Genomic DNA, 60948 nt, shown 5'->3' with positions numbered 1-60948 from the left:
AGGAATGAAGGATGTTCCTTTCAAAGAAGCGGTTGGCTACCTGTTATAAGCAGGGCAAGCCACAAGACCGGACATTTTTTTTTTCCTTGTAACCATTGCTTCCATTATTTAGGAATATTGTGGAATGACCTATATTTTATTTGGTGCTCATCAAATATCCTTTCACAATTGAGATGTGATAGACATTGGTTGATGTGTCACACTGTCCCCACTGGGCACAACTCGTTTTATAAAGTCTATTACCCTATTAGGACTACCTTGCCAAATTTCCAAGGGCTCTTATAACCCTTTTCCAAATGCTAACATTCTTTGATCAAGCAATGCTCCGCAGTTGCAGAGCAGTTTCGTTTTCAGCTTGACAAAAACGACACTCAGAGGATTGTATTTTTCCTATCTTTTTAAGATGATACCTACTTGGGCAGTGACCGGTCATCAGACCAGTTATTACCTTAAGATTTCTTTTATTAAAATTCAGTATAGCCCGGGCTTTAGCTTGACTGGGTTTTATGAATCTTTTCGCTTGCTTGGATATATCCGTGCCGTTCCAATTGGATTCTACCATGGACATTTTCCAATTTTTCAGTTTCATCCTGAGAGTGCACTCAGGAACACCACAGAACGGTTCAGGGCCGACAAAGCTCGAAGCACCCTGTCTTGCTAAATTGTTGGCGATTTCATTCCCCTCAATTCCATAATGGCCGGGCACCCAGTACAATGTAACTTCGTTCCTACTGGCCAATTGCTTCAGAGAAAGAATGCATTCCCACACCAACTTTGATCTACATGTGAATGCCTTTAGAGCATTCAAAGCTGCTTGACTGTCCGAGAAAATACAGATCTTTGCAAGCCTATAGTTTCTTTTGAGACAAACATTTGTACAGTCAATGATGAAATACAAGCCAGCTTGGAACACAGTGGGACTGCGCCCCATAGCGATTACCTTGCTGATACCAGGGCCGAAAACTCCAGCTCCAGTATTGTCGCCCAAAAACCGGACATTGCATTTGCTATTAAAATGGTAAACATCCGATGTTCTCCTGGATAAATGTAAGTAATTAGTTTTGATTCCTTGTTCTGACTTTGACCACTACGCAAGTGTTTTCTTTCCACTGACTACAATATTTTTTTCAGTTATTCCTTCAAAAAATGCAGTGGAGTATTATACAGGGTTTTGGTTTATTATTTTTGGATAATTAACATTCTCTAGAGTCTAGAAGTTCTCTCAGAGATCCAAGAGTTCGTCAGAAATTTCCACAGTATTTTCGTCATTTTTATGAAAAAAAAACTCCCTTGACAATTCACCGCAGCTATCCCTGGAATAATTCCTGAAAAAATAGGGGTTCCTGAAGATATGTTACGAGAAATCTTTGGAGTACCTGTTCAATATTAAAAAAAAATCTCAACAACATTTTTTTAGAAAATCTCAAGAAATCCTGGTTGCATATCTGGAGAAATTACTGGTTCAATTTTTGAAGATTTTCTAAACGAGAATCTCGGATTAATTTCCAATGTAATCGATTGGAGATTCGCTGGATAAACTTCTGGAAAGCTTAGGATCTTTTTGAAACAATTCTAAAGAGTTATTGGAGCAATTCCCGATGAAATCTCTGAGGTAATTGCTGTGGTTATGCTTAGATCAATTTCAGTTTGAATTCCTCGCAGGATCTAATGCGAAATATTTTGAGCAATTTTTAAATTAGTGAAAAATTACTGAATGAAACTCGTAAAGAAATATTCGGAGTAATATCAGAAGGATACCTCGGGTGAACACCGGAAATAAATCTTATAAAATTCCTGGAGAAAATTATAGAAAATGCATACAGTAAAACGAGTCCATGTTATGAGGAATTCACAAAAAAGTCTGAGAAATATTCTTATAGAAATGTCCGGTCAATCAAACTCTTATTTCCTGGCTCCTGTTAAGTTTCTTCGCGTTTTCATAAATTCAGTTCGGTCTCTTTTTGATTCCTGTTTTGTCTTTTTTTTCTGGACACTTTTTTTGCAAAGACTTTCAGTCGATATCAGCCCAGTCGATATCTGCGACGATGAAACGCTGCAGAATGATCTGATGTTCAAGCTGAGCAGTAGATTCCGGATGTACGATGTGATACCTTCGTTGAGCCACCGAGTACTAGTGAAGGTATGAGAGGATGAAGAAATGCCCACCGCTTGGTTGAATGCCCTCATACGCCCCATCTACAAGAAAGGACACAGAGTAAGTATCACAGACTGATTACTCTGCTGAATTCGAGGAGTACTTCATCGATCAGACGTTTATCTTGCGAATGATTCTAGATACATTCCGGGAGTATAACTCGTAGACTCACCATCTGTTTATTAATTCCAAGGCAGCGTACGAATCAGTGAAAATAAATAAGCTGTGACAGATAATGTCTGAACATGGTTTTCCGGCGAAACTAATTAGGCTACGCTGGATGGTTCGAAATCAAGTGCTCGAACCGCAGACGAGGTGTTAACCTCGTTTGTGACGTTACACGGATTGAAGCAAAGAGATGCACTTTCGAATTTACTGTTAAACATTGCACTTTTGCTATTAGAAGGTCTGGTGTGAAAAAAAAACACTATCATCACACGGTCGTACATGCTCCTTGGCTTTGGGGACGATATCGACCTTATTGGAATCGATTGCAGGTCAGTGGAGGAGGCCTTTGTACCTCTGAAGAGGGAGCCTGACCATTAAATCTACCAAAACTAAGTACATGGTTGCAGGTAGAGACAGAGGTAGACTTTGTGGTGTAGGTGTTGAGGTAGTGTATGATGGAAATGTGTTTGAAGTTGTTGTATATCTTGGAATATTTGTAACAAGTGACAATGACGATTCCCGTGAAGTAAAAAGTTGTGGCTGTGAATAGGACTACGTTACCAGCTTTTTTTTTTTTTCTTCTAAGGACTTTATCAGGAGTTCCTCTAGGGTTTCCATTAGGAGTTCCTTCAGAGATTCCAACTGGAATTTCTACAGGAATTCTATCAAGAGTTTCTCTAATGATTCTATCAGGAATTAATACAAGTTTTTCCATGGATTCCATCTGAAGGAGTTCATCAATAGATTCCATTGGGAATTTCTGCAGAGATTCCATCGGAAGTTCGTTCACGGATTCCATTAGAAAAACTTCTAAGACTTTATTATAAATCCTCCTGGGATTCCATCAGAAGTTCTGTCAGGGATTCTATCAGGAATTCTTCTTAAGGTTCCTTCAGGAATCTCTTTAGGGTTATTCTGGGTTAATTTATTATGAATTCTTTTCGGAATTTATTAGGACATACTACCCAAACTTCTAGAGAATACTTCAAGAGATTCATCCAAGAACTCTTCAAGATAGTCCTCCTGGAATTCCTTAAGGGATTCCTCCCGGAATTAGTCAAGGGATACCTCCCGAAATTTCTTAAGGAATCAATCCTCAAGGAATTCCTCTTGCAAAATCTCCAACGATTCTCGAAGATTATCAGAATTTTCTCCAGGGATTTTATCAGAAATTTCTTATAAGTTCCCCGGCATTACTCAACAGATTACTTCCGGAATTTTTCAAAGGATTTCTCGCGGAATTCATCATGGGGCTCCTCCCGCATTTCCTTAAGGTATCAATCCCGGAAATCCTCAAGGGATTCCTCCGGATTTTTCAAGAAATTTCTCGTGGAATAACTCCAGGGATTCTTGGGGGTTTTCAGGAACCCTCCAGCGATATTATCAGAAATTTATTATAATAGTTTTACCTGTAATTTGGGAATCTACCTGTATATCATCCAGTGACTCTATCAGGAATTCCTCCTGGAATATAAAACAGGAACTCCTTCAGGGATTCCTCTGGGAGGTTCCTTTGTGGATGCCACCAAGATGAACTCCAATTATCCAATAACAAATTTCCTATGCGATTTGACCACAATTTCCTATAAAGATTCCACTAGTAATTCCTTCAGATAGTTCAACTGTATTTTCCCTAATTGAATCACCTGTAATTTTTCGCGGGAGAAATTTTCAAGGAATTTCGCAAGGAGTTCTTCTAGCGTCATCACTGGGAACATCACCAGAGTTTCGTTAGAATTACCATCAGAAAAATCTACCAGAGTTTCGCCAGTAGTTCAACCATAAAATACTTTAAATGTGTTACTAGGATTGTGCTTCAGGATTATCATAAATTCCTCCAGGGAGTTAACTGGTATTTAAAGTAGATCTTAAAGATTTTTTTTCATTTCTGAAAAAAAATCCATGGAGATATACTTTTTAGAAATTCTTGGAGGTATCACCAAAGAAATCAATAGATAAATTCCTAGAGAGTTTCCTGGAGAGATTCCTTAATATATTTAAACTTTTAAAGAAATCCCTGAATGAGTTTCTGAAAGATTCTCTAAGGTAATTCCTGGTAGATTCCTTGGAAAAAATCCTTCAAGAAATACTGGATGGAATTGATGGATAAATTCTTTTAAGAATCCTAGGAGAAATTTATATTAGATTGTTGAAGTAATTCCTGCAGAAATCCCAGGACGAATGCCTCGTAGGGTCCCTTCAGAGATACAAGGAAGAATCTTTGGAGGAAACACTGGTGGAGTTTATAAAAGAATTTATTGAAGATTCTCTAGAGGAATACCGAAGGATAACCTGGGGGATCCTCTCAAAAAATTACAAGTGGAATCTCTAAAGGAATTCCTGTTGATCAAGTTTTGATGATTGTTTTTTTTTTGCAGTATTTCTCTTGAAATCTTTCACCAGAAAGCCTTCAATTTCTGGTGAAATTTTTGGAGAAATTTTTGGTGGAATCCTTGGAGGAACTTGATGAATCCTTGGATAAATTGTGGGTAGTATCTGTATTGAAATGCTTGAAGTTCCGCTGGAGGAATTCTTAAATGAATCTTTGGAGGATTTTTTGGTGGAATCCACAATAATTTGTAGAGGAACCTCTAAAGGAATCCTTGGAAAAATTCCACCTGAAGGTATACCTGAAAAATGTTCCCCGGAGGAATTTCTGGCTGAACCTGTGGATAAATTTCTAAAGGAATTATTGATAAAATTCGTGGTAGAATCCCAGTAAGAGCTTTTGATGGAATCCTTAGTATAGCTTATGGATTCCTAGAAAAACTTTAAACTACACTTTTTTAATATTAAATTTAAAGGAGGGATTATTAGAGTGTGTTTAAAACTACTGATTGAACTTTAACACTTCACTTTTTGCAAAAAATAAAATACTAAAAGTGCTCGGCACTGAAGAAGTCTGTAAGTCGCAGACGAAATAGGCCTATCTGTCAAGATAAGCAACACATATTAGAGTTTAAAGGTATTGGCTCGCCTTACTAGTGATTTTAGTATTTTATTCTTTTGCAAAAAGGGAAGTATTAAAGTTCAATTAGAAGTTTTAAAACTTCAAAGTAGAATAACTAGAGGAAACGACTAAAAGATCTGGATAGAATGTTTGAAAAAAAAATCCCATGGCCATTCCCATATCAATGACTGCTCAGAATATTTCCCGAAAGAGACCCGTCATGATTTCTGAGTTTTGTCGGAATATTTCGTACGAATTATAACTGGAATTCCTCTTAAATATTTATTTCTTCTGGTACTTAGTTCTTAGTTAGTTCTTCTCTTCCTTACTGCGATTATTGCCAGAAAATCGCGAAAAGATTCTCCCCCACAGCCACAGCATTCGAAAAAATAACAATCACATATTCACTAGACTCTCGGCAAGTCTACATACTAAACGCACTACGGTGAATTTCACCGTAATCTCAACAGCTGAACAATTCGGTGAGATAAAACTCCGTATTTCATCAGAATTTTACGGATTACGGTGATTTTTTACCGAATACTGTAAAAATTTACCGTACTCCGTTAATTTATTTCACCGAATTGTTCAGCTGTTGAGATTTCACAGAAATCCGTAAAATAATTTAGGTGTGTAAAAACATGCGAAGAAATATCGTGTTGCTGCAACCAACCTTGATAGTTGGTCAAACGGTTGTATCAACATAAGTCGGTTTGACTAACTTGGGGGCGGAGTCAATGTTGGTCAAACCGTCTGAGCGTCTGTGGGCTGCATTATACGACAGAAAGGTTTTAGCTCCATAACATGGTGGATGAATAAGTTCCTGTACCAAATAGCCGTTGGACACTTGAGCATTCTGAGTCGTTTCAATCACTAACTGAGCCGAGGCACGTTCTCAGTTAGTTAGAAGTAACGATAACTAAGAAATTAGTATCGTTGGAAATTCCAAAGCAGACTGGGCATCCGGAAGGGCAACTAGTGGATACATTTCGCAAAATTGTAGTGCTTCAAGTCACAACTTGTAGGAATAAAACTGAAACAACTTTCTCTGATGGACTTCTGGTTACCGAAAGGTGGAAGAGGTACTACATTGAACATCCGAATAGCTTCTTCTTCTTTCTGGCGTTACGTCCCAACTGGGACAAAGCCTGCTTCTCAGATTAGTGTTCTTATGAGCACTTCCACAGTTATTAACTGAGAGCTTTCTTTGCCGATTGACCATTTTTGCATGTGTATATCGTGTGGCAGGTACGAAGATACTTCTATGCCCTGGGAATCGAGAAAATTTCCTTTACGAAAAGATCCTCGACCAGTGGGATTCGAACCCACGACCCTCAGCATGGTCATGCTGAATAGCTGCGCGTTTACCGCTACGGCTATCTGGGCCCCAAACATCCGAATAGCGTTAGATTTGAATCAAGAGCAATAAGGTGGCTAGCAAGAATAAGGTCGCTGATATTCAATCAAGAAAGGATTGGCGCACAACTATCTGTTTACCAAAAAACATCTTTATGAAATATATAAGTTTGAGATTATGAATCGTCTCCATCGGACGGCGTCTTGGATAGCACTCGTTGGCTGATGTTCGGAATGAAGAAGGCCAACACTCCGCAGATGATCAACAGTACCGAAGCAATGCCGAATGTCAGCTCGCAGTATTCCTCCAGCAGGATCCCTAGCATATTGGATCCAACCACGCTTCCCAAGCGACCGACCATCAGCGCTATGCAAACGGCCATTGCCCTAGAATAAATGAACAGGCTTGTCAATTTATGATAACACAATACTTCAACTCTACGACTTACCTCAAACTCGTTGGATATAGATCCACGATGATCGCATTGACCATAACTGCCGTATAACCACTGCACAAAAACACAATATACAGCCAAATGACCGCTGTTGGTACTTTTACGACGAACAACAACAATCCCGCAACTCCGCAGGTCTCAAAAATGAAAACCAAAAGCGGCAATCGTCCTACCGCGTTGATAGTAACCCCGATAACCGCAAACCCCACGGCGTAGATCAACTCCAAAATGAAAGACAGCTGAAAGGCAGCCGGTGCCATCATTTGGCTACCTTCGCCGACCTCTTCGACGGCACTGAAGTTCCCGTACTGCTCCAGGATCTGGCACATGGTGGCCGCCCCAACTCCGGTTTCCCTCACCAGCACCAACTGATTGACGATCTCCGGGAAGAACATGAACATTCCGTGCGCCGCCAGGTAAGTGCCGAACTGAAGGATACACACGATTGCCGTCTTCCGTAGATGAGGACTCATGAACAGCGGAGCCGTCTGGTTCCACACCAACTTCATGAGGGCTAGACAGCCTTTGGTGTTCCTTAGGACAGCTCGCTTCTCACGTTCCAGTCGATCTTCTTCGTCTTCCTCGATGGATTCGATGTGAAGTGGGGTCTTGCTTCTACAGCAGGCGTTGAATCGGTGAACCCATTGAATGGCCTCAATCGCTTGTCTTGTGTTACCTTGGCTGAAGGTGAACTTAGGGCTTTCTGGAAATCTGAGCAGAATCATGGCACTTATCAAGCCTGGTAGACTGCACACGATGAAATACAGTCGCCATGGTCGGTAGATAATGCCCAGTAGAGGGATGGGTAGCTGCCAACCCTGATTGATCACGATGTAGGCCAGTCCCGGCAATAGAATGCCTCCTGTTCCGAATACAACGGAAGCTCCCATGATAGCTCGGGATGCATTTTTGCGGTTGTGAAACTCGCCCAGGTAGGCGTAAGTGGCTGAAGATGGTCCGGAAACGCTGGTATATGAAGTTCGGTTTAACAATGGCTTATCTAGGAAAGTATATCCACTTACAAAAATCCAACCATGAATCGCAGGAAAACGATGACCCAGAAGTTCGCCGTAAAGCTCGATATCACGCTGATAACGAACGAGATAAGCAACGCCGGGATAATGATCTTGCGTCGACCATGCGTATCCGCCAGAAAACCCCACAGATGCGAACTGACGATGACCCCCGCGAAACCAACCGCACTGAGGACGCCTTTCTCCTTGGTGGTCACATCCAAGTCCTGCCCGATAACCGGGATGATGTAGCTAACGCCGAGGATTTCCAACAGAAAAGAGGCGAGGACGGTTCCCGACACCAAGATCAGGACCACGTTGCATGGACCGAAACCTGGAATGTACGTTTGACTTAGATGCTGTGATTCGTATTGAGCGGGCGTTCTTACCTGCCAGTGCCAGGGCTTCGTCCATGGATACTCCCTTTGATTTGGTAACTGGAATTTGAACAAGGAGTTCATATGATCATAAGGTCTAAGGATACCGTTTGCCCGTAAAACTTACCTGATCCCTTCCTTTCAACGACCTCCATCGCTGCTACTCAGCTTGGTTGTTCCCTCTGCGATATACACCTCGAAGTGACGCCCAATGTCCACGAACATCTGTCGATGGAAAATGCCAACCACAGACAGATGTTAATACAACTGGTACGAAAAACGTGATTCGACCAGCCCAACTGGTGGTGATCCATCGCAATCAAGCTGCTGATGCTGTTTGGTCATAAACTTTCAGTGTAGCACAAATCGTAATTCATCTGGGGAGCACCGGCCGGCCGAAGTCGCAGGGGATTCAACACAAAGATGAATGGAGCAGTTTTGCTCTCGTTTCAGATGACTTATCTCAGGTCTTACATAGACGGTTTGCTTTTCGCTTATCTTGAGCAAAAAGTGAGTGCTTTCTTTTTGCAAAGTGCTGCTGGAGATTACACGAGGAAGATGCGATATCCTTTCGCGTATAATTTAAAAATTATCCAAGAGGTTCTTGTTGTTTAACCGAATACAAGTTAAGATTACTTTTTAACGCTTGCGAAACAATTGTAACGTGTTTTATTGCGCTTTCTAAGAGTGTCTGGAACGTGAATTAGCTACCTGTACGGAATAGATCATCAAGATCATCGGAGTTGAGCAGTAGAAACTTAAAATCCCGAGAAAGAATCGCTCTTAATCGTGAGCAGGATTCGATCCTAAATTTTAAGCAATATACGTTCAAAAACGTGAGCCGAGCAATTATGTGTTGACGCTAATCAAAATCCCAGCATGCCAGAGAAACGGGTCGCTATTCGACTTTTGCTTCTCGAAATACGAAGAACTTTTCAGGTAGGATCAATAAGACCTACAATACATGGTATATTCCATGATTAATGTTCAGCAACCTGAACATTACATTTCATGAAAAGTTTTTGTAATGTCCCTTGCCAAGCCACCCACGCGACTACAAGGCGAAGAGCTGGTAGCAAGTCTAGACTTGGTCTCTATTTTAACCCATTAACGCCCAGCGTCCTATTTCGAGGACAGATGCACCGAAAACTCACCGTCTTCAATTGAGGATAGTGCTTTTCGTAAATAATTTGAGAACGACACAAAATATAATGATATTATGTTTGGAGAACTTGTTTATATGCCTTATATCTTCCTTTCAGTGGAAAAAAAAAAATATTTCGGAATTCGCTTACTAGGTTGTGCTACAGCATGGTCAAATGTACTTGAGCACCTGCACATGCAACCCCCGGAAAAAGTCGGACTTCGACAATGCATATCTCTGTTGTTTTCGAAGCGATTTCGAAAACGCTTTCAGCAAATCTACTACGTCCACCCAAAGTTGTTTAGCACCCCACATAATGCCGTTTGGCATCAAGTTTGGCGTAATCGCCATTTGGCATACTAGCCGTTTGGCATATTTATGAAAATCGTTGAATTTAATCAAATTCCTTCCATTAGACAAAGGGGTGTTGATAAGCTGCTCGCGATCGTACATTCCATTGTCAGTTATTGATATACTTCTAATCTTCATTTTTCATAAAAAAAATAATATCCAATGAAGCTTTTTTTTTGTGGAAGTGCATCATACATCCCTTCCGGAGCCATTATGTCCGGGATATTATAGCACATTTTTAACAAAAAATGTGTTCAACGCTTAAAATGTGACATGTTATTCAAAAAAAAAAAAAAAAAAAAACAGTAGGGACATGGTATTTTATAACGCTTCTTATGGTCCCGTCTTATGGCTTCTTATGGTTATTACTGTAGTACCGCAGTATCTTACTTTCCAAATTATTCCAAACAACTGTTATGAAAACGACTAAATAGGTACACTCAAAATTATTTACATTAAAACAAAATAATTAATACTCTTTATTTAAAACTGTTTGCCTATAAAACAAAATTCTAAGCGACGACATGTAGTCACGGCATTCAGTAGAAATATTTTTTTTGATTACACTCAAAATTTGTAGCATACTTCATAACGATAATATTTAACTTTTTCGGTATATATTTGTTTATACAAGTTCAGTGAACATATTTGACCAGATATAGACATTTCAGATTCCATTTAAAACTATGTTTGCCTCAAACCTATGATTTGCAACATGTCTGCCAGTAAATCAATATATGAATCAATTACATTTTTTTTATATGAATTCATTTTTTGAAATTCAGTGAGCATGATTGCGAAGAAAAAGTAAATTTGAAAATACTCATGATTTATTTCACCAAAAAAATACAATGAAACTTATTTTTAGAATCGCTTGCCCATAAATCGAGTTTGAAAGCTATGGCATGTAGTTTTAAGTAATAAATTTGATTGTACTACAATAATAGTGATTATATTTGGGCAGAGAGATATATTTTTTTATTACACTCAAAATTTATGTTGCTCAAAAACTACAAGAAAACCTAGTTTTAGAACTTGTTAGCCTATAGTTCGAAATTCAATGCGATGACATATATTTTTTCAGGATTAATTTGCTCATCTATATAAATAAAAATGGAGTGGTGTTCGTATGTCACGAAATGGCTTGAGAACGGGTCAACGGATTGACGCAAGTTTTTCACTGTTGCCCTCCACAAGGGATGCGACGTGTTCGTACGAGGAATGAGTTCGGGAAAGCCTCCGGAATAATCGGGAAAACGGGAGAAGACTAAGGTGTCATTTTGTATGGGGGATTTTTGACGTTTTCCAACAGCCTACTTGATGGCAATACGAAGTTTGCCGGGACCACTAGTGTTCAATAAAAATTTCAATTTACACTTAAACTTTATTTTGCTAAAATATTTAGAAAATCCTCATTGTTTTAAATTATTTGCTACCCAGACAACCACAAATCGCATCAAAGTTCACGTTACAACTCGTTTATTCATACTAATTACATCAAACCCGCAAAACACCGTGGATAAACTCATCAGATTGTTGAGCTTCCTCGCATAAAACACTTCTTTTCTGAGTTCATTTGTACATTTTGTTTCGTTCCGTATACTCGTAAGATCACAGGTTAGTTCGATAGAATATTTGTTCACTCGCATTGTATGTTATTATTCATCACATAATATATACATGCATATCGCCTTCACTTTTGTACGTAGAAGGCCTTTTCGTGACATCCTATAAGTGAAATTTTGCACATACAAAGCCTCCAAGTGATTTCGTTATACCACAGACAAACAGACGTAACACTAAGACCAAATCGCGTTCAAAATCATAGTCGAGAGAACACGCCCAATGCTAAAATCGGTGTGTTTGGCCGATGGACGAACAGATGGCGGTAGTGTGTATGTCGATGGACATCAGTGAGAGTGTGACGTCTGTTTGTCTGTGGTTATACGTACATTTTGGTTGTGTGGGTAGTAAATCTGAACTTAAGGCGAAGTAGGCTGTCATTGAAATTTGTACGTGTCGTTGATAATTCATCTCACAATTTCGAATCAAAGAAAATCAGTTGGTTTTGCACTGAAACAGCTGAAAAAGTATCAGTATACTTTATGCATGCGCGTACAGTGATACATTTTCAAGTCAATATAAGCTATCAAGACTGAGTTTTATCACTTTGAAATGCAAGCTGAAAAGTCATCATTGTTGCCAAAACGAATGATGAGCTACTTAGCCTTAATTAGGGCACTTAATTTTTTCGACATAAATTTCATCTTAAAAATCTAGTTAATATGTTTGAGCACAAATATAATTTCTGAAAAAAAAAATCTACTTGAAATATGGTTTGTTTCAAATGGTTTGCTGGTGATTCAAAATCCAGGTAATGGCAAGTATTTTTTTTTCGACAAAACGTTCACTGTAGAGGTCTGGTCAACATATTAGACCATAAACAACAATTATCTTTACACTAACAATTTGTTTTACTCAAAAAGCTAGGAACAATTTAAGGTTTTAGCCTGTTAGGCTCTAAATCATAATGCAAGGGATTTTTTTTTATTTCCGTACAAAGTGGGTCGAAGGGTCTCAGATTTTCATGAAACTTTTTCCACAGGCAGGGCTCATCAATATATGAATAAACAAAAATTGAGAAAAATTCAGGGTCGCCTTTTTTCCCGCAAAACTCAGTTGGAATTTTTTTGTTTTCCTCTGACACTACTTACTTTGAAAAATCATAACTCAAGAACGAAGCTTCGTAGAAACAAAGTTTTTTTTATGAAATTGAAAGCAAATTTTCTCAGGAATAAAAAAAACATTAACTGGAAAAAGTTTTCTACAAAATAGTCCATCGTTGAGAAAATTCGTAAAGAAAAGCCGGAAAAACTATGCTCCAACTCGTGGAAAATTTTCAAAAAAATATTTTTGAGAAGATAATTTTATAAGCTTTAATCGCTGAAATTTTTGAAATGTACTTTTATTTCGTTTTTGAGTTATGTCCAATTTTGTAAAAATGTGCTAATGTGCCATTTCGAGCCTTTTCTTTGAATAATCATAACTCAAGAAAGAAGCATCGTAGAAACAAAGTTTTTTATGAAAATGAAAGCAAATTTTCTCAGGAATAAAAAAAAAAAAAATAACTGGAAACAGTTTTCCACAAAATTTTCCACCGTTGAGAAAATTTGTAAAAAAAAGCCGGCAAAACTTCCCTTCCTTAGCCGTGTGGTTGAAGTCCGCGACTACAGAGCAAAGCCATGCTGAAGGCGTCTGGGTTCGATTCCCGATCGGTCCAGGATCTTTTCGTAATGGAAATTTCCTTGACTTCCCTGGGCATAGAGTATAATCGTACCTGCCACACGATATACCAATGCGAAAATGGCAAATTTGGCAAAGAAAGCTCTCAGTTAATAACTGTGGAAGTGCTCATAAGAACACTAAGCTGAGAAGCTGGCTCTGTCCCAGTGAGGACGTTAATGCCAAGAAGAAGAAGAAGTGTCAGAGGAAAACAAAAAAATTCCAACTGAGTTTTCCGGGAAAATAGGCGACCCTGAATTTTTCTCATTTTTTTTCTATTCATATATTCATGAGCCCTGTCTGTGGAAAAAGTTTCATGAAAATCTGAGACCTTTCGGCCCAAACCCGTACGGAAATAAAAAAAATCCCCATCAGCAACTTCAATACAGTCAACGGATTCCAATATGAATATTCCTAGTCAGGAGTCATTGGAAGCAACGTCAGCAACTTCAATAGAATCAACGAACTCCAACTTGAATGTTTTTAGTAATGAGACATTAGAAGCAACGTCAGCAACATCGATTGAGACAACGGATTCCAACGTCCCTGAATACACCCAAAAAGTGAATATCATTGTATAAGAACATGAAATAAAATGCTCTCAGAAAAAAATATTCTTTATTTTATCAACTCGAAAAACATCCGAAAACAACCAAAAGTTGTGAATTTTCAGTAAATTTAATTTTATAATCGCTGTATCTCAGAAACGGTAGCAATTAGCAAAATTTTCTCGTATATCTTTTTTGTTGCCAATTTTGCGTCTGGTCGAAAAGCATTCAAAAAGTTTATTTAGACCATATTGAAAATTCAACCTTTTTTTAAAAAATCATAACTTTTTTGTCCATGATTTCTCCATCTTGACCCACTGTGCAAAAGACTCCATTTTTTGTCTACTTTAAAATATATATATATATATATATATATATATATATATATATATATATATATATATATATATATATATATATATATATATATATAAAAACAAACTATTTTTAGAAAATGGATTTTTAGGCTTTATTTTCGAAATAAAAGAAATTACAACATATTTTTAACAGTGTATATTTTTTCCAGATAGTTCCAACAATAACCTAAAACTTTGCGGAAGACACCAAACCGATTAGACAAATAGTTTCTGGGTTTTAATTTTTTAAAATTGTTTTTTTTTCTTAGGTCCTTCTCAAAAGTAACACTAAGGTAAAAATGGCTAACCGATGATACAAATAGGCATTTTTGGGTATAAAGAAAGCATGAGGTACCCCGGGGCAAGTGAGAATCCGGGGTAAGTGGGGCGTTTCGTCATAGCTCAACTAGGAAAAGTTTTTCTTGGGGTATTCTTCTAGAAAGTTGAAGATACAATGACAAGGAATGTATTTAGTACTAGACATATTGCTATTTTATTACCATGTGGTTCATGTAACAGTTGTAAGTTCAGCGCCATTTTCAACTTGCATGACAAATTGTGACACGTTTCACGTCTTGCATTGACTCGCAAAAAATAAATGTGTTTTAAATCGAATTTCCATCAGTAGGCTATAATTTTTAGTATTATTACAAGTTACTAACGATAAACTAGTATTTTGTTTTCATTTCATATGAAATTTTCGATGGTCTATCTTACCCCAAAATACATTTGTACCTGGGGTAAGTGGGACCTATCAAAACAAAAACCAGAATCAAAACTTTTCGTTCACGATTCATACATTTTGCTAGAGAGTAGCACTAAAACATTCAAACAAATGATTTTTATCAAAAAAGATTAACCTCAAATTACGTAATTGCATAAAAGGGAGAAGAAAAATGTTATTATTCTTTATTTTTTAATTAATTTTTAATTTTTGAAATACGATTTCAAAATTGAACAAACACACAGCTGAAATTTGAAATGCATCATGAGAACAATTACTTTTCTATGTTATTTGAACTTTATTTGTTATTTCTACCAAATTAAGTAATGATGGAAAACATTTCCATCCCATAAAGTGGTTTTCTGCCATGCATATAAATAATAACAAAACATATTTATAATTTCGTCAATTATTGATTGTTTATGTGCTACATTTTAATAAACAACTTATAAATGATATATTTTGAACATGTTTAATTCCTCTTTACGCTTTTATTGAGGAATATTCAGTTAATTTTAAATGTAAGGTGACATACTATTAAATAAATGGTTTCTTCCTAAAACGTAACGTATTTTATGGTTGATCCCTTATGTACATGAAATATGCACTTAAAATGAAAAATCTATGACTTATCAATCCTATTATTGTAATGGTTGACTTACTGATGTGGATTGACGCATGAAACTGGATGTGTCCCACTTGCCCCGCTTAGTGAGGTAACTGCGTCCATTGGCTCATTCTTAAACATTCTTCCAAGGTTTTCACAGTTTTGAAATTATTCCATTAGTTTCATGCACACACCAGCAAATATGTTGCCAAAACGTGATTGTGTTGTTGGATTTGAAAAATATTGAAATTTGAAAAATTTTTTGAACAATTTGTTTGAACTATCGTTTTTTTCGTTCCCACTTGCCCCGCGGTACCTTATGCCAAATTTCAGCCAAATCAAAAAACACAAAAGTAAACCGACATTCGAATTCAAATGGAACCGCTCTATTTCTACCCATACATATTCAATGGACTTCTATAACCCGATTGCTGTCAAAAAACTACATGTCTTTGTTTTAAGTTTTGATCGGCAGATTAAAAAAAAGGGCTTTTCGTAGTTTTCAAAGTAAATTTTTAAAGCAATCAATGATTTTGATTTGTGCCCTAACATGATCACTAGACTTCTATAATTAAATTTATGACCGAAAAACGTGATGTCATCGCTTTCAATTTTGATTTATTGTCCAAAAGTTAAAAAAAAAAGTTTTCATAGTTTTGAAAATAAAATAAACGAAACATTTTCACTTGACTTCAGCAATCATGCTCGTCGAGAAAATTACCGGTTGTCGCTTTGAATTTTGCTTTATAGAAAAATAGTTTAAAAATAAGTTTTCCGTAGTTTTTTAATTAAAAGATGTTTTGATATTCCTGCCCAAGCATGTTTGTTAAAATAAAAAATGTGAATTTTTGGCGTTTCTACTAAGAGTTTTAAAAAATCCCATTATTAAACAGAATTCACATGGTGAACATGAACATGATTTTGACTACTAGAACTAGGTTTTTCAGAAGGCTTTGTGACAAGAACTACTTCATTCCATCAGTTTTACCTAATATTGCTGACAGAAGAATGATTTGTGAAAATTGTGTGAATATACTGTAGGAATTTGTATGTGTGCACGTTGAATGGAGGCCGCACGGTGATTGGTGACTTAACGGTACTTACTGTTTCTAAAAGTTCAACTGGCGTGAATTTTGTCCAAATAAGATGAAAAACTAGTTGTTTGGAGCAGTCAGATATCGACGACACACGTCTAAGATTTGTTTTGGATCATCACCATTGACTTTATTTTTTTGTTGTTGCTAAAACTGTGTTTATTTTATACAACTATTGATAACAATTTCGGGTCTTGGGTACAATTCTAGAGGCTTCAGAAAAACCATTACTGCTACGAGACTGTTCCACATGTAGTTTAGGTATTTATTCACCGATTTCTTGAAGTAAAGCTTCAGAAATTCTTCCGGGGATTTTTACAGAGTATTCTTCTGGAATACTGTCAGGAACTCCTTTGGGCAACCCTTTAGATATTCTCCTAGAGATTCCCCATCATTCGTCCAAGAAAGTCTTCCAAAGAAATTTTCAAGGGCTATTTGTAAAATTCGCTCCAGATAAACCAACGAAGCTTTCAGTAATTTTCACAGGGCTTACTTCAAAAGTTTTCCCAAAGTGTATCCCCGAATTTATTCCAGACATTTTTCCAGTTGTTACTCTAGCTTCTAGCAGATCTTCAAAGACTACTATATGAGTTCTTCCATAAAAAGGTCAACGGTTGATTCCACAATTTTTCAAGAAATTCGTAAATTATTCTGTTTCATTAGAATAGATGGCTTTTAGTCGCTAGCTTATCAGTTGCTGTCTTCATCACGAAATTTGTTCTAGGTTTTGTTCTTTAACTACATTTATGACCATAGGTGACTCTGTAGTCGATGACATTATTTCTTTAGTAACTTGAAGTCTCTCCTATCAATAGAGAATGGACTACAACTAACTACAACTAATTGTTTTCCTAAAAGCTGCGGATTCGTCAACAGTTAACTTTGACCGGATTGAGGTAGAAATACTAAGGAATGAAAATCTACTTCTTACTTGTTTAATTATGATTCGTGGTTTACGGCTAACCAGCCGAGTGGAAGTTTAACAACTATCGAAAAACTAAACATTACATATATTTTGCAATTTGATTAAATAGACAAATTGATGTGAAATTTGGAAAAAATTACATATCTGCTTGGTGAGAATCGAACTCACGACTCGTTGTTCACTAGATAGGGCGCATTACCCCTACACAACGAGAGGACTCAAGGACGCAGAAGTTACTCCGAATTCGATTTCAGCTCAATAATCACGTGGTCCTCTTTCGCACAGTGCACCTCTTTCGGAAGAATTAGATGCCCATCCACACAACGATTTCTATTTATATGCAATGCCTAGACCGAGAGCGCATTATTTATTAGATGTTGAAATACCACACACTACTCGCCAACGACGTGCTGGCTGAGATTTGTATAGTGCGGGCTTCTAATGGGTCGCGAAGTTCTCAAACGATCGGTTATGGAACATACTTCTTACTATTTGCGGTTCTTTAACCTTCGGGCTGTCGCGCTGTTGTACTTTGTACAACAGTTGTGATTTATATACTATCATTTTGCAACAAAGATATCTATCGACACCAAACCAAAGTGTATTCCTCAAGAATCTTCTTAAGAACAATACTCGACAGTTTTTATTTACAGTATGGCCCTTTATAATACGGTAAAATCAACAAATGTACATGGAAGTCGCATAATAATGAACGCACTATGTACGGTTTGAGGAAACCACAGTTTGAAATCGTCATATCTTAAAATCCACATAATATAGAAACTTGGGGTCTTTATTAAAGTTGTTCTGGAGGTAAAGCACTATATGATGGTACCTCATTTGGTTCAGAATTTAACCGCTAGGTGGCACTAGTGGGCATGGAAGTTTTACTTTTGTTTTGCAGATATTTCAGGGTCCTGACTATTTAGAAGGATGTCGTCTTCGGCAAAGTTGTTTAGTAAGTTAAGGACTATCATTTTTCGAGCTAGTTGATTCAAAATTTTGCCACTAGGCGGCGCTAGTGAGCATGAAATTTTTGTTTTGCGGATTCTGCAGGATCTCGAATTTTTAAAAAGGCACATTCGGCAAAGTTGTTCAGAAGCTCATGGACTATCATTATTTTGCAAAATCTCGAACTTTAAGAATTAAACAAAGAAAGAATTTGAGCTACTGAACAACTCTGCCGAATACACCATCTTTCTAAGTGATCAGGCTCCTGAGATATTTGCGAAACAAATGTTTTATACTCACTAGCGCCGCCTAGTGACAAAATTTTGAATCAACTAGCTCAAACAATGATAGTCCTTGAGTTACCGAACAACTTTGCCGAAAACGTCATCTTTCTAAGTGGTCAGGATCATGAGATCTGAGAAACAAAAGTTTCATGCTCACTAGGGCCGCCTAGTGGCAAAATCCCGAATTTATTGGCTATAATAATAATAGCCCTTAAGCTACTGAACAATTTTACCGAAGACGTCATCTTTCTAAGTGGTCAGACTTCTGGGATATTCGCAAAATCAAGGGTGTTGTACAAAGTACAACGCGCGACTACTCGCGTTACAAAAATTCGCGCGACAACCGAAAGGTTAACTTCAGCATAAAACGGCCTACGACTGATTGATTTCCCCGCCTCCAAGAATATGGTCTTCCATACCGAAACACCTGAAGATCTCTACAGCAGACAGAATCGCAAATCGCAATCGTTCTGATTGATGAACAGCACATCTCCGACATTATCGACGTCAGAACCTATCGTGGCGCTAAAATCGACTCTGCCATATAGTAGTCATGACCTAGAGCGGCTTAATCAACTGGATGTCGCAACTACATACGGGCAGTGCCTTGAGACTGCATTACCGGAAGAGGGTGAGCTGGATTAAGTTCCTCTTGAGGACTGCTGGAGAACAAAGAAAGCAGCAATCAACGATACAGTTGAGAGCAAGGTCGGATGCGTGGCATGGAATCGACGGAACGATTGGTTCTACGGGGAATTTAGGCAGATTCCAGAGAAGAATGCAGCGCGGGCGGTCATGCTGAAGCAAGGGACCCGGCAGAACGTGGAACATTAAAGACAGAAATGGCAACAGCAGAACCGCCTCTTTAGCCTGGAGGAGACGGAGTGCGAGGAGATGGAACAGCTGTGCCGGCTCAAGAAACACGTAAGTTCTATCAGAAGCTCAACGCATCCCGCAACGGCTTCGTGCTACGAGCCGCGATGTGCAGGGATAAGGATGGCAGCATTTTGACGGACGAGCGTGAGGTGATCGAAAGGTGGAAGTAGCAATTCGACGAACACCTGAATGGCGCTGAGCGCACAGGAAATGAAAGTCGAGACAACCGAGGAAATGCCTTTGTCAGTACTGCGGGCGATGGAAACCAACCAGCCCCCATTTTGAGGGAGGTTAAGGATGCCATTCATCAGCTCAAGAACAATAAAGCTGCTGGTAAGGATGGTATATGAGCTGAACTCATAAAGATGGCCATTTGTCTGCACCGGCTGATAGGCACAATCTGGGAAACAGAACAGTTACTGGTGGAGTGGAAGGAAGCGGTAGTATGCTCCATTTACAAGAAAGGCGACAAGTTAGATTGTAAGAGACCAGAGCATATCATAATCGTTTAATACGTGTAGTCTTTGCCGTCGCTCTGATTTGGAACGGATTATCTGCTATTCTTCGAGTGTTCAGTTCATTCTTAACACCGCAAGTTAAGCTGTTTAAGTTTTCTGCTTCTTGGTGTAGTTTGCATAAGAGCCACTTGAAACTCAAGAAATAGACTTTATTTTTTGATTCGGTGGCTTCCGAATTCACGGTTCACAATGGCGAAAGAACAAACGTGCAAGAAATGCTCTCAGTATATTGATAGCCAAGTTGATCTCTACACAGTTTGCGAAGGTGCCTGTGCCACAGCTGAAGACAGTTGACAAGTCAGCCAAAAAGACTTTCAAGAAATCAAAATGTCAGCCAGAAAGATATTCATGAAGTTAGCTAGAAAATCAGACAATACGGTTATCAAATCTATTACAAACATCCTGAAAAACAATTGCTAAGTCAGAAAGACAGACAGCAAATCAGTCATGAAAAGAACCAGAAAAACAGCCAGGCAGTGAGTCAGATAGGCAGCCAGGAAGTTAGCCAGACAGACAGAAAGCCATGCTTAACTAAAACCGATCCTAATTCTACAACGTTACACCACATACTGAACATATCCACAGCTGATGATTCTCTCAGCTCAGAAATATCGAAACATTCACACGGTCAACACTGATAAATCTAGCTTGAAGTTTACCCCACATCATTGTCGTCAAGCAAAAGAGATAAGACTCGAGAGCCAACTTCGCAGGCATCCCCGCAATCTGCCGTCGGTGTTGGTCGTAATAAATTACTCGAAGTGAGCTTGGCGATCACGCTAAAGGTACGCCATCTCCACAGACTACAGCCGCTTTCGGTTTAACCGAGTGGACCAACCCTATTAGCCGCGCAGTAGACGATGATGGCGTTTCCCCGAGATAGTGCCAGAATTGTGGCATCGCTGGATTAACCAAATTGTTGACAATGCTTTTGCAACCGGCTGGACAGATTTGGAACACCGACAAACGGGTAGTTCGGCACAATCAACGTAAGTGGCAACATCATGGCCACGGTCGACCCGGACGTTTCCAGATCTACGGAACGATGTCTAACCTTCGAAGATGCTCTCTCCATGGCCAGTGAGTCCTGCAATGCAATTCTATGAATAGCGAAATCGATGTAGCATGTGATCGATCCATTTCAGAGTTCGGTGCGTTCAACGTCGTTCTGATGGCCATCTCCGGTGCGATCTTGACGGCGTTCCTGCTGGAAACAATCGGCATAAGCTACGTGATTGCTGTGGCCGGATGCGATCTGCAGCTTTCGACCTCGGACAAGGGAATCCTCAGTGCGGTGGGATTTCTCGGGGTGATCGTCAGTTCGCACCTGTGGGGTTTCTTGGCAGATACGCAAGGTCGCCGCAAGGTGATCGTTCCGACGCTGTTCCTGACGTTCGCCATCACAATCGTGTCCAGTTTGATGACCAATTTCTGGATGCTAACGGTGTGTCGGTTTATGGCTGGGTTTTTGTGAGTATTGTAGGGCTGATTAAGAATCAATGGAATAACGATCAATTGCAGTATTTCTGGATCGTCGGCAACGATCTACGCTTATTTGGGAGAGTTTCACAACCAGCAAAATGGATCCCGCGCAATCATGGGAGCATCGTTCGTGTTCGGATTGGGTTGTATCCTGCTGCCGGCGATCGCCTTCGCGGTGATCAATCAAGAATGGGAGCTACCGATCGTACCTCTAGGTGTTGTCTACCGCCCGTGGCGATTGTTCTTGGTAGTCTGTAGCGTGCCCGGGTTGATCAGCGCCTTCGTTTTGCTGTGGTTTCCGGAGAGTCCCAAATTTGTACTGATGCAGGGTGATATGGACCAGACGATAAAAACCATTCAGTGGGTTCATCGGTTCAACCGTGGAAGAAAGGCGGAACCGCTCGTGATTGATTCGATCTTAGCGGAAACGGAAGCTCAACAGTCCAAGGCTCGTCGGGCTGAATTGCAAAACATGAAGGGGATCGGTGCGTTGGCAAAGCTGGTCTGGAACCAGACGGCTCCACTCTTCATGGGTTCGTTCCTCAAGAAAACCGCGATCGTGTGCTTCCTTCAGTTTGGGACCTACTTGACGTCGCATGGAACGTACATGTTCTTCCCAAGTATACTCGATCAAGTTTTCAAAGCTCAAGAAACCGGCGAGGAGCGATTCAGCGTTTGCGAATTAGTCTACGATCGAGCTAATACGACGAATACGGAGACGGACACGGATGACGAGTGTGTGGTGCAAACTTTGGACGTTACCTTGTACGAAATGTCGTTCATTTTGGAGGTGATCTACGCCGCGGGCTTCGCCATCATTGGATTGATCATTAACGTGGTCGGAAGGCTGTCGATCTTGGTATTTGTGTTCGGTGGATGTGGAATTGCGGGTTTGCTGATCATCTTCGTTGAAATTCCAATGGTATCGGTCTGGTGCTACATGATTCTGGTGATGTGCGGATTTGCAGGCAGTATCGTGAGTGCGATCACCGTGGATTTGTTTCCGACGAATTTGAGGTGAGTAGTTCTCGTGAAATTTTACCAAATGGTAGTTAACCAGTCTGATCTGTAACTTCCAGAGCAATGGCCGTTTGCATGTCTTCGATGTTCGGACGTCTCGGAGGTGTTATCGGATCGAACCTTTTCGGCTTACTGTTGGAAAGTCAATGCGAACTGACCTTCGCCATCCCCGGAATTCTACTGATCACTTGTGGACTGTTATCGTTCTTCATTCCGAATATCCATCAGCGGATGCGATCGAGGAACAGCATTTCGTCGAGGTGCTAGTCGAGTAAGGCTAAATTACATACTTACGGAATTTATTGTAGGACAGGTTGAGTGTTCTGATTCCTTAACTAAAAATAAGCCACTTCTGAACGATCAAGAACGCCGATCACTGTTTGGTGCACGACTAAATTTGGATCTCAATCAATTGCCATTAATTGTTTTGCTAGTCCAACTCGAAGACTGTTTCAATTGACTGAGCGTGATCCAGTTGAATCTGGAATTAATTTGCACCGCGACTAAATTATGATATGTAAAGTCTGCCGATGAAACTACTTAAGATGATTCATCTCGTGTTTCAATCAGGGAAAGAAATGATCTTGGAAAAGATATTAGAATAGGTGAAGTTTCCTAAGAGGCTTTTTAGGGATTCCTTCAGGAACTTCCTTAGCAATTCCTTTAAGGATTTATTCAGGAATTCCTCCACCATTTCCTCTAAAGGTTCTCCAGGAATGCAAAATGTTCTTCGACAGTTTCTTAAGGGATTACATAAAACTCTCTAGAGAATCCTGCAAAAATTTCTTCAGCAACTACGTCAGAATTTGCTTTGGAGATTCAGCCAGGAATTTCACTATCATTTCCTTCAAACATTACCCATGAACACTTCCAGGGATTCCTTCGAAAAATTCTTTCACGATTTCCTTCAATGAATTCCGATAGGAATTCTTCAAAGTCTTGCACCAGAGATTCCTTCAGAACTCCTACGGTGATTTCCCCAGGAATTGTTCTAGTTTTTCCAGGGATTTTCAGGGATTTAACTATAATTGCACTATAATTGCTATCAAATATTCTTTATGAACACTTTCAGGGATTTTTTTTAAAGAAATTCCTTCAAAGAATTCCGATAGGAATTCCTGAAAGTATTTCACCAGAAATCCTGCAATGATTTCATCTAGATTTTTTTAGTTTTTCCAGGGATTCCCTCAGGAATTTCTTGAGGGATTTTTCCAAGTTGTTGCTTTGGGAATATAATCAGGAATTTCATTGTCACTTCCTTCAAACATTCTCCATGAACACTTTCAGGGATTCTTTCAGAAATTCTTTCACAAATTCCTCCAAGAAATTCCGCTGGGGATTTCTCAAAGTATTTTACACCTTCAGAATTCCTGCAGTGATTTCACCAGGAATTATTTTAGATTTTTCCAGAGATTCCCCCATGAATTTCTTCGGTTTTCTTCTGAAATTTTTCACGAGATTTTCTCAGGAATTTCTTGATAGTAATACTCCAGCGATTTCTCCAAGGGTTCACCAGATATTTTTTCAGAGATGCTTCCAGTGTCTCCTGGAAGAATTCTTCCATTTATTTTTCAGAATTCCTACTGTTATTACTACATAGTTTATCTAGGGATTCCTCTAGGGGTTTATCCAGGAATTGCTCTAAGGATATTCTTCAGGAAATCCTTTAAAAACTCCTAAAAGGGTTCTATCGAAGATTCCATCAGGTATTTCATTTAAAGAAATTCTTGATGGAACCATTAAGGATTCCTGGAGGAATTCTCGGATCAATACTTGGAGAAGTCCCGGGAGAATTACTTAAGAAAACTCTGGCGGTATTTTGGAAGATACCCTGAAGAAATCCCTCGAGTAAATTTTGGAGGAATTCCTGGAGACTTTGGTGGAGGAATCATCGAAGAAACTTTTGGCGAATTTGGTCGAGGAAAATAAGCCTATTTCATCAAATTTTGTGTTCTAATATAGTGCTATTGTACAGCTGGAATGCCCTATAAGCCTTATATACCCAAAAAGGGGAAAAAGCGGACTTGTAATCGCTTGGGTTATGTATGGACAAGAACGAAATAAATCGCTTCATAGTAAAAACTTTCCAAATTACATTTACCAAATATATTTCATCATTCAATCGTAACGTTCCCCCCTACTGTCTACGGTTGCGATTCACAGCAGTCCCACGGTTAGCGCCAGTCATTCGCTCCACTTCCATGACGGTCAGCACGGTCTTGTGGTCGGGAACGTCGGAAATATTGACGCACCCTAGCTGGTTGTCGTCCTCCCGTACGGAGACGATCTTCTTGAGCTGCCCGTGCGAACACCTATCGTAGTAGGCGTTTAGCTGGACACAATCGCCGTTGAATGGCACTATCGTCGAGTTGGGTTTAAAGCAGGTGTTCTGCACGCAGTCGGGCTGTTTGGCGTCCGGCTGCAGGGTGACCATGTAGCCGTCACTGCAGAAGGCCTGGGTGAACAGTTGGTAGCACTGCCGGGTCGGCGGGTGGTACACGAACGCTGGAAATGGAAGAGAAGAGAAAGAAGATTTAGGAGGCTTGAAACTGACCCTAGATGTATTGCCATTCAAGGCCTACTATGTACTATAATGCATTATTATAGTAAGCCTACTGTATCTCCCTTTCTTAGAAAACATTATTATGGAAAGAGTCATCAAAATTGTACGACCTAAATTTCCCATGACATACTGCGATCTTACGTTCGTGTTCAACGGGATCTTTCTTTGCTAGGTAGCTCGATATAGAAGCCAAAACTTGGTCTGCCTATGCTATTCAACGTGCAAACGTTCATATTTATCAAAATCGCGCTTGGCTCCTACACGTTGACGGTTGAACTGCTCAGGAACAGGCTTCTTCAGAAGATGGACGCTTCTGCGGGAAACATTTTACTGTATCGTGTATTAATTTGGACTCGCGCGATGAATTCGTAAGGAATGTCTGCGGATGTTTACGAAGCATATCTAGGCCATGCCTGATAGAATCAACGGAGTGAATCGTTTGGCTAGGGTTAGGTGCCTGAGACTTCAAGCTTGCTTTTGAAGGAGACTTTTTTGCTTCAGCACCTTTCAGTTCTAGCCAATTTTCTTGCAACAGGGTGGCCACTTAAAATCCAATTTGAATTTCTTGTTTTTTTCCCGGTTTACCCGTTATAATTTTCAAAATTTTTCCGGTTTTTAATTGTGCTGCCCAAATTAAATTTTGGTCAATTTTTTAGTTAGATGTACTAAATATATATATATATATATTTTTTTTCATACGATATGAACAAATTTGGAAGACCAAGTCTTTATGAACTATTTTTAATACTATAAAAAAACGGTTTACATTTAAAAAAAATGTTTGTTGAAATATCTAAAAGACCATCACCCATGGAATTCATAGGAAGTTCAGAGAAATTTTGGAATCTATCTATATAAATAAAAATGGAATGGTGTTTGTATGTCACGATATGACTTGATAACGGGTGATTGGACTTACATGATTCTTTCAATGTTGAATTCGTCCAGAGCTCCGACGTGTTTGCGCAAAGAAAAAGTTTAGGAAAGTCTTCGGATAGTGGGGGAAAACGGGAGAATACTAATCTGTCATTTGCTACACGGGACTTGCTTGACGTTTTTCTACAGCCTATTTGATGGCAAGACGAAGTATGCCGGGACCACTAGTAATATAAATAAATGTCTGCTCAGTGTATCTAAACTTCCACAAAAGGGTTAAGTTCAATAGCCAACCTATTACCTTCTATGAATGCCTTCAGAATTATGCGCTAGACATGGCTTGTGCCTGGTTCATGGAGAACTTGTTGATCTGATGAATCTCATGCAGCCCACAGACGCTCAGACGGTTTGACCAACATTGACTCCGCCCCCAAGTTAGTCAAACCGATTTATGTTGCTGCAACCGTTTGACCGACTGTCAAAGTGTGTTGCAGCAACACCATATTTCTTCGCATGTTTTGAATGCTCTCGGCAAGCCTAGTGAATATGTGATTGTTATTTTTTTTTTCGATTTATGTGGCTGTGGGGGTGAATATTTCTATGGCAATAATCGTTGTGAGAAAGAGCAGAACTTTCAGAATTTCAATACCGGAAGAAATGGATATTGAGGAGGAATTACAATTACAATTCGCACGAAGTATTCCGGCAGAACTCTAAATTTATGAGGGATCTCTTCTTCTTCTTTCTGGCGTTACGTCCCCACTGGGACAGAGCCTGCTTCTCAGCTTAGTGTTCTAATGAGCACTTCCACAGTTATTAACTGAGAGCTTACTATGCCAATGACCATTTTTGCATGTGTATATCGTGTGGCAGGTACGTAGATACTATATGCCCTGGGAAGTCGAGAAAATTTCCAACCCGAAGAGATCCTCGACCGGTGGGATTCGAACCCACGACCCTCAGCTTGGTCTTGCTGAATAGCTGCACGTTTACCGCTACGGCTATCTGGGCCCCTGAGAGATCTCTATCGGGGATTATTCTGAGCAGTCATCGATATGAGGGTAATTTCTTCAAAGTTTGTATCCGGAGTCTTTAGCGGTTTCCTCTAGTTATTCTACTTTGAAGTCTTTCCAGAACCATTGATTATACTAGGGATTCCACCAGAAAGTCTTCCTGGGATTCTACCAGGAATTTCATCAACAATTCCTCTAGAAATTTATCCACAGATTTACACAGAAATTCCTCCGAGGAAAATTCATCAGGCTGGCTTTCTTCCAGAGGTTTCATCAAAGATTCCTCTGCTAGTTATTCAGGGTTTCCTCTACTGATTCCTTCAAAGATCAAGAAAATCCGTAAGTGATTTCTTTAGTAATTTTTCAGAGATTACTTCAAGGCTGACAAATGAATTCAAGAATTCTTCCGGAGATTGCTATTACAATTTTTCAAAGATTCCTGTATTTCCTCTAAAAGTTTTATCATTATTCAGGAATCACATAACGAATCATTTCAGATACTTCTCAATAAATTTATAACCAGAAATTCCCATAAGTATTTCACCAGAACTTTTTCCAGGGCTTCTCCTAGGACTCCTACTTAAATTCAACCAAAAGGAATTTCTTCAGCGATTCTTTCTTGTAATTTTCTCTACAGAGTCCTCCAGAGATTTACCCAAAAACTTCCGAGGGATTTATTCATTCAATGCTTCTTTCAAGAATTCCTCCAAAATATCCTCCACAGATGTATTTAGGAATTCCTCCATCGAAACTTCAAGAAATTCTATTCAGATTATATAAGGATTTTTTATCCTGCGCTTTGACTAGGAATTCCTCTAGAAATTTTTATAGAGATTGCTCAAGAAATTATTACAGGAATTCCATCAATAATTCCACCAGGAATTTCTCCTATGCATCAAAAACCTTTCCCTAGGAATACCTCCAAAAATCCTTCAGTGATTAACCCAAATATTCTTCCAGAGATTCCTACGCGATTTTCGCTAGAAATTCTTCAAAAACTCCTACAGAAATACATGTAGAGATTCACTTCAGGAACCCTTACAGTTATTCCACCCAAAATTTCTCCAAGGATTCATTAAGGAATTGAGATTCCACCAGGAAGCTTTCGGGAATTCAGCAAGAAATACTGCAAAATAATTCAAAAAAATATCTCACACACGGGATTTCACCAGGAATTCCTTTAGAAATTCCACTTGCAATTTTTCGAGAGGTTCCCCCAGGTTATTTTCAGGGGATTCTTCTAGGGAATCTTCAATAAATTATTTTATGAATTCTTCCAGTGTTTCCTTAAAAGATTTTTCTTTGTATCCCTTAAGGGAACCTACGAGACATTCTACCTCGAATTTTTGAAGGAATTACTTCAAGAATCCACCGGATATTTCTCCGAGGATTCCTAAAGGAATTTATCCATCAATTCCTTCCAGTATATCATGGAGGATTTTTTCCAAGGAATCCACCAGGAATTGCCTTAGAGAATCCTGTAGAAACTCCTTCAGGGATTGCTTTAAAAGTTCTTACGGAGATATATAAAGGAATTTCCCCAGTGAATTTCTCCAGTGTTTTCTTTGGTGATTCCTCCAATGATTTCAGTATAAATAATTCCATGATTTTTTTCCAGAAATTTTCCAAAAAATCCTTCAAGGAATTCAACTTGAAGTTCAACCCTTCGTGGAATTACTGGTCAATTCTCTCGCGGTTTTCCAGAAAAAAATAGTTATTTGAACTTGTGTTTGTTTTTATTGATACCCTGGAGGAATTTCTGATAATCCTGAATAATTCGAAAAAGGAAAATCCTAGTCAAATCATTGAAGTATTTTCTGGTAGAACTTCTGGCGAAGCTGTATTAGATTTTACTGGTAAAGAATTTCTAGAGAAACTCTATTGATATTCTTAACCCTAGAAGAACTCATGGCGAAATTAAAAAAAAAACACCATTCCGGAAGAAATAGTTAGATAAAATACTGGTGAAATCTCTAAAGGAACCGAAGGACTTGTTCCAGAATGTTTTGGAAGAACTTTCAGAAGATTTTCTTGAATTTCCGGTGAAATCAACGGAAAAATATTGGTGAAGCTTCTAAAAGAATTTTTAGTGGAACTCCTATAAGAATTTCAGCTCATTCCTTGAAGATTTTCCTGATGGAAATCATGGAGAATTATCTGGGCGAATGTCAGATCCAATCCATGGATGAACCTCTGGTGGAATCCAAAATTCCTGGAGGGTTTTTAGTTGGAATGCCTAGAGGAAATCCTAGCGAAATTTTCGAAGCAATTCCTGTTGGATTCAATGAATGAAATCTCAAAGGAATCGCTGAAGGAATTCCTGTTTTGAATCCTAGGAGGAACTTCTCACAGAGTCACTTGAGGATATACTGATGGATTCCCTAATTACTTGTTAAATCTTTATAATAAATTTTTGGTAAAATCGCTGAATTAATTTCTGAAAACCCCCAAGAATCTTTGAAGATATTTTATGAGAAATTCCTTGAGAAATTTCCGATGGAATCTGTAGAGTTATTCCGGTGATAAAATCCTGAGACATTTCCGGAAAAATCTTAGGAGGAATTTCTGATAACCTTTGAGTATCGTTAGAGATATTTATTCCTTTAAGAATTTTTGGAGGCATCCCATCCGAGTGATTAGAGTCCGCGGCTACAAAGCAACGCCATGCTGAAGGTGTCTGGCTTCGATTCCCGGTCGGTCCAGGATCTTTTTTTTCGTTTTTGTCTCCAGCATCAAAATACCTCTATTTACTTAATTAAGTTTTTCTGAATCCATTGCCGTTTGCAGATATATCATAGCACGTCTAGTTTTTGAGATATTGGTTGTTGAAAATACAAAAATTGACTATTTCAGCCAACTTGCATGCAAGTTTGCCAGCTTGTAAGGCAATTTATTTGCTTAATTTGCCACAGAATTCAAACTTTATGTGTATAACAATACTTATCATCGAAGTTTATAAAACTTTTGATGCAGAAAAGTTATTTTTTTGATGGTCTAGAAAAGTATTGTAATTTGTCATATAAGAGAAACGAAGAATTTTGTATGGAAACTGCAAGCATGTTGAAAAAATCGGTTTAATCCAAACTAAATCGTGAAATTTCAACCAAAGTATATCTAAAACGAAAGTTTGAGTCCTCTTTTGCATGCTTGGTGGATAAGAGCACAAAAAAGTTTGATAGAATATACTTTAAATTTTAGGTAAACATCAATAAAACCAATGTTTCATACAACTTTGGCGACCTGTAGCTAAAAATTGTGACGTGCTGGAAAATTTCTGAGAACGGCTTCAAACGGCAACCCCAAATCTACTAGAGACACAAAATTTGATCCTTGAGACACGCAAAGATATCATTTTTGTTGCGCTGTGTAATCGTACCTGCCACACGATATACGAATGCGAAAATGGCAAATTTGGAAAGAAAGCTCTTAGTTAATAACTGTGGAAGTGCTCATAAGAACAGTAAGCTGAGAAGCCGGCTCTGTCCCAGTGGGGACGTTAATGCCAAGAAGAAGAAGAATTCTTGCAGGAGCTCCAGATGAAACCATAGGAGGAACTCCTGATGAAATCCGTTGAAGAATTCCCTATGGAATCACTATAGGAACTCCTGATGAAATCCCTGGAGGAATTCCTGATATAATTCCTGCTGGAGCTCCTGATAGAATGCCTAGAGAAATTCCTTATGATATCCCTAGAAGATCCTGATGTTAGTCATAGGTGACCTCCTGATATAAACTCTGGAGGAACTCCTAATAGAATCTCGGAAGAAATGCTAGCTGGAATCTCTGAAGGAACTCTTGAAGGAATTCCTGGATGAACTCGTGATGAAACCCTCAGAAGAACTCTAATGGTAGCCCTAAAGGTACTCCTAACAGAATCCCTATTGGAATTCCTGATAGAATCCCTGGAGGAACTCTTGATGGAATCCTTGGAGGAATCAGTGGCGAATCGTAACCTCATTTTCTACCTGTTCTATGATTCTAAAAATTACTATTTCGACAAATTTAGAATGTAAATCAAAAAGTAATCAAAGAGTAAATTATTGAAATCGTCCTTTCTAACAAATCTCTGCTCATTGCATGCAAATTTGTTGCTGAAATTCTAGAATTTATATTCGTGGGACAGGTAGGGACAGGTTAGGGAATCGTTACTGGGAGGAATATAAAGATATTGTAAGAGGAACTCCTGATAGAATCAGGAGTCCTGATGAAATCTCTAGATGAACTCCACATGAAGTATCTGGAGGAATTCATGATAAGTTTCCTGAATTAACTCCTGATAGAATCTATAGAGGAACTCCTGATAGAATCTCTTGAGGAATTCCGGGTGAAATCTCAGAAGAAACCCTGAAGGAATTTCTTGGAGGAAATCCTTAATATATTATTGGAGGAGCTCCTGATGGAGGAATTTCTGATGAAATTCGTAGATTAACTAGTGATGGAATCCGTAGAGGAACCCCTGATATAATATCTGGAAGAATTTCAGGTGGAATCTCTGAAGGAACTGCTGAGGAAATTGCTGTAGAAACTTCTAATGGAATTGCTAGATATATTCCTGATGGAATCCCTGGAGAAGTTCCAGTTGCAATCGCTGAAGGAACTCCTGATGAAATCCCCGAAGAAATTTCTGATGAAACTCCTGTAAGAATCTAGAAGAATTCTTTATGATATCCCTAGAAGGAGTCCTGATGGAACAAGGAATTCCTGATATAATCTCTGGAGGAAATCCTGATTGAATGTTTGGAGGCAATTCAGGTAGAATCTCTGAAAGAACTCTGGAGAAACTCCTGATGCAATCCCCAGAAGAACTCTGATGAAAGCCCTAAAGGTATTCCTGATAGTATCCCTCTAGGAACTCCTGATGGAATCCTTGGAGGAAATCCTGATGGAATTCTTGGAAGAACACCTATCTATAGATATTCTTGAAAAAACTCCTAATCATTGGAGGGACTTCTGATGGAATCCCTTTAGGAACTCCTGATAAAATCCCTTGTAGAAAACCTGAAAAGTTTCCAGATAGAACTCCTGATAGAATCCCTAGAGGAACTCCTCATAATATTTCTAGAAGAAACATTGATGTAATTTCTCGAGGAACATTTGATTTAATCTCTTGAAAAATTCCGGGCGAAATCTCAGAAAGGGCTCTTGATGAAATCCCTGAAGGAACTCCTGATGAAATCTCCAGAAGAACTCTGATGAAAGCCCTAAAGGTACTTCCGATAGAATCCAGATGCAGATACATAAATACAGATAATATAGATACAGGAGCCCCTAATGAAATCCCTGGGGGAATCCTTGGAAGAATTTGTAAAGATATTCTTGAAGGAACTCTGTATGGAATCATGTATCCCTGGAGAAACTTCTGATGAACTCCCTAGTTGAGTTCTAGGTGCAATCCCTGAAAGAATTCCTGATCGAATCTCTCGAGGAATTCCAGATGGAATCTCTGAAAGAATTCCTGGTGGAATCCCTAGCCGAACAGCTGATGATACCCCCAGAAGAATTCTTGATGGTATTCCTAGAGGAACTAGAATCATTAGAGCTTGTCCTGATAAAAACCCTGAAGGAACTGCTAAATGAAACCTTCGTAAAATTTATGATTGAATCTTCAGAAGTTCTCCTGATGGAATGCCTGGATGAAATTGTGTTTAATTCCCTAGAATTACTCCTGATTCTAGAGACTTTCCTTAGCCGAGTGGTCAGAGTCCGCGGCTACAAAGCAAAACCATGCTGAAGGTTTCTGGGTTAAATTTCCGGTCGGTCCAGAATCTTTTCGTAATTGAAATTTCCTGGACATAGAGTATCATCGTAACTGCCACAAGATATATGAATGCGCAAATGACAACTTTGGCAAAGGAATCTCTCAGTTAAAAATTGTAGAAACTCTAGAGTAGAACTCTAAGTTGAGAAGCAGGCTCTGTCCCAGTGAAGACGTAACGCCAGGAAGAAGAAGAACTAATCATTCTCAGAGGAATCACTGATGGAATCTTTGTAGGAACTCCTGATAGAATCCCATGAGGAATTTCAGTTAAACTTTCGGTAGGAATTTATAAAGGAATTCTAACAAAAATTTCTTGTTAAATTACTAGACAAAATCTTGATTGGATTTCTGGAGGAACACCTGGGAGAATCATGAAGGAGTTTTGGAAGAATTCCTAAAGATATTACAAGAGAATTACCTAGAGAAATTCCTGGTAAAATTCTTGATGGAATCCCTGTAGTACAAATCCATATACAATCCATGGATGTATTTTTTTGAATCACAGGTAAAACTGCTGATGGATTCTCTGAAGATATTTCTGGATAAATTGATTCAGGAATATTTAAAGAATCCTTGATGAATTTGCTAAAGAAAACGGTTAGAGATCGTTGGAAACGATATTTTACTATCTATATAAAAACAACTCAAGAGCGCGCATTTGATAGATCACTATGGCACCGACGCTGCGTAAATGCACGCATTTTGACTTTCCACCCATCTGTATCGGTAGTTCATGGGACGTCGAAGCTTCAATTTGACATGATGACGTCGATGTTCGTGCAACATCCCTACAGACGGTTCGATCGGTTCGTCAAACATTTGGCTCCGCCCACCGGTGGTTTGAGCAAAATCAAACTCGTTTGATTTTGGCCGACCGATTCGTCAACCGTCAAATCGGTTTCACAAACTGTCAAATTGGTTCGTCAAGCAGCATCACACACGGTCAAACATAGCACCAACATGAGCATCAACCTGGGGGGCGGAGTCAATGTTGGTCAAACCGTCTGAGCGTCTGTGGGCTGCATCATGTTGGATCCAAGAGAAGATCTTTTAACAGAAACAATAGTTCCAAACAAGCATGGGAAACACTCACTCAGTTTTTGCGTTTCCCTCACTCGCTTCCACGCACAGTCAGGAGCGAGAAAGCCGTCTCTGTAGCCAACCCGAACATTTCAATTTCCAGTGCCCTTTCTGCTTCTTCGACGAGCGCCAAGCGAAACAAAAAACGGCAACTGATTGAGTCGCTACCGATTCTGAAAGCCGAAGCCAACCGAATGCATACCGAATGATTGTTTACATTTTGATTTCGTTGGAGTGGCATTCGGGCTTGAATGCTGATGAGCGTTCACTGAATGGCAATCCACACCCCGGAATGACTCAGTGAGTGGGAATCCGCTCAGTCAGTTCAATGCATTCGGCGAATGGATGCTAAATGCGTTCACTCTTGCCTCACAGATATAAGTGTATTTGTATTCACTTCTTTTCGTGTTCCTTCCGATTCTCGCTTTTACACAATCGGTTTCGACGCTTTCATGTTACATTCCACCCAGTACGGTTCAGCTATCACTGAATCGGTAGCAGCAGATTTTTTGCTATTTTTTATCGGCGGCGTTCGGGTGAGTGAGTGAATTTTCCCATGCTTGGTTCCAAATACATGTTATTGTTCTCCTATCAAGCTGGCTAAAACTTTTGACAAAAATCCAAGATTGCATCTTCCAAGTAATCTTCAAAAGATTTGATCAACATATCAATAATCTTGCCAAAAACTTAACAAAAATCTTACCAAGAATACCTAAAGGACCTCGTTATTTATTTATTCATCAGAAAACTAGCCATGAAATTTGTTTTGGATTATTGGAAGAATTCGCTGTCAATCTGCAGAAATCTAGAAAAATCTCGTCAGAAGCCTCATAAGAACTTTGTCGTAGATCAAGGACTCGTCAAACTAGTAATCCAGACAATCCTTCATCAAGAATCAGTATCGTTAACAACCCCAGAAATCCGCCAAACGGAACTCTTAATGAATATGTCCAGGTTTTCAAAAGATCTCCCAAGAAATGCTTTTTTTTGCTTAGCTTCTTGTCGAAGGTGGATGCAGGTTGAATTCCTGAATGAATCGTTTGTGAACTTCTAAGTAGGAGGAATAAAGATAGATCTCTGAAGAAATCCTACGAGGATACCCTGGAAAATTCTTGGACTAATTGCGGTAGGAACTTCTGTAAAAATACCTTAAGGTACTTCTTGTGAGGCTTGTCCTGTTGGATTTCCTGTGAAATCGCTAGAGTTATTACTGTAGGAAATTATCCTGTAGGAAATTATCCTGTAGGAAATTATCCTGTAGGAAATTATCCTGTAGGAAATTATCCTATAGTAAACTTTGCTAGAGCTTCTGAATAAAATTCATGATTCCTCTACACTACTCTGTAGAGTGTCGATCAGATTTAGAGAATTACCTTCCTGTCGATTTCCAGGAAAAAAAAACAGATCATTAAATTTGATTAAGTTTATCAAAAACATAATTTGTATTTCTTTCCATCAATTTGTATTTGAGTTTTATTCAAAGTAGGTTAAAATAGTATCTTATCATTGAAAACTATCGAAAATAAGAATTCTTATGTTAACACTTTTATTATCTTTTGAAAGTTTCTTTCAGCGAGATACTGATCGAATTCAATGAAGATTTTACCGATTCACATGGAGATCCCTGACAATTTTTAGGAGTACTCAACGAATTCCTGATAAGATATTTGGTGAGATGCTTGACAGATTTCTAAAAGACTCATGACAGATCATCAATACTGCAGATTTGACTTGGTTTTTTTTGCATATTCATGCCGAAGTTTGCCGCTAGGGTTGGAAAAGGCGAGGAGAGCAGGCCTCGTGGTCCTAAAACTGCTACTTTTTTTAGTTATTCAAACCTTTTGTAATTGAGCGACACCACCCCCACGTATTTTCCGTCTTCAAGCTGCCCCCAAGCCTACTCTGTACTCTGTCTTCAACAGATACTTAGCAGATCTTGCAAAATCATTCATAGGTTACTTTAAGCGAATGTAGTGGAGATCTCAGTATCTTAGTTTTTAGTCCCTCCACGGATTTAAGCAGAATCTTAGTTGGAAGATATCTGGAGATACTTCTACAGATATTACTCCTTGATCTATAATCAGATCCTTGTGAAGAATTTCTGAGAAATTTCATCCTCAGCCAAATTCTAAATTAATTATTGATACTAAGTTAATTACATGTTTCAAAATTCAAAAGGAAAATAATTGCCATCGTTTAATAAATTTTCAAAGCCAGTTTTCTTGCTCAAAATCATTGCATTGTACTGTCAAACCTTTATGAGTCGATATCTAAAGGGGTGCTATGCAAAGCTGATTAAGGAGACCGTAACTGTGAGGATAGTAAACATGAAATTTTGTTTTTAGTATGAATCCATGAGTCGATATCGAGTCATGGAACATCGACTCAGGGATGTTTTACTGTATTTGCTATCTAGTCTATCTGTTTTAAATTTTCATGATTGCTGATGATTGAATGGATTCTTGAGCCTTTAAGTATTTATGAGAGTTTTTTTGCTTCATTCCTAATAATATTATTGACGAATTCCTTGGAAGATGCATTGATGGGTGTCTACCTTAGTCGAGTAGTGAGAGTTCGCGGCTGTAAAGCAAAGCTATGCTGAAGGTGTCTGGGTTTGATTTCCAGTTGGTCCACGATCTTTTCGTAATAGAAATTTCCTTGACTTCCCTGGGCGTAGAGTATCATCATACCTGCCACATGATATACGAATGCCAAAAATGGCAACTTCGGCAAAGAAAGCTCTCAGTTATAACTGTGACTGAGAAGCAGGCTCTGTCCCAGTAAGGACGTAATGTAAAGAAGAATAAGAAGAAGAAGAAGAAGAAGAAGAAGAAGGAAAAGAAGAAAATGCATTTTGGATTAATATCAAATTGTTGGTCAAATTAGTGAGATTCGTTGTCGAACATTCACATTTTGTGTTACAATATTTATGGTAGATTTGTCTCTTATTAGCAATTAGTGAGCAACTAAAGAATCATTTTTATTAAAAACCTATCCTTGAATTCAATGACTTTCCCCAGAAATTCATGACAAATTTTCTCTACGAACCAGCCAAGTCTTACGTACAATTTCAAAGGTATCCTAAGAGATAATCAAGCCTCCTATCAATTTTTGCTGCTTTACAGAATTTCAGTCTTCAATTATGTTCACATATTAAACAATTTTCTATAACATTTCAAAATTTCGAGTTTTTTATTTTTAACTAGTGGTCTCGGCAAACTTCGTCTTGCCATCAAGTAGGCTGTAAAAAATGCTATGGATCGTCCCATACAAAATGACAGTTCCGTTCACGCTTGTTTTTCCGACTTTCCCGGTGAATATCCTGGGATTTTTATACACACAAACACGTCGAAACACTTAACGAACAAAACGGAAAAATAATCATTCAAATCGGTTGACCCGTTCGGAAGCCATTTCGTGACATACAAACACCACTCCATTTTTATTTATATAGATTCATATAATGATGCATTAATTAAAAAAAAATGATTATCATTTTTCATTTATCAAAAAGTGTTCCGCGGATAGCATTCTTAGGCTTCGAGAGCCACATGCGGCGGGCCGCAGGATGAGCACTACTGCTCTAGTAGAAGAATTACTCAATAGGTCTCTAATAAAATTATAGCTATGTCTGGATGAACTCATGAAGGGATCTTTGCAGAAATCACAGAAGAAACATCAAGAGGCGTCCCTGTAAAAATATCTAGTAAAATTCTTGTAGGCACTCTTCCGGTATCCTAAGATGATATTCCTTAAAGGTTTTGAAGGGTGCTTCAAGAAAAATACTTGTAGAAATCTCCAGAATAGTACTTAGGAAAATCCAATGAGTGATTACTAAGGAAATCAGTGTGATTTATAGGTGGTTTCTTTTGAAAAAAGTGTCGTAGAACTCACTACTTATAAAAAAAATCCTGTAGAACATTATAGAATACTTCCTGGAAGAATTATTGGTGGAGTTACCAGGAAAATCAATCAATAAATTCCTTAATGGAATTGCTTGAGAAATTGCAGAAATTTCTTATGCAGCTCTTGAAGTAACTCCACCACTTGTCTCTGGAATGATTGCTGGAGAAAACAGTGGTAGAATTTCTGGAGTAATGTATGGAATAATTTCTAGAGTAATTCATGGCAGAGCCATTATGGGAAGTTTTGGGCAATCGATGTAATCAAAGGAAGCTCTAAAACAATCTCTTGTGTGCAGCATGCATTTACGTAGACCGCCGAATATAAAGGTTTGTCTTATTAATCATGCTCTCCGAGCATAGTCAACGCACATGGTAACTTTGACCAACAGATATTCAAATATCACATAAGTAGGCTGCGAACAACATCGCACCATAGAAACAGCCCTCTCCGTTTCAGACTTGGCAGTGTGTACACGAGCTAGCAATATTAATGCTTGTAGTTCATTATTGGCCCTAGTTGATCCCTTTTCCAAAGATGCAGAAATGAACATCTTGAACAATTATTAGTGGAATACATGGAAGCTTTTGGGAAAAATTTCAGGTTAAATCTGTAACAAAATTGTAGAGGAATGCGTAAAGGAATTTTTGGAGTTGACTAGACATTTCCATAAGATTAGAGATTTCTCACTTTGATACAGGTTGATCTCTAACAAATCTATCTGGTCAGAGTGAAGTTTCCAGTCAACGTGATGGCTTTCAGGCGATTTAGCAGACTTTTTCCAATCGAGAATAATTAACGCAGAATCTGGGTAATTTAGTACATAGCCATTTGACATAACTTTAAACTATAAGAGGGTCGTTTGACATAATGTCAAATCTTCTGTAAAGCAAGGGTGGAGATACAGCAGACTTTCTCAAATCGAGAATGGTCGACCGATAAATGTTTACTCTATAACCGAGAATTTGAGCCGAATGGACCAATTTGTTATCTGTGCAAAAAGGGGAATATGGATGTCATTAGTACATGAATGTTGAATGCAAGAAATAGAACAGTCATACGAAAAGCAATTGTTGGATTCCAAGGGATGTCAGAAATGATCATAATGTGTGAAATTAGTGGTTAGGCCGTTCATAAATCGACCCCTGATAAAACAAAAATATCTTACTACGCCCATAATTTCATCGATTGTACGACATTTCCCAGAAACCCATTCCCCAGAATGACGTTCCCCAGAACGCCATTCCCCAGAAAGGGACATTCCCCAGAATTCCATTCCCCATAATTCCATTCCCCAGAAAAGGACATTCCCCAGAAAACCATTCCCCAGAATGGGACATTCCCCAGAAAAAAATTATAGGAAATTTTTGGGCTGTTAAAATCCAGGTAAATGGTAAATAGTGAACCCTAATAACTAGAAAATTTAGGAAAAATCAAATTTTAGCTTTCATGGCTCAATTTTTTTTTAACGCAAAACTCACTGTTTGTTGCAGTCTTTTATTAACTAAATGAGAATCTTAAAATTAATAAATCAAGAAATTCCAGTTCATTACAGCGCCAACTATGGTCGGAAATGTTATTAGAACCGTTTGGACAATTTTCATGTATTTGGGTGAATTTCTCCTTACAAACTTCAAGCTCGAAAAAACCCCACCTTAGAGTTAATGGATGCTGCTCCGCATCCATCCTCTAATTGATTAAAGTAGTTTGCTGTAAAAAAGAATTATCAAAGACAAAGGAAATTTTCTAGTGTATTTATATTTCATTATTCTTCATAATTACGAACACAATAAACCTAGGAAGAACAGCCAATGTTCAAAAGAAGGGAGAATATGCTATGAAAGCAAAAATAAAAAAAAAAACAAATTTCATCAATTTGTTTCGCGAATATAAAGAATATTACAGTAATACAAGTCACCTAAAATACAATTAGAAAGAACAGCCAATTTTAAAAGAAGGCAGAATAACTATGAATACAAAACTAATAATTTTTCGAATAGCTTGGGTAAAGTTTGATCATAAAACATAGTACAGTGAAACCTCCATGAGTCGATATTGAAGGGACCATCGACTCATGGAAATATCGAGTCATGGAACAGTAATCCTTTGGAAAGCTGTTTCTAGGGACCATCATAGTAACCATGAAATTTTGTTCTTAGTATGGTTCCATGAGGCGATATCGAGTCATGGAATATCGACTCATGGAGGTATTACTGTATAACATACATATTTAAGAGCAGTTTATCTTAAACAGTTTTTCTACTTTTCCAAGAATGTCGGTTTCCCGAACGCCAGTTCACCAAATACTTCGTTTTCCCGAATAGCCCAATTCCCCGAAAAGTTTTTAGCTCTCATGATAGCCATAACTTTTTGTGCTTCAAGGTGATGTACGAACCGGTCATCTGATATGCACCCTTCTTTACCGGATTGGTGATTCTTCCGAGTTTAACCGATCTTGGCATTTTTGGCAATGGTCTTATAATCTCCTCTTTTTGATTACTTATAAATCTTGCTAGTTCAGAACCCAGTCCCTAGTCTATTCTTGTACCTGTTAACACTGCATCGCTTTTCGAGGCAACATATCATTCGGGGAAATGGCTTTCGGTGAAACGGGTCATTCTGAGACCTGGGCATTCGGGGAAAAGTAACACAATCATGTTAAACAGCATTTTCTCTTTAAGATTTTGGTCGGGTCTGGCCATGAATCACGTAGTCATCTATTTAATTTTTTCAAGATCACTTCAGTCTCGCTGATCATTTGGGCCATAATCTTTGGCCAAAACCTTCTCACCCCATATATGACCAAATAATTTGTGGGCGATTTCTTAGATGGTTTGCCTGAGACAAGCAAACACTTAAAAGGTTTTTTTGGACTCAACTTGTATTCGTTTGAGATCCATAATGATGATTTTAATGAAATAACATTTTGGGTGAATTGATGTCGATGTCCGGAATTCATAGCGTCTGGGAATTCAAATCACTTCGATAAGTTCATTTTTTTTAACGACAAAAGACTTAATAAAACCAAATTTATTTATTTCCGCTATTTAAAAATGCATTAAAACAATTCTGGGGAATGTCCTATTCTGGGGAATGGTTTTCTGGGGAATGTCCCATTCTGGGGAATGGATTTCTGAGGAATGTCTCATTCTGGGGAATGGGGTTCTGGGGAACGTCATTCTGGGGAATGGCGTTCTGGGGAATGTCATTCTGGGAAATGTCCTACAACCAATTTCATCATTTAGTAGGCTAGGGTTTGAAAATCTGTCTACTTCACAGGCAAAGCCTTCTACGATAATTAATTATCAGGCTAACAATGCTACAATTATAACGGCTTTTCAATAACGGCATAGATCACAATCACCCCACAGTTATGGATAGCACACAGATATGGATCAGAGTTGGATTAAAACGAGAATATCTCATCAAATATAGTTGCAATTACGCAGAACTCATTTTACCCACGTGAACCATAAATCTGTACAGCATCGCAATCAATTGTAATATACTTAAGAATGTTTTTTTTTCGTCTGTAGGAAATAAAATGTCAACCGTACTCCCAGAAGCGTTGATTCATACCTGTGGGGCATTTGGAACCCATACCACAGTTATGAATCAAAGATAAGACGATTCCGAAACAAATAGCTAATAGCTATACTGCCCATAAACGCATGTCAGTCCCATATTTGCTGGATTTCCTATTCACATGGGACAAGTATGCGTTTATGGGCAGTATAATAGCAAATAGCTAGCTAACAGATAAATAGCTGTTATAGTGTTTTGATCCATAATATGCGAGTCTATTTGATCCATAATAAGGAGCCTCCTCTTCCACTGATCCTCATCTGTGGGGTGGACATTGTTTGCTATTTCTATCGAAATCGACACTTTTCGATAAATAACCGGGTATTTTGAGGTGTATTCTCAAAAACAACTATATTCTGCAGTGCTAGGGAGGTAATTTTGTTTTGTGCAGCTTCACCATGTTTTGTAATCATATTTTATTCTGAAAAATGACCCTTAGTTAATCCATAACTGTGGGGTGACTGTACTTGCCAATATGCATCCAGTCATAAAAAAGCTGAAACGCTCAAAAACGTTATAGGTATAGAATCAAAACTACACATTTGAGGTCAAAAATTTGAACGTTACTAAAGACACAGACAAACAACAACAACCCCATAACCGAGATCATAAAACGATCGTCAAAAAACGACACCAATCAAGCTCTCGACTCGCTTCAATTCGAAGCTTTACGCGGCGATCATCGTTTTGTTTATGAGCGAAACCGGGCGTGAGCAAACGACAGACACGATTCATGATAATCGATCCGCTCGACGGAAAAGAAAAATCCCCGTTTGTGTACCGAAATTTGATAAAGACCCTGCTTCTTGCACAATCATATTCGTACTACAAATAATACTCACTTGGTTTGCAGTCGCACACCCAATCGCTTTCCTGATCGCCCGGATAGAGAATTTCGTTCTTCTGGCATCGGTTCGGGATGTAGACGGGAGTTCGATTCTACAAGCGACAATAAACTCGATCATTAGAGACCGGCGATCGACGAATCGAAAGATCACTCACCTTAGCGTTCTGCTTGGAGTCGATTATGGACTGATCCTCCGGATAGGCAAACAGTTCGCTGGTACCATTGTTCTGGGTGTTGTTCTTATAGACCGGTGGTTGGACTCCTGGAAACAGATTCATTTGTAGAAAGAATATGTGGAGCGGTTCGCAGAAAACCGGTTTCAATGATAATTTCCTCAAGCGCACGACAAGATCTTGCGTCCACCAATATAATGTATGCTGAACTGTCAGAAACTTCCACAAACTCACCGGTAGTTCGACTCGGATACTGTTGAGTGCCTTGTTGCAATTGAGGAGCTCCATAGGTTATCACGGCCAGGACGATTGTGCCCACTCCAACGAATATCCAACGCACCATCCTCGAACAAATATTATTGCTAAAACCGTAAGAGATCTACCAGCGATCCAATGACGACGACACCGAACCTAGAGGCTTAGCGTGGTGCGACTGACTGTCTCCACGATCAATTGGAAATTCCCAGAGATTGAGAACTGGTGTGCTTCACACTGCCAGTGCCGATCAGAGTGTCAAGAACTGGTAATGGTTCACGCGAACTTTTTCATTGAGGCAAACACAAAACTTGATTAGAGAGAACGCTACTGTCGGTGTTGGTGTTATTCTTTCCGCTGCTGGTATGTTCTTATTACGCAAATACAACAAACGACGTCACATTGGACGCAGGCTTTAGAAGGACTTCGTCAGTCCGCTAGTAGCTAGATCCGAGACCCGACTGAACTGGCCAGAGAGAAGCGCACGCTGCGAACCGGTCCGGCGAGCTCTCTGCTTATCAATGAATCGATACTGTGAGCACATATGAACATATACACACTTCCGTTTGATGATCGTGGTTTCTCTCCGATTCGTTTCTGCGATCTCGCTCTTTCTGTTTCAAGTGATCGCTCTAGACAGCATGGAAGGCGCAATTTTAATTTAGGTACTGCACCACCGCGGCTGTCGATCGATGGAAAATCGAACCTAGGCTCCGGGTATTCCTTGTTTCGCTGAAGCTGGAGATGACTCAACCAGCTTTTAACCAGGCTCGAAGGAGATCCTTTGGAAGTGATAAAGCTCATCACAGCTGTGATCTGGAATAACCGGTTTTGTGAGAAACAAGTGCCCTTCCGTTCTATAAGCAATGTGCATCCTTGCCGGGTCAGTAACGCAATTACTATAATAAACGTTAGCAGTGCGGATCAACAAGTAGGTTATTTGGCAGAAATGCAATTCAATATTTTTGTTCTTCAGACACAAAAAACCTCATTAATCTAATAGTGGTTTTAACAAGTCATGTTGTTAAAATGCTTTTAGATCACTAGGCTGAGAATCATGCTCTGTACAAGTGAGAATGTAATATTAAGAGAAAAACGTGTTTGGAGAGATCCGGAATGAATTTTAAGTCACTATCAGTTGACACTAACGTTGTTTGCAATGCATAATGTCATCAAAAAGAATCGTCTGAATGGATTTTGTTCATTTTAATTTTCAGTCACTTCATACCGATTGTCACTCTTTAGGTCTAAGGCCAAGCGTTAGTCACGATTCGATGTATCACATGATAGGATTACGTTTATTTCATGATTGGGCGATGCTTTCGGGGCCTCTGGAACCTTATACAAACCATGTCTCTAATGTAGTCTGGCGTTAAAAACTTATCCTCAATAAAATTCCGGACGTGAAGAGGATCAACGAACTATATGAGTTCATTGAGACTGTGCAATGTCCACATCAGGATCACGTAGCTGGTCACGACCATCAACTTATTTTACTCTTACTTTTGATGGCGCTACGTCCTTCAAGACATGACCTGCGCCACAATGTTACGCCAACAAACTCGGTCCATGACTGCTAGCCTTCAGTTTCTCGATCGCCCCACACTTCCAAGATCCTGCTCCACTTGGTCAAACTAACTAGCTCGTTGCGCTCCTCTTCGTCTTGTACCGGCCGGATTCGAGGTGAACACAGTTTTTGCGAGATTGTTGTCCGGCATTCTCACAACGTGTCCGGCCCTCGTACCCTTTCAGCTTTGGCGACATTCTGGATACTGGATTCATCGTAGAGTTGCGCAAGCTCGTTGATCATTCGAGCATTGTTCACGGCTCATGCCCGTAGAGGACTAAGGGTCTTATCAGTGTCTTGTACATTGCACACAGAGGTGAAGTTTACTAGACCGCAAGGTCTTGTGGAGTCCGTAGTAAGCACTTCACTGCCCGTAACGCGGGTAGATCACCTTTTCGAGGTGCGTTACGGGGTAAGATCTACCATATTGTACTCTTGTTGTATCTGCTCTTGTGAATACTTATAAGTTAGGGTCGGAAGAGTATAAGAGAGTAACAAGGCACTAAGACCCACCTATTTGTCCTAGATAATGAGGAGGTCGAAGTGAAAAAATGGCTCAATCAGCATCTGAGGTTGGTTTCAACTCATGAGACAATTTCTTTCCGAGTTCAAGAGTTTATCTTTCGATATCTAGGAGGGAAACGATTCCGAATCAGTGGAGTAGCAAACTTCTTATCTTCTAAAATAAGCTTTTTGTTTCAAGGAATCTAAATGATCATGGTATGAAACTTGTTCACAGTTTCTAAAAACGACTTAGAACCTAATAAGTAGAAGCAATAATTTGATACGCTAGAGTACCGATGCATGGTCAAAATCAGTATCATTCAACCAGCTTAGTGGCCGAACCTGATTGAGGGGCGCGCTTTTGAGAGTTTAATGGTGACAAACTGTTTTCTCCAAAAGGTATAAATAGCGGTATCTTTTTCTAAAGAGGTTCTATGCAAAATGGTAAAGAATGCTATTTGTATAAAAAACGACTACTTCATTATTTCTCAATAGTAATGGAGTAGAACGACATGCACTGAACAAAGGACACGGGTATACCACAAAAGATCAAAGAAAACTGGTTGCAGTGGTTCTCTGCAGTCGTTATCCGACGATACCAATGATACGAGGTAGACAAATTTGTCCACCAGCTCATCTCCGTCGATCGTAACACGTCTGCGAATGTGAGCTCGGTTCTTCCAGCCAGCAGATATTTCGTCTTCGACGTATTTACCTTCAATCCAACCCACCCGTTTCATAACACCTTCTAGCGCAGCATTGAACAGAAGGTAAGAAAGACGATCGCCTTGTCGAAGTCCTTTGCGTATTTCAAACGGGTCCGACAATGCACCAGATATCATCACACAGCTACGTACATCATCTAGATTGTCATCATTTTTGTATATTGGGTATATTACTCCCTACTTCCACTCTTCCGGTATCTGTTCTGTGTCCCATATTCTGGCTATCAATCGAAGCAGACAAGTAGCCAACCTATCCGGGTCCATTTAAATAAGTTTCGCTCCAATACCATCCTTCCCAACTGCTTTGTTGCCTTAACTTCACCTATTTTGGGAGTTGGCACGAGTCCCTCATCCGCCGTACTGATGAAGCCATTCCTCCTGCTGCCTCCATTCAGGTGTTCATCGTAGAGCTGCTTCCACATTTCAATCACTTCACGTTCGTCCGCCAAGATACCTGTATCCTTCTCCCGGCACATTTCGGCTTGCGGCACAAAGCCTTTGCGGGATGCATTAAATTTCTTGTAGAACTTACGCGTTTCTTGAGAACGATACAGCTGCTTCATCTCTTCGCACTCCAACTCTTCCAGGCGACCCACAAGTACGCAGCATAAGGCAGACAGAAAAACTATAGCTTAAAAGGAAACAATGCGTAAGCTGAGGAATGTCATTGAATCGTGAACTGCGAGAAGCCAGAAGGAGAAGAAGATAGCGCAAAATGGGAGAAAGAAAGAAATCAAAGAAGAAAGAGAAGCCACTGTCACCTCATGCAAGGTTAAACTACGATACCCTTGTCGTCGTGGCAAGCGACAAGACAACCTACGCGACGCCCTTTAGGACAGTGAGATAGCACCCGTAGCTGAAAGCCGCAACCAGAAAAGAAGGATGTTCTTTGTACTCAAGAATGGCCCGTTGATCAAAAGACCTGTCTACCAGAAGCTCGATCCGAAACCGCTTGGCATCTAAGCTAGTATGAGAGTCATATCCCACGAGTTAGTCGTTTTATGCAGAAAATTAGATGAAATCACTACTCAGATATTAATTTCAAAGGCTCCAGTCTGATGAAATACAGATAATGGATTACTAAATATAGACAATCGCTTAACCTTCATGGTATCTAATAGAGAAGAAGTGTTAGACATAACGCTCTGCTCGAATAGAATCAGTCACGAGTTGACGAATTGGAAGTGTCCAGGATGTGTGGACATGGCCTCTATGGATGAACCAAATGCCTTTTTATATGTTATGAGTCTCTGGCATCGGCTCGCAGTACCGTAACTACTGAATTGACTATAGCATTGCTCCTTCCAAATCTCCACGAGCAGATGGGATTTATACTGTTCTGCTCCAGAGTTTATCAAACATGTTTTGAAAAAGTTACTTGTAAGCAGTTTTGCTACCGGGTATGTTCCCAGATCATGGCATAATATTACTGTAAAGTTTATCCCGATAGGAGGACGTGCATTACGAGGAAGCGAAGAGTTTTAGACCAATTAGTCTGACCTCTTTTCTTCTGAAATGTCTGGAACGCATTATCGATCATTACATCCGTGATTTTTATGTGGAAAACATGCCTCTTCATGTGAATCAACATGTTTACCAATCTGGAAAGTCCACTGTGACTCTTTTACACAAAGTTGTATACGATATCGAGAAAGCATTCGCTCAGAAGCAATCCTGCTTGGGTGTTTTTTTGGATATTGAGGGTGCCTTTGATAACGTGTCTTTCGATGCCATATTGGAAGCTGCATGAAACCATAGGCTACCAACAATGATTTACCAATTGGATTCATCAAATGCTCAAAACCCGACATCTCTTTTCGACATTGCGTCATACTGCGATTCGGAAATTGAGTGTTTGCGGATGCCCTCAACTGGGAGTATTATCACCAGTTTTGTGGAATCTCTTAGCAGCTACGCTATTGAGGCAACTCACTTACTTATTTGGCTTTACATTAATTATCTTGACAAAGCTTCGCCAACAATATTTCGCCAATTCACTCGGTTCATGGCCGCTTCTCTCCATTATCGACTGTGACCCACGCTCTCCAGGTCCTTGTGCACCTGGTCAATCCACCTAGCTCGCTGCGTCCCACGCCTTCTTGTTCCGACCGGATTCGTAGCGAACACCATTTTTACAGGGTTGTTGTCCGGCATTCTTGCAACATGCCCTGCCCATCGTATGCTTCCAGCTTTAGCTACCTTCACGATACTGGGTTCGCCGTAGAGTTGAGCGAGCTCGTGGTTCATCCTTCGCCGCCACACGCCGTTCTCCTGCACGCCGCCGAAGATCGTCCTAAGCACTCGGCGTTCGAAAACCCCAAGAGCTTGCAAGTCCTCTTCGAGCATAGTCCACGTCTCATGCCCATAGGGGACTACCGGTCTTATGAGCGTTTTGTACATCGTGCATTCGGTGAATCTTTCTTGACCGCAGTTTCTTCTGGAGCCCATAAAAGGCACGACTTCCGCTGATGATGCGCCTTCGTATTTCCCGGCTAACATTGTTGTCAGCCGTCAACAAGGATCCGAGATAGACGAACTCGTCCACCTCCTCGAAGGTATGTACTTTGTTTTCGACGCATTCACCATTAGCCCGACTCTGGTTGCTTCGCGTTTCAGGCGGGTGAACAAATCTGCCACCGATTCAAACTTTCTCCCAATAATATCCATGTGGTCCGCGAAGCAAACAAATTGTCCGGATCTCGTGAAAATCGTGCCTCGACTGTTAAGTCCGGCTCTCCGCATGACACCTTCAAGCGCAATATTGAACAACAGGCACGAAAGTCCGTCGCTCTTTCGTTGTTCCCTGCCGAGACTAGAATGAACTGGAGTGTTCGTCCGAGATCTTTACGCAGTTTTGCACACCGTCCATCGTTGCTCTGATCAATTTTAAGAGCTTCCCGGGAAAGCTGTTCTCGTCCATGATTTTCCATAGCTCTACGCGGTCGATACTATCGTATGCCGCCTTGAAATCGATGAACAAATGGTGCGTAGGGACCTGGTACTTACGGCATTTCTGGAGGATTTGCCGCACGGAAAAGATCTGGTCCGTTGTCGAGCGGCCGTCGATGAAACCTGCTTGATAACTTCCCACGAACTCGTTTGCTATAGGCGATAGACGACGGAAGAGAATCTGGGATAGCACTTTGTAGGCGGCGTTTAGGATGGTGATTGCACGATAATTTTCACACTCCAGTTTGTCGCCCTTTTTGTAGATAGGGCATACAACGCCTTGCTTCCACTCCTCCGGTAGTTGTTCCGTTTCCCAGATTCTGACTATCAGCCGATGCAGACAAGCGGCAACCTGTCCGGGTCCATCTTGATGAGTTTGGCTCCAATACCATCCTTGCCAGCGGCCTTGTTGTTCTTGAGCTTTTGAATGGCATCCTTAACTTCCCTCATCGTGGGAGCTGGTTAGTTTCCACTGTCCGCTGTGCTGACGTAGCCATCGCTTTCGCTGTCCTGACCTTCTGTGTCTGTGTTCTCTGCATCATTCAGGTGTGCATCGTAGTGCTGCTTCCACCTTTCGATTACCTCGCGTCCGTCCGTCAAGATGCTCCCATCTTTATCCCGGCACATCTCAGCTCGCGCCACGAAGCCTTTGCGGGATGTGTTGAGCTTCTGATAGAACTTCCGCGTTTCTTGAGAACGGTACAGAAACTCCATCTCTTGGCATTCCACCTCTTCCAGGCGGCGCTTTTTGCCCCGAAATAGGCGGGTTTGCTGTTTCCGCTTCAGTCTGTATCGTTCCACGTTTTGCCGCGTATCATGCTGCAGCATTGCAGCCCGCGCAGCATTCTTCTCCTCTAAAACCTTCTGGCACTCCTCGTCGAACCAATCTTTTCTTGAGCTCCGTTCCACATATCCGGCAATGCTTTCATTTTGGGACCAATATTATACAATATTTTCACATCTGACTTACCTGAGTTAACTTAAACCAAAAGCTCTTTATTTGAAACCTTCAAGTAGACATGTTGTCACGATGAGAGGGGTTCCAATAAATTGGTCAGATGAAGTTAAGTATCTAGGGCTCATGCTAGGTAAGAATTTAACTTTCAAAAATCTTTTTAAGGGCATCCAAGCTAAATGTAATAAATATGTAAAATGTCTCTATCCTCTTATTAATAGAAAATCAAAACTTTGTCTTAAGAACAAGCTTTTGATATTCAAACAAATTTTCCATGCCAGCCATGTTGTGTGCTGTACCAATATGGACTAGCTGTTGTAATACCAGGAAGAAAGTTGAATGTTTTATTTATTTTATGTTATTTTATTTTACAGTTGTTCCAATGTTGAAACATTGGAACAAATGTCAAATAAAATAATTAATAATTTCAGGCAAAAATTGTTACAATCTTCTATTGCCACGATTAATGCGTTATATGTTTAGGTTAAATTAGGTTAAGTATATTCAAAGCGTTTTTTTCTCTTATAAGCAGGTGAAATCAACTCACCTGTAAAAATCTGAACTGCTACGGCAAATGAAATGTTAATAAAATCTTAAATTTGTTTTACCAAATTAGGATGATAGTGTGGTCTAATAACACAACACCTAGATATAAGAAATGAATTTAATGTTTGGAATGCTACTAATAAAGAAATTAAAAAAAGGGAATGAAAATCCAATCGAGATATAGAGAGTGAAATGTATGCAAAATGAAGGGACCAAAAAAATTATCGACAAAGGGAGAGATATCAAGATGAAGAGCATCGTATAACGCAAAAGGTGATTTCTTCATACGTACTATCTGGTTGTCTGGGTCTCCCATCGGTTTTCCTAGTACATCCTCCAAGACTCCCATTTGAAACATGTTGGTATATTCAATCAGAAATTTCTCCAGAGTTGCCTCTGGATTTCCTACAAAATTTTCTTTAGAATTTCTTTAAGATTTTAACTAGGAATTTATCTAAGGATACCTTCAGAAATCACTCTAGAGATTGCTCCTAACGTTACTTTAGGAATCCCTCCAGTAATTCTAAGAGATTTCTCGATGAAGTCTACGCAGATTTTTCCAAGCATTCTTTCAGGAGTTTTCCTAGGCAAATTTGAAAAATTGTTGAAAATGAAAACTCGTGACGTATTCCTAAAACAAATCTTAGTGGCTCTTGACGATTAAGGATTTCTAAAAGAACTCACTCTTAGGGAAATTTTAGAAAATCATTGAAAAAAAAAACAAATCAATTGAATTTCTGGATAATATCTCACAGGGTTTTGTGAAGGTACTCCTTGAAAAACATTTGACGAAATCCCTAAAAATGATGTAGGAATGAGTGGAGGATTTCTTGCAAATATTGCTGATTTCTTGAATATTTTTTGAGAAATTCATTGATAAATATTTGGAAGAACTGCAATAATCCTTGAATGAAATGCTACAGAACATTCCTTGAAATAAATCTAGAGAATCTCAATGAAACACAGGTCGAATCAAAGGAATTATTTGAAATGTTCTTAATAGATTTACTCGAATAACCCCTCGAGATATTTTGGAGCTATTCTTTGCATTAACCGTGGATAAAACCGTAAAAATTCTTATCGGGTTTCCTGGAAAAAAATAAAAATCCTTGGACGAATTTTATCAAAAACTCTGAAATTGACCTTTTCAGATTTTCTTGGAGTAAATTCTGTGGTAATCTTTGGAAGCCCTCTTAGAGCAACAACTAGAGAATTCGGTTGAAAAGTTAGTGAAAACATATTTGAAAGATGTCCAACGACGGAAAATTGTTCAAAGTAATCCCTGACAAAATTACTGGCGGTAGTAACGCTAAAGTGCTCAAGGATTTTCTGTAACAAATTTTGGAGATTTTTTGTAAGCATCATTTGAAAAATTGCTGGGAGAACTTGTAGACAAATCTCTTGAAGAGTTTCTGGAGAGAACCCTGTAGTAGTCCCTGAAAGTATTCCAGATGAAATCTCTGTGGAAACCACTAAGATAATTCCAAAAGCTTTTCTCGAGAAATATGCAAATATTTTCATCAGAGTTCACTGCACGTAACATAAGGAAAAAATAGACTTTAGAGATCATTTTGGTTCAAATAGAGACTTCAGATACCTTTCATTAAAATAGAAACTCGCATAAAAATAGACACCAATTTTCTTAAAAGATACTGATTCTAGCTATAGATATGTGAATCTACACATCTTAATCCAACGTGTTTTTGTTCTTGTCTTTCGAAACAAGCTTCACTACTTCCTCACAACACGAAATAGGAATTATCAATGAGCGCAATAGCTTCTCACTTATTTGCATGGTGATTTCCATCGTCTGCTGAATTTCGTTCGTCATCTCACTGGAGCGGTGAGCATTTGTTTTCAGTGTCATTCAGGTGTTCATCAAAGACTGCTTCCATCTTTCAATCGCCTTTCGGCAAGGAGCTCCCATCCCTGTAGGTCTCGACTGGACAGTAGCTGCGTTTTTCCATAATAATTAGGGCTCAAAAATCCATCATTCAATCATCAGCAATTATCAAGAATGGAAACCCAGTTTTTTCGTTCAAATTCAATGAAATCCTCATGAAAATCTATCATCGAATTACAGATAGCAAGTGTAGTGCAATAATAGATAAATTTTTAGTAAAAAAAACTGGTTTTGATAATTTGTAAAACGATCATGGTTATTTTTCTCTTGAACCATATTTGAAAAATTACCCAGTTCCCAGTCGCAAGGCTTTTCTATATTCACAACATTTTCCTAACTCGACAGAAAGGCACGGTTTGTTTATTTACGTTTCACCATACGATTGTGAATAAAACCTATAAAGAAACTATAGTAAGTAAATTCCCGTTCCATCAATTGATAAGCAAGTATTTCTGCTACGATTTTCTGCGAAACCCCGAGCTATTCAAACAGATCGCTAAAAATCCCCTATTCCCAAACATACCAAGCAGGAGGTAAGCGACCTAAAAATGCAACTCGATCACGCTTGCCGATCGCGTTCTGTTTGCAGTGGAAGCTAAAATTGCGTTCACACCTAAAATTGCTGAACACACCTTTTTCCTAGTTGGAGATCAGAGAACGAAAACAACACCTTGCACCGCCATTGACTATAACGATCTTGACCAGATCGTAGATAGATTATCCTTCGTTCGATAACAATTGCAACAAGATCTGAAGAATGGAATCGTGTCATCTTCAGAGGTACTGACGTCATCGAACCGGTTCCGCGAAAAACTACCGACTGCCTGACCTGTTGTTGTTTGGAGGATTAAGATTTGCAGATGCTCTTGTACTGCTTGTACTTTGGGCGATCATCTCGCTGCGCTCTTCTCTCGCAGCTTCCGCGATGACCAACGAAGAAGAGCATGCATAGTGAGCGGAGAAGTATCTACGTCTATACAGACAGAACCAAAAGCGCAAAAAATCCGTTAGTACGAAAAGATTGGTCGAACCAGCAAGATGATGATAACAAGTACGCTCCGCGGAGGAGCGATCACCGCGACACTGTTGGCATTAAGTTTCTGTCTGATCAGTGCAGAGGAATTTTTTGGATACAACGAAGAACCAGAAAACATCCCCGGTCGGCAGAACGCAAAGGTGAGCGATCGTCTCCGTAATTCACACGTGTGACGTGTGACAGGAAGGAGGAAGCAAGATCATCGATCGAGAGAGATGATCAAGGTCACCGGTGATAACGCTGTGAACTTCTATTCGCGCTTGGAATGTGTGTCGCAGCAGGAGAAATTTTTGTGTTATGAAATCTCGGTACTGGGTTGTGGGGTTTTCAACCGCTTTGCGATCGAATGATCGTTCGGCAGAATATGCAAACGATCGTCAGCGAAAGGAGAAAAAGAAAGTTGATGGCAAACATTAAAATAATCAATATTTTCTACAACTCGTTTGCAGAATCGAACTGCAGTGTTCATTCCGGGTAAATGTGGTATGAACGAAATCCTCTATCCGGGCGATCAGGATAACGATTGGGTGTGTGATTGCCGTCCCGGTAAGGAAGTTGAAGATCGATCGAATGATCACTTTGAACTGAACGAAACGTTTTCCCATTTTAGCTCACGTCTATCACCCCGGTTCCAACGGATGCTTTCCCTTGTATACCCGAGCCTATTGCGCCGAGGATGAGTTCGTGGAGATCAAGGTGGGCGCCAAGCTGCCCACTTGCACGAAGAACCCATGCCAGAAGGGGCTGGTCCCCTTCAACGGAACGTGCGTCAAGCTCCACAGCAACAACGACGGGGTCTGTCCGCTGATCAAGCATATCAAGTTTGTGATCGCGGTGAACGAAACGACCCTTCAACTAGAATGTGTCTCGAATGCACCGGTGAATTTGCACTGGAAAGTGGGCAATCGCTACAGCCAGGATCCGAACGTGAAACTCAAGGAAGACGGAAGTGTGGAGTTCCTGCGGGCGACCAAATGTGCTCCCGGTTCGGCGGCTGAATACAAGGGGGCCTGCGCGGAGAGTATAACCAGTGGAGTACAACCGGTCGCAATGGAACCTATTCCGACTGGAATCAGTCAGCCAGTCGATCGGGTCGGTGATGTCCAACCTGAATCTGAAGGAGCGGTTGACTGACGATTGTTAGTTTTTTTAATCATTAAGAGATAACGTCTAATGTGGCTAAATAAATGGAATGACTGTACGTTCACAGCGCCAGCGGAAGAAATGCGGGGAATCACCGAATTTAATAGCTTATTTTATGGACGGAAACAAATAATAAACGAAGTTTGCTTCCTTACAGCGGTTTTGTGAAGGAAGATCTTGTGAATGACGCGAATAATATTGGACTATTGGATGATAAGTGAATTCAACAGTCTAGACTCAACATAGGGCAAACTGCTAAAACTTGATGATAAAATCATGAAATATGTGATTTTAACATACCAGTCGATAGATTTCAAACCCTTCTTTTATTCAAATGTATAAAAATCACTTTTTATTTTAAATTTACCTGCAAATAGTCTTGCATCAATAATAGGAACACTGTTCCTTTAGTGGCGCAAACCATTGATTTCTAATGGGACCCTCCACTATGGGTACTGATGCACCACTATAGGTGCATCAGTGGGTGGCCCATTTCGCATTAGGACGTTTGGCATAACGAGAATTTGGTGCCTTCTTTAAAATGCTACCTGTTCTTGTATGTAACTGCTTTATGCGAAACGTCCTTATACGAAATGGTTTTCGCATAAAGCAGAAAAAAGAAGTAACAATTTTAAGCAAAGTAATTGTTTTAAATAGTTTTATGATTAAATTTAATGGATACTATTCGATTGCTTGTATCTTATAAAAATATCATATAGGGCAAACGCTCCCTTAGTGGAGGTAGTGTGTTTTGGCGTGTTTCGTACTAATAAATGATTATGTGATATTTTTCTACGATGCACGATGCGAAAATGATACAAGTAATCGAATAATGTTCATGAATTTTAACCGTAAAACTATTTAAAACAAATATTTTGCCTATTTTTTTGCTCCTTTGTACCTATAGCGGTGCATCAGTACAGTACCCATGGTGGAGGGTCCCATAAGAAATCAATGGTTTGCGCCACTAATGGAACCATTAAAACATACCTTCACTAAAGGAACAGTGTTCCTATTATTGGTGCAAGGCTTTTTGTAGGGAAATTTTAAATTAATCGTGATTCTTATACATTTGAGTGATAGAAGGATTTCAGATCTATTGAGTGATACATTAAAATCATACCTCTTTTTTATTTTCGACTTTTTGCAGTCAGCTATTTTTACTTTTAGGGGAAAGGTATTCAATATCGGCAGATAGAGATATGTTTGCCAAATTAAGTGTAATTGTGGTAACATTGTGCTAAAAGATTATGTAGCCGGCGGGACTTGAACCCACAGTTTCCGTTCTGTACACGGACGCATTACCAATTATACTACAGCTACGCTAAACTGAAGTATTTGGCTAATGACCTTTGTAGCATCCCCAAGCCCCACAATCTTACTAGTCCAATATACCACACTTATCCCTTACCATATCTCTATCTGCCGGCATTGAATACAGTCGGTGTGAGAAAACGCAACACTATTGTACCTACATCCCTATATGATCGCACGGGTGGTCGATTCGGCTGAAGAATCCGGGTCCAGAATGGAAATTGTGGGTTCAAGTCCCGCCGGCTACATAATCTTTTAGCACAATGTTACCACAATTACACTTAATTTGGGAAACATATCTCTATCTGCCGATATTGAATACCTTTCCCCTAAAATTAAAATCATATATTTCTCGAAGACTTATTCAAACAGACTTGAGTCGGAAAAAATAACAAACTTACTTTATCAAACCTACGTGTTTCGCAGACGAAATTCTACACGTTCTGCTCTAAACCAACTCGATTTTTCACTTTTAGAACGTTTAATTTCCGGATTTACAAAACGACGAAAGTAAGATTCTCCACTTTCGCAACCTAACCGTTACCGTTACCTTAGGTGCGCCACTAATGGTACACTTGCCCTAATCATTGTTTTATGCCAAACATGTACCTCCACTATTGGAGCTACCTCCACTAAGGGAGCGTTTGCCATATATCTTCAAAGGAGTAAAAAAATTCGTTAGAGCGTTTTACATTTACGGATCGAAATCAAGTTGTTCAATGGATTTGGAATATGTAACAAAATTCATAGTTTTTATAAATTTTGTTCAGTATTAGTCGCACAATTAGCGGCTAGGGTAGGTGTACCAGTTATGGACATAGTGGTTCCCTATTTCGCCATATGTGTTTTTTTTCATGTCTTCAAATTTTGAAAATTTTTGTGTGTTGTAGTAGTTAGATTTAAGATATATCTTGATGTTAAAACATTCAAAAATATTCAAATTATGAAAGTTAACAAAATCTCACATATGGCCAAATAGGGAACCACTATGGCCATAACTGATACACTTTCCCTATACATTATAAAATCTGCTGAGCCACATTAACCTCTTTTGTTGTGTTTTTTTGTATGAAAGCCTAGCCATTCATTTATTTAGTTAACATCTAAACAGATAACTCTGAATCAACAATTTCACTCGGTTCGTGGCAGCTTCTCTCCATCCTCGGTTCTGCCCCACGCTAGCCAAATCGATACGCACTTGGTCCGCCCACCTAGCTCGCTGTGCTCCACGCCTTCTTGTACCAACCGGATCCGAAGCGAACACCATCTTTGCAGGGTTGCTGTCCGACATTCTTGCAACATGCCCTGCCCATCGTATCTTTCCAGCTTTAGCCACCTTCTGGATACTGGGTTCGCCGTACTCCAAGTACGTTCCAAGTACTTGCAAGTCCTCCTCGAGCATCGTCCACGTTTCGTGCCATGGAAGACCACCGGCCTTATGAGCGGTTTTTACATCGTACATTTGGTGCGGGTGTGAATCTTTTTTGACCGCAGCTTCTTGTGGAGGCCATGGTAGACCCGACTTCCACTGATGATGTGCCTCCGTATTTCACGGCTAACGTTATTGTCAGCCGTCAGCAAGGATCCAAGGTAGACGAACTCGTCGACCACCTCGAACGTATCCCCGTCTATCGTAACACTGCTACTTAGGCGAGCCTTGTCGCGCTCGGCCCCACCAGCTAACATGTACTTTGTCTTGGTCGCATTCACCACCAGTCCAACTTTTGCTGCCTTGCGTTTCAGGCGGCTGTACAGGTCTGCCACCTTTTCAAATGTTCGGCCGACAATGTCCATATCATCCGCGAAGCAAACAAATTGACTGAATCTTGTGAAAATCGTACCCCGGCTGTTAAGCCCGGCTCTCCGCATAACACCTTTTAGGGATGGGACTTAGTGATATCAAGAGTTTGACGAAGCAATAATATAAAACGACCGATTGGTTTACAGGTTAAAAACGAACTGTCTTTATTTATTCTCTCGTATCTTAGCGCACACTCAATACAAGGGGTCTATCGATTTAACCCCACTACAGTACTTTCCATAAAACGAATCCTATGACCTGATGGAGTAACTTTTGAATTTTTGTCTTTGATTGGAAAATCGCCAATAAAATCATTGAAACCAAATACTGGTTTAAGACGATCAATCGAAATTCGTTGGCACTTCCCATGAATCTGAACATCCATGAATTTTCCATGTTTCTGCAATACTTTGAACGGCCCTTCATACGGTCGTTGGAGTGATTTTTTAACAGAGTCGATTCGAACGAAAACATGGGAACATTTGGCCAAATCTTGATGAACAAACACGGATGGGTCAGAATGGTGATTAGGGGAACGTGGTTGTAGATGATCCATTGTTTCTTGTAATTGTACCAGGAAGTCAGCTTGATGAAGTTCTAGAAAATCGTCTAACCAAGCGTCAAGTATAGTGAAGTCCTCAAACCGCGTGCGAGAAAAAAAAAATCCAAATCAAATTTCCATTGATTTTTAAATTCGTTTAATTAATATTTTGCATTAGTTATCGTGAATTTTAAATTTAAAGTGAAATAGTGTTACGTAGTGTTAGTCAATAGTTGTAAATAGAAAAAAAGAGAAAAATCATCAGCCTTTGGTATAAGTTAGGTTAAGTACAGAGAAAAAAGACGCCAAGCCCATGCTTGGCTGACACCAAACATGGCGGCGACACAGACAGACGACCCCAAATTGCCACCCGACAAAGGTAAGGAATGGATGGAGACTTCTTTACCCCGCACGGACGATGAAGATTCCTTTGAGGGATTCTCAGAACAAGAAATACAAACACAAAACGAAACACAACAGCGAAAACGTAGGGAAAATACCACCCATCAAGACAAACAGAACAAACTACTAAAAACATCACAGTCACAATCACAGCACAACACACGATCACAAACACAAAAACAAGTAACCAAAAACACTAATCATGACCAACAACCAAATACCAACAAAAACTCAACAACCGAAAAAGTACCATTCACAAACAGCTCAAAACAAACAAACAAAAAAGACCAAATCATGTGGATCCAAAACAATCAACACAATGTCCTCTTTATTGAACCGATTTCAATCAAAAAAAGGTGAAAAGTTGCTCGAACCCATGGAAGTAGGGAAATTTCTCTACGACATAGGGCTTAATCAGTTCACAGAACTAAAATGCGCAGGTCAATATCGTTACAAGCTAATCTACAAAAACCCAAAAGATGCCGAAAAAATACTAAACTCAACACAAACGCTAAAAAACAATAACTACAAAGCTTTCATTCCGCGAATGTTGCTCGAAACTACCGGAATAATCAAAAACGTACCAATATCGCTAACGGAAAAAGACATATACCACAACACAATTTCAGCCAAAAAAATCACGCGAATCGAACGAATTAAAAAAACGTAGTGAACCAAAAGATCCGAATTCCAAACTAGTAGACACAAGATCGATAAAAATCACTTTTGAGGGACCAGAACTTCCCGATACAGTATGCATCTACGGTGTACTCGAAAAGCCAGAAATCTACATCTACCCAGTGAAAATTTGTACCAAATCTTGGAGACTCGGTCACAAAGAAATAGCCTGTAAAAGTAAAAAAACATGAATTAAATGCGGAGAATATGTAACAGAGAACCATACATACGACGAAGAACACCTAACACCAAAATGTAGAAATTGTGGAGGAGATCACTTCCCCATAAACAAAGACTGCCCAGAACGAATCAGAATGGAACACATTAATGTAGCCATGACCGTTAACAAAATGACTTTCCCCGAAGCTGAACAACTCTATCCAAAAACGAACATCAAAACATCTAACAGATTTGCTTTACTCGAGTCTACCGTTGAATTCCCACAGTTGGAACAACCCAGTAGGACTAACGCACAATTTAGACGAATTAATCAAACAAATACGACGAAAGTGGACTACAGGAAAATCATTAACAACATGACAAACGACCCTAGACCCAAACCCTCAAAGACCAGGCCAGAAATACAAAAAAACATCTTCCCAACACCAGAAACGTATCCTGAACAAGTCCATGTGATAGAAAACAATCCACATAAAGTCACAGACACAGAAAAACTAAAAACAGAACAAGAAAATCTAACGAAACAACTACAACACAGCTGAACGTAATTTCAAAAAAGCTTTAAAAAAAGAAGTATATGAGTACAGGAATAACATGCTCGATGAAATTAATGAACAGACGAGCGTCAACGAAATGTGGAAAATTGTAAAATGTATAAGCGGTAATTTCAAATACAAAGACAACTCAGAACTAATCAATAATCAATATTTAGCTAATAAATTCATTGAGCTCAATTTTAAAAATGAAACAAATAATGTTATTTCAAGAATAGGAACCAATTTCGATGTGGTTGAAGAGAAATACATAGCACCATTGAATATTAAAAACATGATAAATACAATAAAAGGGAAAAAAGACACATCTGCGGCCGGACAAAATAAATTATCATATTACATACTCAAAAACATCAATTCAAACCTACTGATTAAAATCTTAGAATTAACCAATAAGGTATGGATGGACGAACTAATACCAGAAGAATGGCTTCTTATCAAGATCATATCAATCTTAAAACCGGGTAAGGATAAAATGAAAGAAACATCGTATCGACCAATAGCACTAATAAACATAAATTTGAAAATAATTAACTGCGAAATTAAAGAAAGGCTCAATTCATTCTTAGATCAACACAATCTTATACCCGACTTGTCATACGGATTCAAGAAAGGATATTCTGCCATTAACTGCGTAAACCATATTAATTCAATTATAACAGAAGCCAGACGTCAAAAACAGCAAGTAGCAACAATATTCTTGGACCTCACTAAAGCTTTTGATTCCGTAGATATTAACATTTTGCTTAAACAACTAGAAGGACTAAGAATCCCGAGAAAAATCATAAACTGGTTTAAATTATACCTAAAAAACAGAAAAATTGTCATGCAAACCATCCAAGGCGAAATAACACAAAGCACCAATAAAGGACTACCACAAGGTTGCCCACTCTCCCCTATATTGTTCAACGTCTATACGAGAGACTTACACAACATAACAACAGACAAAGTGATTTTTATCCAATTTGCCGACGATTTCTCAATAACAATCATAGGGGACTCATTGGAAGAAATAGAATTAACATCGAACATTGTTTTAGAAACATTAAGAGAACAACTAGCATCCTTAAAAATAGAAATAAACCCGGACAAATCAGCAGTAGTTTTGTTCAATTCTAAAATGAACAATAAAATTAATGTTAAAATCAACAACACTCCAATAGAACAAAAAGAACACCACAAATATCTAGGGTACATCGTAGATAATAAGCTCTCCCACAACCCACATATAAACTACGTCAACACCAAAATTAAAAAAAGATTAAACATTATGAAAATGATTTGTAAAAAAAATAGTGGAGCACACCCAAAAACCGCACTGAAAATTAGTAAAGCAATAATCAGATCTCAGGTCGATTACGGTCTGACACTGTATGGAGGAACAGCAAAAACTAATTTATTGAAACTAAATTCATCTTTCAACTCAGCGCTTCGAACAAGTCTAAGACTTTTAAAATCCAC

General features: G+C 39.3%; 4 protein-coding genes across 4 annotated transcripts; 2 read left to right on the top strand and 2 right to left on the bottom strand.

Moving 5' to 3' along the window:
* Positions 1-6761: 6761 nt before the first annotated feature.
* Positions 6762-23259, bottom strand: LOC5576526 (putative transporter SVOPL). Its single transcript, XM_001662670.2, has 6 exons — positions 22931-23259; positions 8602-8699; positions 8487-8534; positions 8107-8431; positions 7079-8050; positions 6762-7016 (listed from the first exon to the last, which is right to left on the bottom strand). The coding sequence occupies exons 2-6, from the start codon at positions 8627-8629 to the stop codon at positions 6806-6808; spliced, it is 1584 nt and encodes a 527-aa protein (XP_001662720.1). The 5' UTR covers positions 8630-8699; positions 22931-23259; the 3' UTR covers positions 6762-6805.
* LOC5565631 (synaptic vesicle glycoprotein 2B) lies at positions 20911-23185 on the top strand. Its single transcript, XM_001649937.2, has 4 exons — positions 20911-21214; positions 21280-21604; positions 21656-22633; positions 22696-23185. Exons 1-4 carry the CDS (start codon positions 21139-21141, stop codon positions 22901-22903), a joined length of 1587 nt encoding a protein of 528 aa, XP_001649987.2. The 5' UTR covers positions 20911-21138; the 3' UTR covers positions 22904-23185.
* A 1460-nt stretch (positions 23260-24719) lies between the features above and the next one.
* On the bottom strand, positions 24720-43198 carry LOC5565630. Its single transcript, XM_001649936.2, has 4 exons — positions 42669-43198; positions 42417-42523; positions 42257-42353; positions 24720-25141 (listed from the first exon to the last, which is right to left on the bottom strand). Exons 1-4 carry the CDS (start codon positions 42775-42777, stop codon positions 24774-24776), a joined length of 681 nt encoding a protein of 226 aa, XP_001649986.2. The 5' UTR covers positions 42778-43198; the 3' UTR covers positions 24720-24773.
* Positions 43199-52720: 9522 nt separating this feature from the next.
* Positions 52721-54201, top strand: LOC5576523. Its single transcript, XM_001662666.2, has 3 exons — positions 52721-53014; positions 53324-53420; positions 53485-54201. The coding sequence occupies exons 1-3, from the start codon at positions 52877-52879 to the stop codon at positions 54006-54008; spliced, it is 759 nt and encodes a 252-aa protein (XP_001662716.2). The 5' UTR covers positions 52721-52876; the 3' UTR covers positions 54009-54201.
* Positions 54202-60948: the final 6747 nt, after the last annotated feature.

Source organism: Aedes aegypti, chromosome 1 (assembly GCF_002204515.2).
Source record: "Aedes aegypti strain LVP_AGWG chromosome 1, AaegL5.0 Primary Assembly, whole genome shotgun sequence".
NCBI lineage: Eukaryota > Metazoa > Arthropoda > Insecta > Diptera > Culicidae > Aedes > Aedes aegypti.
The sequence above is the reverse complement of the archived record's forward strand: the minus strand, read 5'-3'. Positions and strand labels throughout refer to the sequence as shown.

Bases quoted from the DNA above. Each gene is read 5' to 3' on its own strand.
- LOC5576526 (XM_001662670.2), bottom strand. From the start codon at position 8,629: ATGGAGGTCGTTGAAAGGAAGGGATCAG. The intron at 8,432-8,486 runs GTAAGAACGCCC...CGTACATTCCAG, and splicing joins CGAAGCCCTGGCACTGGCAG to GTTTCGGTCCATGCAACGTG. The intron at 7,017-7,078 runs GTAAGTCGTAGA...CATTTATTCTAG, and splicing joins CTATATCCAACGAGTTTGAG to GGCAATGGCCGTTTGCATAG.
- LOC5565631 (XM_001649937.2), top strand. From the start codon at position 21,139: ATGGCCACGGTCGACCCGGACGTTTCCAGATCTACGGAACGATGTCTA. The intron at 21,215-21,279 runs GTGAGTCCTGCA...GATCCATTTCAG, and splicing joins AGATGCTCTCTCCATGGCCA to AGTTCGGTGCGTTCAACGTC. The intron at 22,634-22,695 runs GTGAGTAGTTCT...TGTAACTTCCAG, and splicing joins TTGTTTCCGACGAATTTGAG to AGCAATGGCCGTTTGCATGT.
- LOC5565630 (XM_001649936.2), bottom strand. From the start codon at position 42,777: ATGGTGCGTTGGATATTCGTTGGAGTGGGCACAATCGTCCTGGCCGTG. The intron at 42,524-42,668 runs GTGAGTTTGTGG...ATCTGTTTCCAG, and splicing joins GTATCCGAGTCGAACTACCG to GAGTCCAACCACCGGTCTAT. The intron at 25,142-42,256 runs GTGAGTATTATT...TTCCATTTCCAG, and splicing joins GGTGTGCGACTGCAAACCAA to CGTTCGTGTACCACCCGCCG.
- LOC5576523 (XM_001662666.2), top strand. From the start codon at position 52,877: ATGATGATAACAAGTACGCTCCGCGGAGGAGCGATCACCGCGACACTG. The intron at 53,015-53,323 runs GTGAGCGATCGT...ACTCGTTTGCAG, and splicing joins CCGGTCGGCAGAACGCAAAG to AATCGAACTGCAGTGTTCAT. The intron at 53,421-53,484 runs GTAAGGAAGTTG...TTCCCATTTTAG, and splicing joins GGTGTGTGATTGCCGTCCCG to CTCACGTCTATCACCCCGGT.